Source organism: Fringilla coelebs (genome assembly GCF_963513975.1).
Source record: "Fringilla coelebs genome assembly, chromosome: 29".
In the NCBI taxonomy this organism is placed as follows: domain Eukaryota; kingdom Metazoa; phylum Chordata; class Aves; order Passeriformes; family Fringillidae; genus Fringilla; species Fringilla coelebs.
In genome coordinates this window covers 683,864-751,961 of record NC_140055.1, presented here as the reverse complement: position 1 = coordinate 751,961, position 68,098 = coordinate 683,864, and the positions used below count along the sequence as shown (strand labels likewise).

The window sequence follows — 68,098 nt, the reverse complement described above, 5'->3', positions numbered from 1 at the left end:
TCATTGTCTGATTTTAAACCTTTTCATGGTCGGAATTTAAATCTTTTCATTTTCTGATCTTAAATCTGCTCTTCTTTGTCCCTAACGTGGGTGACACAGAGGTGACAATTGCAAAACACGCAGCATTTCCTGCACCAGCCAGAAAAGACCCTGGCCTTGGGTTTTCTCCTGGTTTCGTGCCCAGTTTCCTCCAGAAAATCTCTGGAGCCAGAGCAGAGTACAAGTAGAAAACAATGGAAAATATTCTGGAAAACAAGTTATAAAACACAGATGCTGCTTTGTCTTGGGCAGCGTCCAACCAGTTGGCGTGGTAGAGAACAGAAATCACATTAAAAACTCGCCCAGGGGACAAAGCCATCCCTGTTTCCATGTGGAACAGCCCAGTTTGCTCCTACAGCAGAAGGAAAATGTGCAAATTTTTCGTCGTGTTGCAAAACTCGCCGAGTTTTAGCAACTTCTGCCTGAATGGCCTTGCCCCTGACACGGAGGTGTGACCAAGCCGGGGTTTTTCCCCTCCCTGAGCCCTGTCAGAGGTGATGGAGGGGCCAAGGACAACATTTCCAAAGCCTGGTGGGTGCAACCAGGAACTGGAGCAGAGGAATGAGGCCGGGAGGGGCTCGGGGTTCCCACCTGGCAATTTCCAGGTGCGGGAAATGTGAACTCAAGCCGATGCTTGTGGCAGGTGTGTCACCAGCTGTGATGAAACAGGACCTCAGACAGGTATAAAAGGGCTGCTCCAGGCTGCTGGGTCACACACACGGATCCAAACCCTCCTCGGAGACCAGGGTGAGTAGGACAAGGATGGTCCTTGCAGGGAAAAGGATGAGGGAGAAGCAGTTTGAGATCCATCAGCCCAGGGTGATGGGTTCTCCTCGGGGGTAGAGCAGGAGGTTGGTTTGGGTTGGAAAATGAGGACAAATTTTGGGGGTTTTGGTGCCATCTTTGGTGGAGGCACCACTAATTCCGTGCCCTCTGCCCTCAATGCCCCCGCTGGCCTGACCCCGCTTCCCTCACCTGAGAAAAGTCTCCAGGTGTGTTGGAACAAGCCAACAAAGCCAAACTGGAGCAATATCCCCAAATCCCCTCATTTTCTGCTCCACACCAAGGACCTGCAGGTGCCCCCAGGCTCAGGAGCAGCTCCCCCTGATTTTTGTCCCCTCTCCCACTTCGAGGTTTGTCCCCAACCCCTGCAGGTCCCCCCAGAAGCTCAGCCATGTCCACCAGCACCCACAGCCACGCCGGGAGCCATCAATTCCCGGGGAATTGCACCCTGGAGAAGGCCCTGGAGACCGTGGTGGACGTGTTCCACCAGTACAGCATCCGCCAGGGCGAGATCGACCTCCTGAGCATGGGCGACTTCAGCACGCTGCTGACGGAGCAGGCGCCGTCCTTCCTGCAGACCTGTGTGAGTGCCCGAGGGGCAGCCCCACGGGGAGGGGGCTCAGGGGCCCCTGGGGGACGGGGGGGTTTCTGTCACGCCCAGTTTGGGGTCACCCCTGCTCTTCTTCCTGCCGTATGTGGTGGCGGAAAGTGAATTGGCCGCGGCGTGGCCACGCGGTTTGGAATTCTTCTGGTTTTTGCCATGCCCAGTCGAAAGGTTCCACGTGGAAAGGGGATTGAACTCACACCCAGACAGCCCAGCCATGCAATTTGCAATTTTTTTCTGGTTTTTGCAAGGCCCAATAGAAAGATTCTCTTTTCAGTGGCAGATAAATGGTGACATCTTTGCCGTCGTCAGCAATCCCGCTCTGGCTCTGGTTGTGACCCAAGCTGTCGTTTCTCGTGTTGTAAAAATTGGTTTTGGAGATCTGTGGGATAAGAAAACCCATTTGGATCCCTCTTTGGTCCCTCTCAGACCACACAATTGCATTTTTTTCTCCTAAGACTGCAAAGAGAAATGGCTGTGGCATCCATGTGCTTGTCCTTGTTGAAGGAGCTCAGCAACCTTCTCAAGGGCTTCTTGGGCCTCGGCTGTGAGGGTTCTGGGAGTTCTGACGGTGCAGTCTCCTCTCAATAAGTTGGAAAGTGGTGCAAGTTCAGAGCTGGTGATTCCCAAAATTGGCCTCATCCAATGGGTTTCTCCCCAAATTGGCCTGGTGCAATGGATTTCTCCCCAAATTGGCCTGGTGCAATGGATTTCTCCCCAAATTGGCCTGATCCAATTGATTTCTCCCCAAATTGTCCTGATCCAACTGATTTCTCCCAAAATTGGCCTTATCCAATGGATTTCTCCCAAAATTGGCCTGGTGCAATGGATTTCTCCCAAAATTGGCCTGGTGCAACTGATTTCTCCTAAAATTGGCCTGGTGCAACTGATTTCTCCCAAAATTGGCCTTATCCAACTGATTTCTCCCAAAATTGGCCTGATCCAACTATTTTCTCCTAAAATTGCCTTGGTGCAATGGATTTCTCCCCAAATTGGCCTTACCCAATGGATTTCTCCTAAAAGCTGCTGTGTCCCCAACCACAGGGATTTGGGACAAAATCCTGTCCCCTCTGGGGTTTAATTTAGGGCTAAAGGCGAGGCAGGGACGGTTGGGACATCCTGCAGCTTCCAAACCCTTCCCAGGGCAGGGAAGGATCCACAGGAATCCTTCAGGGACGTGACCCCAAATTTAGGACAAATTTAGGAACCGGGCTGGCTACTTGGAGAAACTCTTCCAGGAGAGACCAACCTGAACAAGGACACCCTGGTGTCCCCACATTTAGGAGAGGAACCGGGCCGGCTACTTGGAGAAACTCTTCCAGGAGACCGACCTGAACAAGGACAAGGAGCTGAGCTTCGAGGAGTTCACCATCGTGCTGAGCAAGCTGGCCGACGACGCCCACCGCATCAGCCATGGCTCCGAGCGCTGCGGGCCCGACCAGGACTGAGCCTGGACGTGGAAAAGTGGGAGAGGGAAGCTTGGGGAGCTGGGCTCTGGCTGCTCCCTGCCCGCCTGGAGCAGCCCTGTGGAGAAATAAAGCAGCACTTGGAGCTGTCTGAGCCGTTCCTTGTCTGTCGTGGGGTGGGAGGGACAGAGGGGGGTGGGACAGAGGGACAGAGGGACAGAGGGACAGAGGGGGGGTGGGTGGGGTCATCTGCAGAAATGGTTTTGTCAAAAAACCCTCATGAAGCAAATTGTTCCCAGTGCCCAAAATCCTCTGGTTTGGGATATTGGGATTTCAGGATGTGCTCATGATGATTTTCTGCCGTTCTTGGAGAGACACAGAGTTCAGACACTTCCATCTCCCAACACTGCAACACCCAAACACCCCAAATCCCAAATCCTGCATCTCAGGTGCTGGGAGCGCTCTGCTTGATGATGATTCGGGATTTGGGAAGCTGGGGTATCGGGGTGTTGGGATATGGACCCTGGGGGGACAAAGCTGCTGCTCCCTCTCCCCGCCCCAGCCACTCTCCTGCCCCTAAAAGTGAGTTTTGAAAGAGTTTTGCAACTCTTTGCAACCTCGGGGTGTCCCTGCGGGTCACTGGGCACCTCCCAGCAGATCCTGGGTTGCTCCTGCTCCGGTTCATGGATCCCTGGCCGAGCCTGGGCCTTGGGCACAGCTGGGCAGGGAGGTTCCCCTGCAAGGACACCTGCAGAGCCACCAAAGTGGTGCCAGCCCCTGTCCCTGTGACCCCCTTGTCCCTCGGCGCCCGCACTGACCACTCACACCTGGGGGTCACCCCTGGCTCAGGCCACCTCGGAACCCCCTGTCCCCCATCCTCGTCCCCCTGGCACCTCCAGGGTGATCAAAGGGAGAAAAATTGCACCAAATTCCTGAAATTGCACCAAAGCTCCGCAACGCCGCGGCCGGCCCCGGACAGCGCGTTGTGAAACGTCCCCGATGTCCCCAGATGTCCTGTTCTGCAGCAGAACCCGCTGGTTGTGAAAGCAGAGCACCCCGGCAGCCGGGGCTGGGGGCTGGGGCTGGAATCCCGGGGTCCTTTCCCTTGGGAAAGAGCTCCAAGATCGAGTCCAGCCTGCCACCTGTCCCCACCTGGTCACCCAGACCTGTCCCCACCTGGTCACCCAGACCAATGTCCAGCCTCTGACCTGTCCCCACTTGGTCACCAATGTCCAACCTGAGATCTGTCCCCACCTGGTCACCCAGACCTGTCCCCACTTGGTCACCAATGTCCAGCCTGAGACCTGTCCCCACCTGGACCAATGTCCAACCTCTGACCTGTCCCCACCTTGTCACCGATGTCCAGCCTGAGACCTGTCCCCACCTGGACCAATGTCCAGCCTCTGACCTGTCCCCACCTGGTCATCCAGACCTGTCCAACCTCTGACCTGTCCCCACCTGGTCACCCAGACCTGTCCCCACGTGGTCACCACTGTCCAGCCTGTGACCTGTCCCCACTTGGTCACCGATGTCCAGCCTGAGACCTGTCCCCACCTGGACCAATGTCCAACCTCTGACCTGTCCCCACCTGGTCACCCAGACCTGTCCCCACCTGGTCACCCAGACCAACGTCCAGCCCTTCCTTGGACACCTCCAGGGATGGGGACTCCAAACCTCCGTGGCCTGGTCGCCCGTTCCAGGAGGAATTTCCCGCTGGAAGGAGCTCCTGAGCTCGGCCTAGGCCTTGTTTGGGCCTCCAAAACAAGGAGGCCAAAGACCAACCTGAGACCAACCATGACAGGACCAACCCAAGCTGGGCAGGTCAAACAAACCCCAGGCAAGACTGCTGAGTCAGCAGGCAGCTCGTTTTGATGAGGAAACGCTGGAAAATCGCATTTTGCTCCCAAACGTGGCTGCTCAGAGGTGCCAGGCCCGCGCTGGGCCTCTGCCAGGCCGAGAAACAACAACACAAAAAAAGCCCCAAAAGCCGAGACAAAGCCCGGAAAAAAGAAACAAAAATGCACCTTTCAGCCACACCTGGGCTCTGCAGCTCAGGGCACACCTGGGGTGGGGACAAACCACCCTTGGCACGGATGGAACGGAGCTACTGGAGCCGGGCCAGGCCGGGAACACGCCCGGATCATCTTTCATGGACAGCTGGTTGCTGCAGGCTGGGGACGGTCCCGGTGCCACCTGTGCCCCGTGTGACACCGCCAGCGCTGCCAGGAGCCGGTGGCACTCGGTGTTCTGCTCTGGTGAGGGGTCAGAGGTTGGGCTCGGTGATTTTGGAGGTTTTTGGCAAGCCGTGGGACACTGGGATGCACCAGGGGTGGGGACATTCTGGGGACGAGCAGGGCAGGGGGTGACCTTCAAACCCTGGCATCAGCAAACGGCCCTGGAAAGGAGGAAAATGGGGGAAAAATCCCAAATGTGGGAGAATCCCAAATGTGGAAAAATCCCAAATGTGGGAAAACAGCAAATGTGGGAAAATCCCAAATGTGGAAAAATCCCAAATGTGGGAAAATCCCGAATGTGGAAAACTCCCAAATGTGGGAAAATCCCAAATATAGAAAAATCCCAAATGTGGAAGAATCTGAAATATGGAAAAATCCCAAATGTGGAAGAATCCCAAATGTGGAAGAATCCCAAATGTGGAAAAATCCCAAATATGGAAGAATCCCAAATATGGAAGAATCCCAAATATGGAAAAATCCCAAATGTGGGAAAACCCCAAAGGAAGGGGCTTTTGCCCAGAGCTGGTGGCGAATCCCAGCAGGTGAGGGGACAGGGCCACCCCCACCTGAGCTGGCGACACCCCGAGCTTGCGGGAAAAGCCGCAGAGCCCCTTTTGGGGAACTTTCTGGAGCCTTGAGCAATTCCGGGGCTGTTGTGGGGCCAGGAACGGGACAGGACGGGGACATTTCACAACAGGGACACCTCATGGCTGGGCTATAAGAGACACCGGGGTGGCACCGGCCCCGCACCCGCCCCAGGGGACCTCGCTGAGGTGACAAGATGAGCAAGGCAAGTGCAGGGGGGAATTTGGGGTGTCCGTGCTCTTTTCCAGGTCATCGAGGTGTGAGGATCCTTGGGGAGCTTCTCTCCATCTCCACCCCGGGTCCTGGCTGGGCAAAACCATCTCCAGAGCCCCTGAGGAGAGAGGTTTCCTCCTGGGAGAGGTTCCCGGCCACCAAGGAGGCTCCTGGACCCCTGCCCTGTGTCCCCACTGAGGGTTTTGGGGTGTTGTCACCTGCTCTGTGTCCCTACAGAGGGTTTTTGGGGTGTTGTCACCTTCTTGATGTCCCTATAGAGCATTTTGGGGTGTTGTCACCTTCTCTGTGTCCCTGCAGGGAGTTTTGGGGTGTTGTCACCTGCTCGATGTCCCCACTGAGGGTTTTGGGGTGTTGTCACCTGTTCTGTGTCCCCACAGAGGGTTCTGGGGTCTTGCCACCTGCTCTGTGTTCCTACAGAGGATTTTGGGGTGTTGTCACCTTCTCTTTGTCCCTACAGAGGGTTTTGGGGTATTGTCACCTGCTCTGTGTCCCCACTGAGGGTTTTGGGGTGTTGTCACCTTCTTGATGTCCCCACTGAGGGTTTTGGGGTGTTGTCACCTTCTCTGAGTCCCTACAGGAGGTTTTGGGGTATTGTCACCTTCCCTGTGTCCCCACTGAGGGTTTTGGGGTGTTGTCCCCAGTCATCCCAGATTCTCCTGGTTCCAGCCCAGATATCCCAGATTCTCCTGGATCCAGCCCAGATATCCCAGATTCTCCTGGATCCAGCCCAGTTATCCCAGATTCTCCCGGTTCCAGCCTGGTTATCCCAGATTCTCTTGGTTCCAGCCCGGTTATCCCAGATTCTCCCGGCTCCAGCCCGGTTATCCCAGGTTTTCCCGGACATTCCGAGTGTCCATCTCTCCCGCAGGGCCCGCAGAGCCAGGAGCAGCTGTCGGAGCTGGAGAAGGCCATGGACGTCATCATCGACGTCTTCCACCAGTACTCGCGCCGCGAGGGCGACAGGGACACCCTGACCAAGAAGGAGCTCAAGCTGCTGATTGAGAAGCAGCTGGCCAACTACCTGAAGGTCAGGGGCTGCATCCCAGTTTGGGGTCACCCAGGGTTTGGGGTCACCCCCTTCCCGCTCTGCTCTCCCGCCCAACCACCCCAAGCCAAACCCTCATCCCCTTCTCTGCAAAAACCAGCCCAAAATCTCCTTTTCCACACCCCAAAACCCCATTTTTTTTTTGTTTGGAGCTCACCTTCCTAAAGCCAAAGCAAAGTTTTGTCCACCCAGGGGTGAAACAAGGAGATTTTGCCCTCATTTTGCCCCCTCCTCCTTCCCAGCACGTGAAGAACAAGGCCACCATCGACCAGATCATGAAGGACCTGGACGTCAACAAGGACGCCCAGATCAGCTTTGGGGAGATGATGCTGCTGGTCACCCGTGTCACCTGTGCCACCCACGAGCACCTGCACGAGGTGGAGGACCACCAGCACCAGCACCAGCACCAGCACCACCACTGAGGCAGCCCCTCTGAGCAACCCTCGGAGAAGGTTCCAGAGCTGAATCCTGCCTTAAAATCCTCCCTCCCTCCTCCTCTTCCTCCTCCTCTTCCTCCCAGCGCCGTGGTTTTGCTGCCAAATAAAGATTTCCAAAGCTCTCCCGAGTCTCTGTGGGATTTTTTTCCCCTCCTTTCCTCTCCTAAATCCACCTTTGGGATTGGGAATTTGGGATTCACCCCGGCACCTGCTGGGGACTCACAGAGGTTGGGGTTGCGCTCAGGATTTGACAGATTTTTGTGTTTCCAGCCTGAAAAAAACTCACATTTTTTGGGTCTGCTGTGGTGGTGGGCAGGAGCTGGGAGAAAGGATGAGCAATATTTTTTTGCAGAAAACCCTTTTTAGGGCATTTTTGCTCCACAGATGGTGGTGGTGGACACGTTGAGTTTTGCGCTTCCGAACTTATTTGCGGACAAGAACACGAAACAACCCCAACCCCTCACCCAGAACAGCCCAAATTTGTCCCAAAAATGTTAATTAGTTAATAATTAGCTGCTGTCCAGAGGGAAAAGCTCTTTTTTGGGGCATTTTTGCTGCATAGATGGAGTGGACACGTTAAGTTTTGGGGTCAAAAAGATGTTTGTGGACAAGAAGGTGAAAGAACCCAAATCCCTCACCCAGAACAGCCCAAATTTGCCCCCAAAAAGTTAATTAGTTAATAATTAGCAGCTTTCCAGAGTGAAAAGCTGGCTGGGAGTTTCCCAAACTCTTTTTGGGGGAGAAAAACACCCGAGCTGATTTCCCAAGGGTGACTCAAAGCACTGAAACCGCTCAGCTCCGGGAAGGAACCTTCCAGAAACTTCCCCAAAGCAGCAAGAGCTGAAGCAAGATGCAATTAATTAACACAATTAACACAAGACCTCCCCCGGTTTGCTTCACCCCCAGGTTGCTTCAGCTTCCTCTGGAGGCAGTTTTGACACCCAAAATGTCAAATTTTGGTCAAAGCTGCTGCTGGAGCAGAGTCCCCTCAGCTTTGTGCTGCCCCAAAAAAATGAGGTGTTTTAAAAATGTTTATTTTTAAATATAAAAAAATTTATTTATATTATTATTTATATTATTTATATTATTCTATATTATTATGTATTATACATTATATATTATATATTATATAGTATTATATGTTATATTATAATAGTATACAATAATATATTATATAATTTTATTATATATTATTATATAATGCTATTATATAATATTATATAAATATATATTAATAATATATGGTAAATTATAGTAAAATAGAATAGAAGATTATATTATATTAGTATATTATATATACTATATAATATTAATATACTATATACTATATACAATATATTAGCTAAAATATAATATATAATATATAATATATAATATATAATATATAATATATAATATATAATATATAATATATAATATATAATATATAATATATAATATATAATAGGATTTTATAGTAATATAATATAATATAATATAATATAATATAATATAATAACAATTGTAAATAACATATTAATATTTATTTATTTATAATAATAATCCCCCAATAATATATAAAAATAATTATAATCCCCTGAAAGTCTCCGGCATCCGGAGGCGAGCCCGGGCTCCTGCTGCCACCTGCTGGGATGTGACACAGCCAGGATGCGACACTTGGAGAGGCCACCAGGTCCTGCCTGAGCTGTCACCGCCAGGGGAGCGCTGACTTTGCCCCTCATTCGTGGAGAAAGTTTCCAAAACTTCAAGCTAGACAGGAATCCAGAAAAGTGGAAAATTATAGGGAGCAGTGTAGAGGTATCGCTTGGTGAGAAATTTACTTTTTTGGGATTTTTAGTGTGCAGGATGGAGGGCACAGGATGTCATCCTGGGTCTCTTCTTCCTGCTTCTCCATGGGTTTGGGTGGCATTTTGTAACTGGGTGGAAAAATCCGCATTTTGGGCTCTGTGGGATCAGTTATTGGGTTAAAAGGGGAAATAATCCAGGTGGCAGCTCCTAATTGGATAATTTAGTTTTAAAAGACCTTGGAACAAGAGATTGTTGGCATTTTGGGCCTTGCTGCCCAACTCACAGCAGTGAGATTGTTTTACTGATTGAGAAATAATCAACACAATAATAAATACCTGAGTCCCAACCTGAAATATCATCTCGAGTGCCTCCCATGGTTCCCCAGCCTGACTCATCCTCCCAATTTAGGTTTTGGGATTTTTGGTGTGCAGGATGGAGGGCACAGGGTGTCCTCCTGGGTCTCTTCTTCCTGCTTCTCCATGGGTTTGGGTGGAAAATCCCCATTGCAGCTCTGTGGGATCAGTTATTGGGTTAAAAGGGGAAATAATCCAGGTGTCAGCTCCTAATTGGATAATTCAGTTTTAAAAGACCTTGGAACAAGAGATTGTTGGCATTTTGGGCCTTGCTGCCCAACTCACAGCAGTGAGATTGTTTTACTGATTGAGAAATAATAAATACCTGAGTCCCAACATGAAATATCATCTCCAGTGCCTCCCATGGTTCCCCAGCCTGACTCATCCTCCCAATTTAGGTTTTGGGATTTTTGGTGTGCAGGATGGAGAGCACAGGGTGTCCTCCTGGCTTTCTTCTTCCTGCTTCTCCATGGGTTTGGGTGGAAAATCCCCATTGGAGCTCTGTGGGATCAGTTATTGGGTTAAAAGGTGAAATAATCCAGGTGTCAGCTCCTAATTGGATAATTCAGTTTTAAAAGACCTTGGAACAAGAGATTGTTGGCGTTTTGGGCCTTGCTGCCCAACTCACAGCAGGGAGATTGTTTTACTGATTGAGAAATAATAAACACAATAATAAACACAATAATAAACACAATAATAAACACTTCATGAATTACTGTCTCAAGTGCCTTCAATCCAGACCCAGAAAAACCCACAACTGGCACCCCCACAGTGATGCCCCAAACCCAGCCCCGAAGGGAATCCCCAAAAAAATCCCCCAAAAGCTCCGGGGATCCCCAAAGCGGGGGAGCAGCCGGAGCTGCTGCAGCCGCCCCAAAAGCAGCCAGGGACCTGCAGGGACTTGCTGCCTCTTGCCTCATCCTGCTGCGGAAGGAAAATCTGGCTCCAGACCGTGGCTTGATCGCATTTCCAACCCACCGAGGGGCGTGGGAGGCTCTGCAGCCCCTCCTGTCCCGGCCGCGGGGAGATGCCGAGCGAGATCAGCGCCTATCGGGAGATCTCGGTGCCCGAGCTCCGGGAGCGGCGCGCCCCGGGCCGGGGGAGGGATCCCGGCAGCGCCGCGGCCGCTCCGGGGGAAGAACCAGCCGGGCTGGGAGCGGCCCGGCCCCCGAGCCTGTCCCGGGTCCGGGGGATGGGTCAGAACCCGGTCCTGGGCACGGATCCATCGGGGCAGGGTCAGAACCTGGGCACAAATCCATTGGGGAAGGGTCAGAACTCGGGCATGGCTCCAGTGGGGCAGGGTCAGAACCTGGGTACAGATCCATCAGGGCAGGATCAGAACCTGGGCACGGATCCATCGGGGAAGGGTCACAACCTGGGCATGGATCCATCAGGGCAGGATCAGAACCTGGGCACGGATCCAGCAGGACAGGATCAGAACCTGGGCATGGATCCATTGGGACAGGATCAGAACCTGGGCACGGATCCATCGGGGCAGGGTCAGAACTTGGGCATGGCTCCAGTGGGGATGGATCAGAACCTGGTCCTGGGCATGGATCCATCGGGGCAGGATCAGAGGCTGGTCCTGGTCCTGGTTACATCAGGAAAGGATCAGAACCTGATCCCAGATCCATCAGGACAGGATCAGAACCTGATCCCAGATCCATCAGGAAAGGATCAGAGCCTGACCCCAGATCCATCAGGGTATGATCAGAGCCTGGTCCTGGTTCTGGTTCCATCAGAACAGGATCAGAACCTGACCCCAGGTACATCAGGACAGGATCAGAGCCTGGTCCTGGTGGTGGTTCCATCCGGACAGGGTCACATTGTGACCCCAGATCCATCAGGACAGGATCCCATGGTGGTCCCCAGGTGTCCCCACTGTGCCACCACTGCCCTGCCAGCTCAGGGCTCCAGCTCCTTTCCCACCACAGCAGCCCCAGCCCTGCTGCCCTTGCCTGAGCTGGCCCAAGGTGCCTCCAGTCTGAGCCCAGGGACATTTGGGACAGCCTAAAAACAAGATTAAACCCTTTTCCTGCAGGAATTCTCCTGGTCTGTGACATTTTCTTAACTTTACCCGTGAGCCCACAACCCCCTTGTGTTGTAGAGGAAAATAAACCCATTTAGGGGAGGTGAAATGCAGAATTTTGTATGGGAAGGGAACATCTGGCTGCCTTTTTTGGGCACCCGAGGAGGCGCTTTGTCCCTGACCTACATACACCTCTCCAGGTGTGCCGTAAACATCCTGGGAGCGCAGGATAACGAGGGAGGCTCCCTGGGAAGAGGCAGCCAGGGAACAGGACTGACCGGAAGGAATCTTCTCCTCCTCCCACCCCCGAGCCTGCCCGGGGCTGCTCCGAGCCGCTCCCGCCACTCCCGGCCCGGCCCCGGCGGACGCGAGTGAGTCTCCGCCGCTTCTTTTCGGCTTCGAAATGAATTTTTTTTTTTGTGTTGGAAATGAGCTTTTGTGTTGGTGGGGTTGCCTCGGAACCGGTTTTAGCCGGCGGCAGGACGGGATCAGCTCCCGGGCAGGAGGCTGGACGCACTTGGGGCACCTGCAGGAGCTGATTCATTCACCCCGAGAGTGCCTGGATGGTGACAGGGAGCAGCTGCCCTCTAATTGAGCCAGGGAAAGTGGGGAAATGAGGGGAATCGAGGGGAAAGTCCTCAGAGGAGCCGGGAAAGGAAAGCTGCGTTTTTCCTCTGCTGAAATCAAATGCAGGAAGGCTGGGGAGAGATGTTCGGGATCATTGGAAGGGATATTTGGGATTATTGGAAAGGGTGTTGGGGATCATCAGAAGGGATATTTGGGATTTTTGGAAGGCATATTTGGGGGGATCATTGGAAGGGATATTTGGGATTTTTGGAAGGGATGTTGGGGATCATTGGAGGGGATATTTAGGAGGATCTTTGGAAGGGATGTTTGGGATATTTGAAAGGAATGTTTGGAATTTTGAAAGGGACCTTTGGGAGTTTTGGAAGGGATGCCTGGCGGGATTTTCCTGCCGCCCTGACAGCGGCTGTGGCCTCAGGTTCTGCTCCTCTGCAGGACTGGAGCCATGTCCAGGCTCATCAAAGCCATCACTGACATGATGCAGAGCTCCCAGGGCAACGCCAGGAAGGGCAGGAAATCGGAGACCTTCAGCAGGAGCGAGTTCAAGAAGCTGATCCAGCAGGAATTCGTTCCTGTCAAGGTAACAGCAGGGGCTGGAGGGGGAAAAGAGGCTGGGAAAGGGACAGGGAATTGTTGGAGGAGTCCAGAGGAGACCACGAAGTTGATAAAGGGACTGGAAATGTCGGGAATGTTTGGAATGTTGGGAATGTTGAGGCTGTGGAGACCCCAGAGACCCTTCAGGACCTGCAGGGGCTCCAGGGAAGCTGGAGAGGGACTTTTCCTCAGGACCAGCAGGGACAGAGAGGCAGGATGGACACCCACAGCTGGGCACTCCCCATGGGCAGTTCGGGCACCCAAAATTTGGGATGTGAGCCCTGGGGGACGCTGCAGCCACCGGGGGACGTCGTTCCTGCTGTCACCACAACCCCCTCTGCCCTCTGGGGTATTTGGGGCTGGCCGGGGGGGCTGGGGGTCTGCAGCAGCCCCCCCACATCCCGGGCTGGGCTGGGGTCTCTCCTCTCTCGGGGTTTTTCCTGCGGAGCTCCCGTGCCCCCTCCCCTTTTCCCGCAGGGGCAGCTCCAGCTCCGCAGCCCCGGCACCGGGTTTGGACCCCTCCAGCACCTCGGGCTGAGGGGTCCCGGCCCTTCCTCACCTCGGGAGGGGCTGATGGGGTCGTGTGTCCCCTCAGAGGTCCCCGAGCAGCAAGTACAGAGCCATCCCCCGGCCCTCGGAGCCCGACACGGAGCCCATGAACAAGGAGAGGGCTCCCGCCAAGCCCTGCGTCTACTGAGGGCTCTCGGCCGCTCCTGGCACGTGGAGGGAGCAGGTGAGGGACAGCAGGGTGATGTCACCCGTGGGACACCCCCCGGGGTGGGGACAGAGCCGTCCCTGTGCCTGGTGTCACCCCCAGGTGACAAGGTGTGGTCATCGCGGTGAGCCCAGCCCAGCGGGGAGGGTGGGATGGAGCAGGAGCTGGGCTCTGCAGGGCGTTTAACCAGCTCTAATTAAACCTGCGCACTAATTGGGCACCAATCAGTGCCAATCACAGCGGGCTGGAGGGAGGGACTCGAATCCTGCCAGGTTTTGTGGGCGAACCCCCCGTGGGTTTTCCTCCCTCTCCGTAGGATTGCTCCGACGCTGGGATCTCCTTCCAGGCTTTCCCTGCTCCTCCTTCCGGGCCAGGCACATCCTGGGACGAGTGAGGACCAAGCCCAGCTCCACCAATTTACCTCCATGAGGCAAAAATATCCCCAGGTGTCCTTCAGTCCCCGCGCTCCAACGGTGTCTCCTCGGGGTGCTTTAAAAATGCAGCTTTGAAGGCTTGGAGGGGGTGGTTTGGGGGCAGATTTTCTCTTTTTTTCCTCTTAAAAAGCAAAAAAATCTCAACCCTGCTGAAATTTCAGCCCGGTTATTAATGGGGAGAAAGTGAAAAAAAATCCCTGGTTAATAGGGCTGGGCTGAGGAGGGTAATTATTTGAGTCAGCCTGTACGGCAATAACGAGCCCAGAGTGGCAATTCCTGGGGGAAAATTAAAAATTCATTGTTGGGAGCTCATCTCCAGCTCATTTGGAGTCAGCAGCAAAATTCCCATGAGTTTTTGGGGGGTGGACACACCGAAAATGCACGTCAGCCAATCCTTCAGCTCTGGCTGAGGGGGCTCATCGTGGTTTTTGGGGAGATCTGCACTGTAAATATCCCAAAGGCGTTTTTTCCCTGCTTATTTTTCCCCTTTCTCACATAAACGGTTGTAAACCCACAAAAACCCAATAAAACGCGTCCAACCTGGTGCCTGCCTGGATTTCAGGAGCCTCCAGAGGCGGGAGGGTGTGGTGGGGAAGCTCCAAAGGGTTGGGAAGGTCTGGGGCTGTGGGGTCCCAGGGGACATGCTGGGGGTGGGGAGAGGTTTTTGGGATTTCTGCAAGACTGGGATCCTGCAGGGGTGATCCCCCAGGAATGATTCCCCCAGAAATGATCCCACAGGGGTGATTCCCTCAGGATTGATCCCCAGGGGTGATTCCCCCAGGATTGATCCCCAGGGGTGATTCCCCCAGGAATGATCCCACAGGGGTGATTCCCCCAGGATTGATCCCCAGGGGTGATTCCCAGGGAATGATCAGCGAGGGATGATCCAACAGGAGTGATTCCCCCAGGAATGATCCCCCGGGGATGGTTCCCTCAGGGATGATCTCCCAGAAATTCTTCCCCAAGGGTGATCCCCAGGGAATGATCACCGAGGGATGATCCCACAGGGGTGATTCCCCCAGAAATGATCCCCAAGGAATGATCAGCAAGGGATGATCCCGCAGGGGTGATTCCCCCAGAAATGATCCACAGGGGTGATTCCCCCAGGGATGATCCCCCTGGGAATGATCCACAGCCACCAGACCATTCTGAAGGTTCAGGACGAGCCCAGCTCCCCCTGTGTGAATCCATCTGGATCCTTCCAGTGGCACGGAAAACGCGGAGGAGGAGTTTGGAATCAGCCATCTCAGAGGCCTTTCCCAACCTCCTCCATCCCATGACGCTGAGTTTAGGGAAACACCAAGCCCAGAGGGATTTAGGGAATGTGACCCTTTATGGGGCACCTCATGGGGCCAGGGCACAGGTGACCTGTGGGGACAGGGGTGCTGGCAGGGGCAGCTGGAGTGCCACCACCCCCGTGGTCCCAGTGCCACCGTTGTCCCAACTGTCCCTAACAGCTGTGCAGGATCCTGGAGCTCCTTCCTGGGATCTGGAGTAATTCCAGGATGGAGGAATCCATTGGCCGGTCCATCACCAGCCACGAGATGATCCTGACCTCCTGTCACATTCACGTTTTCTGGAAAAATCCCTTCGCCCAGGATTTTTCTCCTGGGAAGCTGAGAAGCCTCAGAGAGAAGGGAAACAATTCTTATCTCATTTGCTTCTCCTGTGTTTTGCTGGTCTGGAATGTGTTTGGGGATTGTTCACCCACAGGTGGTTGTTTTGTTGGTTTCTGGTGTGAATTGTTTTGTCTCGTTGGCCAATCAGTGCCAAGCTGTGTTGGGACTCTGGAGAGAATCACGAGTTTTTCATTATTATCTTTTTTAGCATGGTGTAAGTATCCTTTCTGTATTCTTTAGCATGGTATAGTTTAGCATTATTTAATATAATCCAGTATCACAAAATAATGTGATAAAACAAAGTATCATAAAATAAAAGTTATTATAAAATAATATGATAACGTGGAGAACGTGGAGTCAGATTCATCATTCCTTCCTGCCACGGGGATTGCTGCAAATGCAACAACCTCCCTGCCTGCACCCCAACCCCATCCCAGGTCCATGTCCTCCTCTGTGAATTGATTCCCCAAAGGAGGAAAATCCACCCGTAAAGGAGGAGAATCCCCCCATAAAGAGGAAAATCCACCCGTAAAGGAGGAAAATCCACCTGTAAAGGAGGAAAATCCACCATAAAGGAGGAAAATCCACTGTAAAGGAGGAAAATCCACCCGTAAAGGAGGAAAATCCCCCCATAAAGGAGGAAAATCCCCCCATAAAGGAGGAAAATCCACCTGTAAAGGAGGAAAATCCACCCGTAAAGGAGGAAAATCCACCTGTAAAGGAGGAAAATCCACTGTAAAGGAGGAAAATCCACCCGTAAAGGAGGAAAATCCCCCCATAAAGGAGGAAAATCCACCTGTAAAGGAGGAAAATCCGCCGGTCCTGCCATTCCCTGAGTGTGAGGGCAGGGAATGAGGATCCGGGGTGGGAACAGCCTGACAGGAGTGTCCCTCCTTTTTCCCGGACATGAGGCAGCTCCGTGTCACTGACCTGTCACTCCAGCCCCCGATTCCCGCCCGGCCACCCTGTGTTTACGGCTCCCTGACTCACTTCGATGGTTATCACTTCGTTTTTATCTCCTTCCTGTGCCAATTGCCTCTCAATTGCCTGCAGTGAGGCGCTGCTTTTCCAAAGGTTCCTCTGCTCATGCTCGGGGAAATTAAGCCCAGGTTTAATTATAGCTCCTTCTCCAGCCCCCAGAGCTTAATCCCTGCTCTGGAGCTGGCACCAGATCAAGCCGGGAATTACGAGGGTAAAAAAAAGAGGGGAAAGTGGTTTTTTTCTTCTCCAGGAGATCACAGCCCAAAAACCCCATCCTGGGCTGGTTCTGGAGAATATCCCATCCCTAAAACCCCATCCTGGGCTGGTTCTGAAGAACATCTCAGCCCTAAAACCCCATCCTGGGCTGGTTCTGGAGAACATTGCAGCCCTAAAACCCCATCCTGGGCTGGTTATGGAGAACATCCCAGCCCTAAAATCCCATCCTTTCTGTGGAGAACCTCCCAGCCCTAAAACCCCATCCTGGGCTGGTTCTGGAGAACATCCCAGCCCTAAAATCCAATCCTGGTTCTGGAGAACCTCCCAGCCCTAAAATCCCATCCTGGGCTGGCTCTGGAGAACCTCCCAGCTCTACAACCCCATCCTGGCTCTGGAGAACCTCCCAGCCCTACAACCCCATCCTGGGCTGGTTCTGGGGAACATCCCAGCCCTAAAACCCCATCCTGGTTCTGGAGAACATCCCAGCCCTAAAACCCCATCCTGGGCTGCCTCCCTGGCCCTGGAGTGCAAGGAAACACCAACACCAGTGGGATTTAAGGAATGTGACTCTTTATTGGGCACAGCCCAGCCCTTGCCAGGCTCCGGAGGGCACTGGGGAGGCTTCGGGACCCCCGGGGAGGTGACAGGGAGCCGGTCCCCATGTGGCCTCGGCTGCCAGAGCAGGGACAAGGTGATGATGGCCACGCTGTCACTTCATCTTCTGCTGGGGCATCTGCGGCACCTGCTGCTGCTGCTGCTGCTGCTGGCCCTGCATCTGCGGCTTCCCGTGGCAGCTGGAGCCACCGGAGCTGTGACAGCCGCCACCGCTCGAGCTGTGACAGCCGCCACCGCCCGAGCTGTGACAGCCGCCACCACCGGAGCTGTGGCAGCCCCCAGAGCTGCCACCGGAGCTGTGACAGCCGCCGCCACCGGAGCTGTGGCAGCCGCCACCCCCCGAGCTGTGGCAGCCGCCGCTGCTCTGGCGCTGCTGGCGGTGGCACTGGTCCCTGTCCTGGCGGGAGCACATGGCGCTGCGCTGGGTCACCTGTGGGGACACAGCAGCTGGCAGGGGGGCTTCTCCTTCCTGCTCCTGCCCTTCCAGGCAGCAGGAATCCGGGTTTGGAGTTCCTTGTCCCACACCCAGCCAGTTCCCACATTTCTGGGTCATTTTTCCCCCTGGCATTGTCCCACTGAAGGTGTTGGGGACACCCAGGCCATGCCTGGCTTCCCAAAGCCAGAGCCAAGACCCCAGACCCTCCCTCCACATCCCCACCTCCGCTCCCTCTGAACACCTGGGCTCCCTCCTCACCCTCCCCAGAACAAATCCCAGCCCCGTTCCAGGTGTGGGGACCCAAACTCATCCCCCCAAAGGTTCTGGAGCCCCCCAGGTCTTACCTGAGCTGCTCGTGCAGGAAGAGATGAGGAAGGACGAGAGGCAATGAGGCTTTTGGGGACAGCAGCACTTTTATACCCTCTCTGCACACCCCACCTGGGGATGCCCCTCCCTGTCCCGTTCATTTAATTCGCCGGTGGCTTTTTTTCTTTTTATTTTTTTGCCTCCCCATTTCTGGGGCTCCTGGGGTGACTCACCCGATCCAGGCTGGAATTGCCTCTCCTTGTAGGTTGCCTTTCCTGTCCACAGAGCTGTAATTGCTGGCCCTGCCTGTGCAGGGCCGGGCCGGGGGAGCCGTGTGGGTGGCCCCGGTTTCCCCAGGTCAGGCTGGGTGTCGATCACACCCCGGGAGTGATTCGGGTTCAGGGGGAGATGATGTCTCACCCCCAAACCACCAACTTCCCCCCAGGATGTCCTGAGGTTCTCTGGGCCTGCGACTCCCCTAAAAACTGAGATAGGCCTGGAAGGGGCAAAAGCAGTTTTGGGAAAGGATAAAACTCTGCTTCAGCAGGAATTCTGTGCTGGGTGTGGTGAGGGGAATGTCCAGCACCGTGTCCAGTTCTGGGCACGCATGGCAAGAGGGGCTGGAGTGGGTCCAGAGAAGGGAACAGAGCTGGGGAAGGGGCTGGAGGGCCCAGCCTGGAGAAAAGGGGGCTCAGGGGAATTTCTGACTCTGCACAACTCCCTGACAGGAGGCTCAGGTGGGAATCAGGAGGAATTTTTTTCCTGGAAAGGGCAGCCAGGCCTTGGAAGGGGTTTGGGGTCACTTGGAGGTGTCCAAAGTGTCACCTGGCTGTGACCCTCTGGGCTGGGGACAAGGTGGGGATTGGGCACATCTTGGACTGGATGGCCTTGGGGGGGCTTTTCCAACCTCTGGGATTTCGGGATTTGCCTGGAATCACCCCTGGCTCCTTCCTCTTAGAACGGGTCAAAACACAGCGGGACGATGAGGAAACTCCAAGGTTTCCTGCCAGGAGAACCTCAAGCAGCTGGAATTCTTATTTTTGGAAGGAATAAGCCCTGCCCTGGGTAACGATCCAGGATTAGCAAGGTGCTTAATTATGTGGTTGAGTCTCAGCCCGGGAACGAATCCATGGTTTTATTCCAGGTGAACGGCTCCTGGAGGAGGAGGAGGAGGAGGAGGAGACAGGAGCCCTCGGCCACACACAGTTGTGGGCAACTGGCAGACCCCTGGGACTTTCTCCAGAGCTGCAGGAACACCCTTTTTGCATTTCCCCTGATCCCCAATTAGCCCCTAATTGCCCAGCAAATCCCGGATGCACAGCCTCACACAGAGAGCTCATCAGAGGCAATAATTTGGGATACTCCCTGTACCTTTCTGCTGTGTGGGCTGGGAATTCTGTAGGACCGTGGAGCTTGTTTGGCTCTTTTCTGTCGCTGCTTATGGAAGACATTGCAAAGGTTAAACTGGAAGCAAAAAAAGGCTGAAATCTGGATTTTCCCATCTGGGAAGTGCAGCGGTTTTGTTGGTGTGAAAAGGCTTGGAAAACACTGGGTGGGAAATATTTCCCTTCCTCCCAAGCTCTCCTGCCTTTGATTTGTCTTTGTCCACGTTGATTTTGTGGAGATGGACACTGAGGGATTCCTGCCATCCAAACCCCATCCACATTTGCTGGTACCCAAAACCAGAGGATTTTGGGAAAAGTGGGAGGGCAGGGCAGGTGAAGGAACCAGGTGAGCAACCTGAAGCTTCTTTTGTGTTGCTAAACTGCTGTCACGATCTAGGACAGTGTCAGGACAAACTGTGCCTGGGTTTGGTCACTGCTCTTCCGTTGGGTTTTGTTCTGGCCTCACCATAAACGTGGTCAATGACCTCTGGGAAAAAAACACTCGAAGGAATTTTGGGCTCTTGGCATCTCCCTCTGTTCATTTCCTCGTGTTTTAATTGCTCTGAGTTTGTTAACAATGAGCACCTCTACATTTTGTGGTTGGCCCCTTTGATGTGCCTTAAAAATGGGTTTTGAACTGGGGGGCTCAAGGAAAACCCCAGATTTGGACAAGGAGCCTTCCCGAGCCGTCCCTGCTCCAAAAACAGGGAGTGAGCTGCTGCCTGCACCCTTTTCAGCAATGCCAGAAATTTCTGATCCTCCTGACACACTCGGGAACAATCTTATCACGGGAACATCCATTTCATGAATGGCAATACCGGAGCAATAAATTACCCAATTCGTTTTAATTACAAGCTGAGAAGAAATTTAGCAGCTCGTTGTGTAACCATCGAGCAACGCCCCTGGCACAACCCAGAGCTTGGGCAGGGCTGGGCACAGCGTTTCGAGGAAGGGTGGCTTGGGGTTTGCCACCAGCACGTGGAGGTACGTCCCTAAGGGGTGGCGTTTTGGGGCCAAATGGCAAAAAAAAGGGATTTTTTTGTCTGTAAGACTTTTTGGCTCAAAACCTCTCTGAAATTATGGAATATGGTGGCTCAAATGTAGTCACAGACCGACCCACACACAGCTGTGCCAGCTGAGCAAAGCGTTTATTTCAGCACCCACAGACAAGCTCAGGACAGGTTACAGGACACACCAGGGGAGGGAAGGACACGTTGTCCTTGGAAATTGGAAATTCCTGGGCACATGCAAAGCTTTTGGAGCGTGGCACAGGATCCAGGACGCTCCTGTGGATCACCTGCAGCTGGTGGGGCGATCACTTCTCATCGGAGGGTTTTCGGTCGATGTGCTGCAGGCACACCTCCGTATTTCCATGGCAGGATGCTATGGTGGTGCCGTGGGATCCGGACCCGCTGCTCCCCTGGCTGCCAGATATGCTCCCAAGGAAAGTGAATCCGCTGTTGTTCATATGACAACCAGATCCACCGCTGCTCCCGTGGCTACCGGACCCGCCACTGCTGGCGTGGCTTCCAGATCCGCCACTGCTGGCGTGGCTGACGGATCCGCCAGTGTTTGCGTGGCTACCGGATCCAGATCCAGATCCACCACCTCTCCCGGGGCTACCGGATCCAGATCCGCCACCTCTCCCGGGGCTACCGGATCCACCACCTCTTCCAGGGCTAGCAGGTTTGCCACCTCTCCCGGGGCTAGCAGATCTGCCAATGCCCCAGATGCAGTGGGATTCCCCGCTGTTCTGGGAGGATGGTTCCTCATCCTGGCGGGAGGACATGGTTGGAGATCTGCTGGGAAAACTCATCCGTGAGTGAAGGCAGTGAGCAGGGACACCGCAAGTGTCCCAGGCTGTGCTGGATGGGACTGGGGATGTGGTAGTGGGGGGGTGTCCCTACAATCAGGTCCCTTCTAACCCAACCCTTGCCATGGTTTTGTGATTCCATAATTCCATGATTTCATGGTTCTAAGCCGAGTTCTTGAGCAGGAGAAGAGCAATCACCACACATCTGCCCGTGGTGGCTCCTTTGGTCTTGTATATCAGGGAGAAGTGAAAAGAGAAGAGCTGGACAGACTCCAGAGCAAGACACGCAGAGCCCTCGGCCACCCGAGCCCGGAATTTTTATGCTTTCCTACTCGAAAGAAGGAGTGAGATGGAGATAGGACATGGAAGAGAAGCACCCAAGAGCTCAGGACTGGGGGGACGCTGGAGAGCGTTAGGAGAGTAAAAATCGGATGGATTTGGACTCACCTGGATCAGAAGGAGCTCGAGAGGAGACGCTGAGGAGCGGAGACGCTAAGGAGAGGAGACGCTGAGGAGAAATGGGGAGCGGGGGTTTTTAAAGCCTAAATTGGGTTTCTCTGGAAATGGGAGGGACGTGATTGCTCAGCGCCCTGAGCACTTGGCTAATTAGGAGTATTTCCGCACCCCCCCCTTCCCCGCCGTTGTTTTGAGGCATGGAGCAGATCGATATCCTGACATCCCTTTTGTTATTCCACAAAAATATTAATTGCCCATCACGCCTGGCCCCCACGTGGGTGCCGGGTGCCGCGGGGCTGGGAGAGTTTGGGATGGTTTTTGTCACCCTTTGATTACAGCATTTACCTGCTCCTAGTGCCCAGTTCTGAACTGAGATGGGACAGGTGTTAGAGGGTGGGAAGGTGGGATTGTGGGGTGGGGTTGTAAAGGAAATCCAGAAATAAAAGGGAAAGGGAACAAAAAAGGCCATGGTGGTGGGTGGTAAAAATAACCATAATTGGACAGGGCATGGCATCCAAGAAACACCGAAAATTCTGAATAAAGTCAGCAAAGAAACACTAAAAGCAGTGCTGGGATTTTTCAGCCAGTTCTTTCTTTACTTTAAGGCTTTCAACCCAAATTGAAAGAATTTAAATCTCGTAGGATGTCGGAAATGTCCTGGTAGGAGCCGAAAGGACATCGAGATCTGTGTCTTCAATGCTCTGCTTTGGGGACAAAAGTGTCTTTGTGCCCATGGAGAGCTTCAGGTCTCATCTCCTTCAGGACTCTAGAGGCCACTGTGAAATTAAAAATAGCCTGGATTGAATGAAAATAAAACACAGAGTCCAGAAGACCCCTTGGTCCCCAAAGGAGCTGAGTCACTGGAACTGATAGATGAGGAAATCCGAATTCCTCACTTGGCATATTTCACAAACACTGGGGAAATGGAAATCCTTGTGAAACTCTCTGTCTGTGATTAATTACAGCCCTGATTCCCTGATGGGGATAAACCTGTTCCGTCCATGGAGACAAACACCTGAGCAGGGCATGGGGGCACCACGTACGGGGCAGGTCTGTGCTGACCCTACAGCTGCTCTCTGTATCCCCTACAGAGCTCCTGTTCCTTGGAGAGGCACCCCTGGATCCACAGATCCCATTCTGAGTGGGAAATGGCTCTTTTGGGGTCGTTTGTTGGTTTCATGAAGGAATTGCCTTCGCAGAGGTTGGCGAGGGGGGCTTGGGGCGGTGTCGCTGTTGCTGTCCACCCTAAAACCCCCACCCTGCACCTGCTTTTGCTTCTTTCCCTTTTCCTGCAGGAGAAATCCCCACCCTGGGAGGTGGCTGATGGTGCCATGTGCCACGTCCTGACGTCAGGAGGGGATGGAGGCGTTCACCTGGGCTGGGGAGGTGCCAGGAGCTCCGAGCATGCGGTGCCGTGACTCACAGCGGCTCCACATCCCTGCTCGGCCCCAGAAATCCTCCCAGGGGGTTCCTCTCCCAACCCCACCAGACCCCACGAGGAATATGGGGGATTTCAGAGCCGTTCCCAAATCCTTTTCCTGCCTTTTTTTCCCCCAGGGCTTTTTTTGGAGGTTTATGTTGCCAATCCAGCTGCACCCGTTGCCTCGTGGTCCCAGACAGACCCTGTGCTTTTTCCCTCGCTGCTAAAATGTGAATTTTTCTTACACAACTTTATTAATATTTAATCACCCCCTTGCATAAACACCCTGCGATGAAAACTGTTACTTTACCAACCAGGAAATTGCCTGGAGAGGGAACGAGGAGCCACCAGGTGGAACCACCCCGGAGCCTCCTTGTGAGGCCGCTGCAAACCCAGCTCTGGCCACCAGAAGGACCAGGAGCCACTCAGAGGGATGAAGAATAAAAAAACACGTATGCAAGTGTGGTTTGAGCCAGCATTTTTTTATTGCCTCCACATCTGCTGTGAAATGAGGTGAAAAGCATTTTAAATTTCACAGCATCAGCGGGTCACAACTTCAGAGCGCGTTCCAAGCAGAGCGACAGAGCAGAGACGGGTGGCAAGGCAGGACAGGGAGGGGGGGACAGGGACAATTCCCTTTGCTTCCCCTCACTCCTCACGTCCTTCATTTGATCTTCCGGGCTGGCACTTTGCAGACCTGCTTCTGCTGCTGGCGGGGGATGCCCTTGGCCACGGGCACACAGCCCTGCTGGACTGGAGGGGGACAGGGACAGGGACAGGCCTGGACTGGAGGGGGACAGGTCTGGACTGGAGGGGGACAGGGGCAGGGACAGGCCTGGACTGGAGGGGGACAGGTCTGGACTGGAGGGGGACAGGGACAGGGACAGGTCTGGACTGGAGGGGGACAGGTCTGGACTGGGATGCTCTTCACAGGAGGGGGACAGGGACGGGGACAGGTCTGGACTGGAGGGGGACAGGTCTGGACTGGGATGCTCTTCATGGGAGGGGGACAGGGACGGGGACAGGTCTGGACTGGAGGGGGACAGCTCTGCACTGGGATGCTCTGCACTGGTGGGGGACAGCTCTGCACAGGGATGCTCTGCACGGGCTCCCTACAGCACGGCTTCCCCCCTTGAGCCCCTGTCCCGTGGCACCTCTCGGAGCACACAGACCTCCCATAACCCTGGCACCCCCCTGACACCCCGTAGCTGTACGTGGGTCTCCTGACACAGCCAGACCCCCCTCCGTGGCACGAGCCCGAGGAGCCCTGGCACCTCTCAGAGCACACGGACCTCCCGTAGCCCTGGCACCCCCCCGGTGCCCCGTAGCTGTAGGTGGGTCTCCTGACACAGCCGTCCCCCCCTCCGTGGCACGAGGAGCCGGCGTGGCAGCGCTCGGCGCAGCGGGGCTGCCGGTAGCCGTAGTGGCGGTAGTCGTGGCCCCGCATGCCCTCGGCGCCCTCGCCGTGGCAGCCCGAGGAGCAGCAGGTGCTGTAGGCGTAGCGGAAGGGCGTGCGCCGCGTGTCCAGCCAGGAGCCCGCGGGGTCGTACCAGGTGGAGTTCAGGTTGAAGTAGGATTCTCTTCCCGAGGAGTAAATCATGGTGGGGACACGGGGGGAAAAAAAACCTGGGGAAGAGATGGGTTGGTGTCAGCGTCCCCTCGGGTTCTGTTTGATTTCCCTTGGGGTTTGTCCTGAGGGCTTGGATCCAGAGGAGATTCCTGCCGTTGCCCAACACCGGTCAGATTGCATCCAAATTGCAGCCAGATTGCATCCAAACCCTCTTTCTGACCTTCCCTTTCCCATTTTTCCCCTCCAAGGACAAAACCAAGCACAAGGCACCGCCACACGCGGTGGCACCGCTGTAAATCCCGCCCAAGATCACTCAAGAGCTTCTCCCGTGTCAGAGCAGGGCCTGAAGCTCCAGGTGTGACCTCCCAAATCCAGACCCCCCATCCAAGAAGGGATGAGCCTCACCAGGTCTCAAACGAAGACAGGCGCTGCCCAGGGGAGCAGAATGTGAGAGGCCAAGGGGCCGAGGGCTTTTATAGAGCTCCGAGGGTTCCCCTGAAGGTGAAACACGCAGCAGGAACGAGGATTAAATTATTTATTGGCAAAACATCTCCTCCATTTGGATGCTGTTCCCGGTGCCTGGCATGTTCTGCTTGACTCACCATTTCTGATAAGCATCTTTTAATTATAACATCGGTCCTCAGCGGGGAACATAAAAGTCTGAGGCGGCCTAAGCCCCACTTTGGATGTGTGAGGCAGGTAATAAAGGACTTATTCACCCTCTGCAGGGTGACCTGTGAGTCAGGAGCTCCGAGCCTCCCCTCCTGCTGCCCGTGAGGAGCATTTCCAGGTGAAGCACGAGCAGGTGATGGGAAGAGCCAGCTCAGAGTCACCAAAAGCAAATTGTGCCCGTTGGTGTCCGTGATGGAGGGGTTGGCTCTGGGCGTGGGGGAGCCTGACACGGCTTTTCCAGGGAATTTCTGGCTGCTTCATTCCTGGAAGTGTCCAAGGGCAGCTTGGACAGGGCTGGGATGGTGGGAGGTGGCCCTGCCTGTGGGAGTTGCAGTGAGATGATCCCTGAGGTCCCTTCCAACCCAAACCTTTCCATGATTCTGTTTTTTTTCTCTACTTCTGCATTCCAGACTTGCCCCTCCCCTCATCCCCAAGTTGGTTTTTTGAGGTCATTCCCAACCCAAACCACTCCAGAATTCCATGGTTCTGCCCCAATTTCTATGAGGTTTTTGGCACAGTCTCCCACAGCAGCCTCGGGGTTAAACTGGGGGAGGCTTGGACTGGGTGGATGAAAAACGGGGTGAAAAAGGGGCTGATTCTGGGGCTGGTGCTGTTTAACAGCTCCTTTAAAACCCTGGATAATGGGGGGGACTTGGAAAATCCTCAAATTGGGGTGAGGGGCTGGGATAGGGGAACTGGGATGGGGGAACTGGGATGGGGGAATTGGGATGGGCAACTGGGATGGGGGAACTGGGATGGGCAACTGGGATGGGGGAACTGGGATGGGGGAACTGGGATGGGGGAACTGGGATGGCGGAACTGGGATAGGAGGGCTGGTGAGAAGCAGCTTGGCAGATAAACTGGACCAAATCAGACCTGGAAGCGAGGGCTGAGCTGGCCCTCGGTCTGTGGGCCCTGAGTCACCGTGCTGGGAACTGGGAAGAAAATCCCTAATAAAAAAAAAGGCTCTCCCAAGGTAAATTTCACATCTAAGTGGTTTTTTATTTGGAATGAGACACGAGAAAAAGAAATTGATGTGGTGAAGAAAACGAGGGTGAATTTCCTTTTTTGCCTTCCCAGCTCTCCGTGGTGGTTGTGTGAGGACACGCCCGGGAGATGCGGAGGCAACACAAAGAAATTAAATTATTCATTATCATGCCCTTTGCGGGAGGTTTTTTTGGCAAAGCGAGGAGAAGGAGCAGGTTACCCGTGCGCCTGCACCTTCCTGCAGGAGCGAAAAGGCATCCCCGGCATGCACAGCCACCCCTCCCGTGCCGGGCCGCGCGCTCATTATCAAAATTAACATGTAAATGAGGATGTGCACTGCTCCCATTCGGGGACGAAGGTGCTGGCACGGCCGCAGAGCAGATGTTGGTGCCCGGCTCTGCCCATGCCGAGCTGCCGGGGTGGGTAAACCGCGGTGGGGAGGATTTTCCAACCTGCGGGTAGAGCTGAAACCCTCCCTGATTTAAATGTGCCAGTTCCCTCGGGAGAGTCCAAAAGGGTTTCAACACCTTCTCCTCGCAATGTCGGTGGGCAAGAAAGAGAGGAACCGAGAGTTTGCTAAATAATTTTTAACTTTATTCTTGAATACGCGGGGAGGAGATAAAGCTGCAGGAGTCTGTGATGCTCCTGCCCTCACAGTGGTTCATTTTTTTTTCTTGCAAAGTCCCGGAGCTGCTTCCAAACAGCTTCGGAGGTGAAGCTCGGGAGAGCAGATCCGTGGTGGTTCCTCCGTGTCCGAGTGGCCTCAGGAGGGGGAACCCCCTCTGCTGCTCCCCAGGGAGAACCAAAACCCGAATTTAAAAACATAAAGTGTCAGTGCCGGGGCCAAGCAGGGCACCCCCAAATCTGACGTGCAAAGAGCAGCAGCGAGCGCTGGGAGCATCCCTTGGGCCGGGGGAGAATCCCCCCAGCCCAGCCAGGAGCTGGGGAGGGGTCCCTGGGCTCAGTTCTTCACGCAGAGCGGCACCAGCGTCACCTGCTTCTGCTGCTGGTGGCCGGGGTGAGGTGGCGGCAGGGGGACAATGGGAGGGCAGCAGCGCTGGGCGGGCCGGGGGCAGCAGGGCACGGCCCGGGGGCATCGCGGGATGCAGGGGCAGCGATGCTGCGGGGGCTGCAGGACCACCGGGGGCTCCTCATCCTGCTCGGGACGCTGCTCCACCCGCCTGCGGGGCTTGCCGGGGTCGGGCTCCGGGCACGGCGGGCACGGGCGGTGCTGCTCCAGCGGGCGGCGGTGGATCCTCACGGGCGGGGGGCACACGGGGGGCACCGGGCTCACCTCCACCCGCCGCCGGGGCTTGCAGCTCTGCGGAGCTGGGCAGCAGGAGGGCCGGGGCGGGCACAGCTCGCCGGGCTGGCAGCTCTGGCTGGAGCCCTCGGTGTCGTGGCTGAGGCTGCCGGGGTTGGGGCAGATTTCGGGGGGGTTGGGGCAGATTTCGGGGGGGTTGGGGCAGATTTCGGGGGTGTCGTGGCAATGCCCGGCGGAGCTGGGCCGTGTCCAGTCCTTGTGCTGGCACAGGTCGTGGTCGGTGCCGCCTTTCTGCTGGAGCATCCTGGGGAAGACATCACAGAAGCGGGGAGTTATTGAGGGTGGAAAAGAATTCCAGGGTCCTCCAGTACAGCCTGAGATGGATCTACATCGCCCAGCCCAGAGCACCGAGTGCCACGTCCAGGAATTCCTCGGGTACCTCCAGGGATGGGCACTCCGAACCTCCCCTGCCAAGCCCCGACCACTTTCCAGGAGGAAATTCCTCCCGAGCCCAACCCGAGCCTGCCCTGGCACAGCCTCTCTCCTCCTGTCCCTGTTCCCTGGGAGCAGAGATGTCCCCTCCTGTCAGGGGCTTGTGCAGAGCCCGAAATCCCCCCTGAGCCTCCTTTTCTCCAAGCTGAGCCCCCCCAATTCCCTCGGGAGCTGCTTCTCCCATGACTCACGAATCCTTTGAGGGTGACCAAGCCCTTGGGCATAAACAGCCGGGGAAAACGCAAACAAAACACCGACGCCTTGGTTTGTTTTTGTTTTTGTTTTTTTTTTTGCTATTTCCAAGGCAAAACAGAGGAATCCAACTCACCCTGCGAGCAGAAACGGACGGGCTGAGCAGGGAGCCGGAGTCCTGAGCGCAGAGAGCCGGGCTGAAAGCTTTTATATGGGCCGAGCTGTGCGGGGAGTGAGGCACGTCCTGGGAATGAATAGCTGAGCACTGAGGCCGCTGCCGTGGTGTGTGTGTGTGTTTTGTTCCTGGAGCTCGCTGTCGGCTTAATCAGCCGCAATTAGCGCCCGGCCCGGTGTGGCCAGCGCTCTGCAGAGGCAGTGGCCATTATCCCATTAGTCCCGGCCGGGCTCGGGCGCGCTCCTGGCCCGCGTTAGTCAGACGGGATCCCGGGATGCGGATACCTGGGATGCCGGGATGCTGAGTGATGCGCCCAGGGGGGGACTCTGGTGGCGGTGGGAAAACCACAGAAAGGCTCGGGAGTCCTTCCAGAGGAATCCAGAGTGGTCCCAACACCTCGAGGGTGCTGCTGTGGGTGACTGGGAGATGGGAATCCCGCATCCCTGCGGACACAGGGCACGGGGGGACAGTGGCAAGCTGTTTGGAGGATTATTCCCCGATTTAAATGGATTAATTCGCTCCCAAGCGCGGAGCACCTCGGCTACGGCAGGGAAAAGCCTTTTATGTGTGGAAAGTCTGGAATGGGGACACCAGAGGAGCGATGACCTCACACAGAAAAAATTCCAGGCTCCGCCGAGCACCGTATCCACCTTTCTGGCATTTTTGCTTTGATTCACGGGCTCGGTGGAGCTGCTCCAGTTTGCATTTCTGTGGCCGAGACATTTTTAAGTACCAGGAAAATTCCTCTCTCAGGAGCCCCGCGGGGCTCCGAAGGCATTTCCATGTGGAGTAAGGGATGCTCGGAGCTCTGTCCGGTGGAATTTGGGTTTGAATCACTGGGAAAAGCATCCGCAGAATTCGGGGGTGTGGCTCCAGAGCTGTGACGGGGCTCTGCTGTTATTTATTCCGTAGCTACGGGAGAAGTGGAATTGCCTGGCAGGAAGCCACTGGATTTGTGAGGAAAGATGAAAAAGACCCGGGATCTGTTAGGGCCGAGCAGGATTTTAAGTTTAGAACTCATTGCCAGAGCCCCAAGTTTATGCTGGGTTTGGATATTTTTCCATCAGAGGAGTTTTGGAGCCACTTCCCTTCCCGAGGATTTCACAAATCCCCAAGTGTGAATATTGAATTTCTGATCTGGTCTCTTAAAGCTTCCCACATTTTAATAGAACCCAAAGAAAATGACTCAGCCTTTCTGGATCCTTCAGGCTGGACCTAAATCTGATCAGCCTGGGCTAGTGGGACGTGTCCCTGTCCATGGCAGAGGGTAGGACTGGATGAGATTTAAAGTCCCTTCCAACATGAACGACCCTGGTCTGTTAAATAATTTTTAAATCTTTCTTTAAAGCTCGGCAAATTCTTTGGGAATATTCCCATCAGGAAGAAAAGACCTCCAGCTCTGGCTTTAGGACCACAGAGATGCTTTGGTCGCACACTGGATCTCAAATCAGCAGGAGAAAAATGAATTAAACTGATTAAACTAATGAATTAACCTGTCACCTCTTGCTGAGGTGACATTTTTCACTTGCAAGTCCCATTTTCCCCCAGGTGAGCCCAAGGAGTTCACCAGCTACACCGGGGCGCTGTCATCACAGAATGCCAAACATGCAAAATTAATTACGTTAATCAATTAGGCAAATGCTAAACACATCCCACACTACTGTTTAAGGGATAAAGGGAAATGAATAAACATAACCCAGGAGTTTGCAGGGTCAGAAGTTACAAATTTTATTGTCTTTCATGGCTAATTGGGGATTAAAGAAAGAGAAGGGACAAGGAGACAATCCCATCACCAAGAGGGGAAGGAAGAGCAGCGCCAGAAACTCGCTGGGCAGCGGCTTCAGGGCACAGCCAGGGGACTAAAGGCAGCAAAAAGAAATTCTGGGTGTCCAAGCACAGCAGGAGGAGCGTTTGGGCTGGGATCCACGTCCACATCCACGTCCAAATCCGCGTCCGAGCCGGAGATCCGCCGGGCGAGCTCAGTTGCCGCCGCAGCAGCCGCCGCAGCAGCCGCTGTTGTTGTTGCTGCTGATGGTGTAGCAGCAGGTGGGCATGCAGCAGGACTGCATGGGCATGCAGCAGGGGCTGCAGCACTGCATGGGGCTGCAGCACATCGGGGTCTTGCAGCAGCGGGGGCTGCTGTAGCAGCACACGGTGCAGTTATTTCCGCCGCCGCATCCGCAGCATCCGTTGGGCATCTTGAGGGTGGTGGGGGTGGAGGCGGAGCTGGAAGGAGCAGAGAGAGGCTGTGAGGGTTTGGAATTTGGGGTGGATCCGGGGCTCTGGTCATTCATTCACCTGTGGGGGCTCTAGGAGGGCAAACCCAGGGGCATCCTGTTTGTAAATTGTGGCCGCAGCTCTGGGTTTTTCCCGTGGCGCAGGGGCCCAACCGCTCATTCTGGTGTCTTAGGAGGAGCAACCCACCCTGGAGCCTTCTGGAATATTCTCAGTGCCCCTCCCCTGCACGGCTCTGTTGATAGTCCCAGAACCTCCCTGAACATTCCCAGCTCATGCCCGTAACTCCTCGTGCCGAGTCCATTAAACCCTGACACCCACGCCCCATCCCAGACCCCCAGAAATCCTTAGACCTGCTATAAGGAGCAGATATCCAAATTTTGGATATCCAAAATTCCCTTTTGGGAGGCGAAGGAAGGGTTAGAAGTTCTCACTTACCCTGCTGAAGAGTGAGGAGAGGTGAAGGGAGCAGAAGATGAGCGAATGAAGCGAGATGGGCCCGGAGCCCTTTTATACTCCCGTCCATCCTTCCTCCTGGAAGTGAGACAGCCATTGACCATTCCAGCTTCCCTGTTTATCCATCCAAACCCATATTTTTTTAGCCATAGGTGTCGCCTGGAATTTGCATTTCGCCTCATTACTGGTGATCCACCCCGCTTCTTCTGCCTCGTCACGGTTTAGCCTGGAGATAATCAAAGGGCTCCCGTGAATTTGGATGAATTTGTCCTCCCCACAACCTTGCAAGGGAGCCAAAAAATGCGGCCTCGTATCTGCTGGATGGAGATGTTCCGGGACTGACTCAGCAGCAGCTGGTGCTGAATCAGGGCAGGAGCCCAAACCCAGCCCCGGCCTCGTGCCGGTCGTTCCGTCGCGATGGCGTTCGGAGCAAATTGGGGAAATGTCAGCACAAGGGGGATGTTTGTTTGCTCCTGGTCACTGGATGTGCACGTGAGGAGGGAGCCAGGAGTGTTTGGGATGTCTGGGGCGCGTGACTGCGTGCAAATGTGTTGTGGGATGGTTTGGGTTGGAAGGGACCTTAAAGGATCATCCAATTCCTGCTGTGGGCAGGGACACGTCCAGGCTGCTCAGAGCTCCATCCAGCCTGTGCTTGGACACTTCCAGGTTTGGGAAGTTCTCGTTTTATTTATTAATTTTTATTATTAGTAGTGTTTTGATTAATATTTCAGTAAAAAAGGTTAAGGGGCAGCTCTGTCTGTGCAAGAGGCAACACAAGGGATGGTGGCTGTGGGACTGGGTGTGGAGCACCCCAAATCAACATTTCCCTCCTGAAGTCCAGGAATACTGGAATCCTGGCCCTGAGCAGGGGTGGAGGGGTTTGGAGCTTCTGCAGGACCCTCTGAGGATGTTGGAAATGGAGGGAGCCCAGAATGAACCAAAAGTGAGAAGATTGAGGTGGAAGAGAAGGGCCTAGCATGGAAACTGCTCCTCACTGGGCTGGTGGAGCTGAGTGGGAGGCAGGGACTCAGGAGGAGACTTTGTTGAGGTGAAACCATTTTCTGTGAGGGAGAGAGGAAGGGAGGGATGTCAAGGTAGGGCAGAGCCTTGGGCAGCCGAACCCTGGCAGGAGCGCCGGGCAGGAATTTTGGGAGGAATTTTTTCGCCGTCTGAAATTGCAGCTCTCAGTCGAGGACCTCGCCACATTATCCTGAGAGCTGCCTAATGAGAGGATGGAGGATCCTGCCTGGCCAGTTCCCTGCTGCTGCCTGACATCCTCAGGGATCCCAGGGCTGCTGGGGAGAGGGGTCGGCCCAGGTGAGCCGGGACCAGCCCCGAGGATGGAGACAAGGACCTTGCATGGCTCTGCAAAGTGCAAAGGGGAGCAGATTGAGATTTTAGAGCTGTTTCATCCCTGCAGGAAATGCCAGCAGCTCCTTTGCAGGCTTCCCTGGCATGAGAGCAATTCCTGGAGTGGAACAGGGGAGAAGCAAGGTGGCAATTGTGACTTCTGCACGGAGGGCAGGAGAACACGTGCGGCATTTCCTTCCTGGTGGGAGAAACAAATGCACCTGGACAGATCCATTTATTAATTTACAAGGAATGAATGGGGCAGAAGCAAAGGGATGCACTCCACTTGTGCCTCCTGAGGGAGGTTTTCCACTGGCAGCTGTGAGAAGGGGGGTGGAGGTGGGCATTTCCCACCCTGGATGGTCGTGTCCAGCTCCTGGTGGAACCAAGGTACCCAAAAATATATTTGGGGAGTGGGATGTGGAACACAATGCAAACGAGAGACTGAAGCAGGGTGCAAACAGAGTCAGGAAAAGGCATTAAATGCATCAAAAGGGTGGCAGTGCAGAGCTTTCATGTTTTGGTAGAACCCAAACCGACCCTTGAAGGCAGCAGAGGTTCCTCAGCTTTTGTTTTACAGCTTCAGTGTCTGATAACTCAGATGGCAGAGGCAGAAGCTCCATGTCCTGAGGGTCAGACTGTCTGCAGGGACTGGCTGTGGATCCTGAGGCAGATTTTGGCTGTCTGGCACGTGTCTGTGTCAGACTCTTCCTGAAAACATTCCTGTTTTTTGTGAGTTTATGAATTATTTTCATAGAACCAGAGACTGGTTTGGGTCGGAAGGGACCTTAAAAATCCATTTATTCCACTCCCTGCCATGGGCAGGGACACTTTCCACTATCCCAGGTGGCTCCAAGCCCTGTCCAACCTGGTCTTGGGCACTTCCAGGGATGGCACAATGAGAAATTCCCTGGAAAACCTGTGCCAGGTCCTCACCACCCTCACGGGGAACTATTTCTTTCCAATATCTCACCTCAATTTCCCCTCTGTCAGTCTGACCCCATTCCCCCTTGTCCTGTCACTGCAGTTCCTGATGAAAAGTCCCTCTCCAGCTTCCCTGGAGCTGCTCCATATCCTGGAAGGTGCTATGAGGTCTCCAAACAACCATTTTTTCTCCCATTTTATTCCTATTTCTCTGTTTTTTTTATACAGAGAGGGCAAATAGCGCTCCCAAAGGTGCCAGAAACTCCAGTTTGAATTAATTTACCATCAGGGATGCCCTGATTGGAGGCAGGAGAATCCCAACACTGAGAAAAAACCCCGGGACAAGGTGAAAGGCGCGGCAAAACCCTCTGGATCCACCAGCGAACAAACAGCTCAACACCAGGAGGTTGCAGGGTCACAAACTACAGATTTTATTGTTTTGTGTTTTTTTTCCCAGAAAGATTGAAACTAAACAGTGATGAAAAGAGTGAAGCATCCCACACACCAAGAGGAGAACGAAGAGCAGCGCCAGCGCTCGCAGGAGGAACTCGCCGGGCGGCGGCTTCAGGGCACATCACAAGCACGAGGCGAGGGAAGGCAGGAGAAGAAGAGGAGTTCTACAGCCTCTAAGCACAGGAGGAGGAGCGTTTGGGGTGCTATCCATATCCAAATCCGTGTCCGAGAGGGAACAAGCCGGGTGGGTTTAGTTGCCGCCGCAGCAGCCGCCGCTGCTGCTGCCGCCGCAGCAGCCGCTGTTGTTGCTGCTGATGGTGTAGCAGCAGGGCATGGACATGCAGCAGGACTGCATGGGCATGCAGCAGGGGGTGCAGCAGGGGCTGCAGCACTGCATGGGGCTGCAGCACATCGGCCTCTTGCAGGTCTTGGGGCTGCTGTAGCAGCACATGGTGTAGCTACTTCCGCCACCGCAGCATCCGTTGGGCATCTTGGTGATGGGAGTGGAGGCGAAGCTGGAAGGGAAAGAGAGAGTTTGTCTTTTTCTCTGCTTGAATCTCCCAGAGGTTGAGGCAGCTTAAAGCATTCTTATCCCCAAATCCATCCCAAACTGGTGGCTGGTGTCCTGAATCCCAGGACAGGCTCCAGTCCTTCTGGTGCTTTGTCCAGCACTGGTTCTGCCAGAGAGAATCCACCTGGGTGCAGCCCAGAACCGATCTCTGGTCCCCAAAACCAATCTGTGATCCCAAATCTTCTGCAGGGTCCAGTCCCAAACCAGACAGCCCAGAAAACCCTGGAGAAGCCCAGGAAGACAGAAGAGTCCCAAAGTAAAGACAAGTAGCAAAGTCCAACTTACCCTGCTGAGCAGTGGAGGGAGAAGAGGAGAAGTGGAGATGATCGAATGAAGACCCCTGGGCTGGGGAGCCTTTTATACGCTCCAAAGCCTCCTCCCCTGGAAATGAGGCATCCCTTGGCAATTCCGACCCCGTGGATCACCCGGGGTACCCCCTCACGTGTCTTCCTCCTCCGGTGTTTAATCTCTGCCTCTTTCTGTTTGCTCACCACCTCAATTGTGCCCCATAATTACTCCTCCAGAGGAACAACAGATGCAAATTTTCTAATGGATTTGCGTTAATGGCACCGGAGGGAGGGAGCTCTGAGGTGTTCCCATCCCTTCCCAAGGAATGACCTTGGGACACAGGGACGCTTAACAATGTGCCTGGGGGGAGCCAGGTGCTGAAGCAGTGGTACAACCATGCCTGGAACTTGGAGTTGTCATTGCTCATGTGTCCCCTCTGCCCTTGGCCAGGATCTCTGGGGGCTGGTGGAAATTTTTGGTCAATGGGAATCCTTTTTTTCCCTGCCTCTGTGGTCAGAGTTTAGGCTGAAATTTCCCCTTTCTCAGTCTTGCTCTTGGTCCTCCCTTCAGGGTGCTGGGTCCTCGCACTCCCTGTTTTGTAATTTTTGTTGTATTGTTAAGATTTGTTTCGTTTTTCACCCACGGGATGGATGGGTTGAGTCTAAACGAAGCGGCTTTCAAAGCACCCGTGCACACGTGAGGGTTTTTCCCCGTGTTGGTTCCACACATCCCATTTTCTGAGATTATCCCAAAGGTTTCCTGGGACTGAGGAGATTTGTGGTGATCCCGTTTGAGTGTTCACATGAGGAACTGTGGCCACAAGCCGGGCAGGGACAGCTCCACGTTAGAAGATGTTGATGGCGCTTCCATGTGATGAGAGGGGCCTGCAGTAAAAGATGGGAATTCCAGGATGCTGAGGCAGCACGGATTCATGGCAAAAAGAGGCTGCCATCACATCCAGGAGACTCTGACTGTGAGGCTGACGTGGTGGCAGGTGATCCCTGGTGATTGGGACAGGATCTGCCTTTCCAGGATGTGACCACGACCTCTTGTGACGTAGGGTGTCCCCTCTGGAATTGTCCCCAGGGGAGCATTGTTTTGGTCACTCAATAATAACCAAGAGTTGCCTGCAGGAAGCAACGTCCTCCTTGTGTAAACCCTCAAACATCTCCCTTGAATCAATCATTCATCGCATTTTTATCGGGTTTTATTGCTGTCCTGTTGGCCAAGATGATCCTGGGATTGTAGTCATAGAAATACGGAACGATTTGGGTTGGAAGAAACCCCAAAACCATCCAGTCCCACCCTCCTGGATGGGCAGGGAAGCCTTCCACTATCCCAGGCTGCTTCAAGCCCCATCCAGCCTGGCCTTGGACACATCCAGGGATGGGACATCCATGGAATACCCTGTGCCACCCTCACAGGGAAGGTTTTCATCCCAATATCCCATCTAAACCTGCCTATTCTCCAGGCTGAGCCACCCCACCGCTGTCAGCATTTAGAGCTTTTTTCCTGCTGTTCAACGCCATTTAACCTGCACTGGGGTCAGAAATAACACCCTCAAAAAGTTCCCTTTATAGGCCATGCCCCATCCATGGAAGTTTTTGGAAACTTCCATGGTGGTTCTGTGAGTTTGAGGTTTTTGGGGATCTGTTCCTGCAGCTTTTCCAGCGTGGGGTAAGGCCACGTTGGATGGAGCTCTGGTTTAGCTGCAGGTGTCCCTGTCCATGGCAGGGGTGTTGGAACAAGGTGGTTTTTGACAGCCCTTCCAACCCAACCCATCCCATGATTCTGTGATTCAAAGATGGAATGAATATTATGAATATTCACAAGATTCCCTAAACAGAATTTTTGAATGCTCTTTATTGAATTATGCTTTATTGAATTAAGCTTTATTGAATGCCCTGATCTGGGGTATCCTCCTGCCCGATTTACAATAAATAAAAACCCCTCTGAAGACCCAAGCAATGTTTTCAGAGAGTCAAACACGTCGAGGAGATGATTTTAATGCAGATGTCGCGTGTGAAGGTTGGAGGAAGCCAATCAAGCCAGAGCTCCAGGCATTTTCTCCAGACCTGCAATTCCGAGCTGAGTCCTGCATTTTAATAGCAAAGAAAGTCCCAGCCAGGGAGGGAAGGTATCGTTGACTCACGGGTTTGCTATTTTAGGAATGAGGCTTTTAGGTTGGATGCCAACCCCGGGTTTCATTCCCAGCTCGGAACACGCTGGGGAAACGCTCTGCTCCTGTAAAAATTCAATGATTTCGGGGGATTTCTAAGCTTTTCTTTTTTGGAAGAAGGTGGTGGGAAGAAGATGCTGCCTGCTGTCCAGTGAGTAGTGAATTCCACCCGAGTGGCAGCTCTGGGACCAGGGGCAGGACCTGAGGGAATGGCTGGAGCTGTGCCAGGGAGGGTCTAGGTTGGATATTTCTGGAAAGTTCTTCCCCCAGAGGGTGGTGGGGGCGCTCACCAGGCTCCCCAAGGAATGGGCTTTGCCCCAAGGCTGCTTGGATATCCAGGAGTGTTTGGATAATGCTCTCAGGGACAGGGTGGGATTTTGGGGTGTCTATGGAGGGGCAGGGGTTGGGCTCCACGATCCTGGCGGGTCCTTTCCAAGTCAGGATATTGGAGGAGTCTCTGATTTATGGATGCTGTGTTTTCAGGTGGTGCAGCTACACCTCAGTCTTTGCCCTTTGAGTTTTAATTACTTCAGCTTTCCGTTCTGTAGTAAAGTCTGAGCTGAGGTGAACGCTCAGGAGGGGCAAGGAGGAATCAAGGAATGGTTTGGGCTGAAAAGGGCTGCAAAGGTCATCCCATTCCTCCCCTTGCCATGAGACGCCTCCCACTGTCCCAGGCTGCTCCAAACCCTCCAACCCAGCCTTGGACACTTCCAGGGAATCCAGGAGCACCCACAGCTCCCCTGGGCACCCATTCCAGAGGATCAGGAATGCTTCAGACACGACTTAATTTGTGCCAAGAGCCTGGAAAGCTCTTTGTGTCCCAAATGTTCTGCCGTGCCACTGGGGCACACCCAGGACCTTGGCCAAAGGCACAGATGGTGCCAGAACGAGGACAAACTCCAGGCAAAGTGACAAATCCTGGGCAAGGTGACAAGTCCTGGGCAAGGCGATAAGTCCTGGGCAAAATGGAAAATTCTGGGCAAGGTGGTAAATTCTGGGCAAAGTGGAAAATTCTGGGGAAAGTGACAAATCCTGGGCAAGGTGACAAGTCCTGGGCAAGGTGACGAATCCTGGGCAAGGTGACAAATTAAGGGCAAAGCGATGCAAGAACAACCAAAAGACCAAATGTTGTGTTTTGCTTAATGCCAAGTTTTATTGTCTACAAGTCAAGAGAGGAAATGAGGAGCGGTCACAGTGACACCGAAGGTTTCCCAAACACCAAGAGGAGAATGAACACCCCACTAATATCTAGTGCCTTATACAATGGGTGGTAAATTCAGGCGTTGTCAAGACAGGCAATAATTCAAGAGAGCCGAGAAATAAAGGACAGAAAGAAGCAGCAGCTTAAGCTTGGAAAGAAGAAGAAAATCGTTATGAATTGTCTCCATCATCATGAGAACCAGAGGCAAACCAGGAGCTTTTCACCAGGAGGTTTTCACCTCCTTGTGCCCGTTCTTGGGGCAGCTCAGCAGGTCTTCCTGAGGCTGGCACAGCACTGCTGGATGGGGATGCAGGGGGTGCAGTACTTCCTCACGGGGGTGCAGCAAACCACCACGGGCTTCTTCACCACACAGGTGCAGCAGGGAGAGCAGCAGGGAGAGCAGCAGGGCCGTGGGACACAGCACACGGACTTCTGGCACACCTTGGTGCAGCACACGGACTGGCACGGGTCACAGCAAGACTGGCACGGGTCACAGCAGGGCTTCTGGCACGGGTCACAGCAGGACTGGCACGGGTCACAGCAAGACTGGCATGGGTCACAGCAGGGCTTCTGGCACGGGTCACAGCAAGACTGGCATGGGTCACAGCAAGGCTTCTGGCACGGGTCACAGCAGGACTGGCATGGGTCACAACAAGGCTTCTGGCATGGATCACAGCAGGACTGGCATGGGTCACAGCAAGGCTTCTGGCACGGGTCACAGCAGGACTGGCACGGATCACAGCAGGGCTTCTGGCATGGATCACAGCAGGACTGGCATGGGTCACAGCAGGGCTTCTGGCACGGGTCACAGCAGGACTGGCATGGGTCACAGCAGGGCTTCTGGCATGGATCACAGCAAGACTGGCACGGGTCACAGCAGGGCTTCTGGCATGGATCACAGCAAGGCTTCTGGCACGGGTCACAGCAAGACTGGCATGGGTCACAGCAAGGCTTCTGGCATGGGTCACAACAGGTCTGGCACGGATCACAGCAAGGCTTCTGGCATGGATCACAGCAGGTCTGGCACGGATCACAGCAGGGCTTCTGGCATGGGTCACAGCAGGACTGGCATGGGTCACAACAAGGCTTCTGGCATGGATCACAGCAGGACTGGCATGGGTCACAACAAGGCTTCTGGCACGGGTCGCAGCAGGACTGGCATGGGTCACAGCAGGGCTTCTGGCATGGGTCACAGCAGGACTGGCACGGGTCACAGCAGGACTGGCATGGGTCACAGCAAGGCTTCTGGCACGGGTCACAGCAGGACTGGCACGGGTCACAGCACACGGTCTTCTGGCAGGGGTCGCAGGAGCAGGATTGCTGGCACGGGGAGCAGCACACGGTCTTGCAGGGGCTGCAGCACACGGTCTTGCAGGGGGTGCAGCACACAGTCTTGCAAGGGCTGCAGCACACAGTCTTGCAGGGGCTGCAGCACACAGTCTTGCAGGGGGTGCAGCACACGGTCTTGCTCTTCACGACAGAGCAGCATCCCGTGGAGCAGCATCCAGTGGAGCACATGGTGTTGGGAGAAGAGGGAAGGGTGGCCGGAGCGAGGACCTGGAACACAAAGGACTTTGAGATTCAACCCATCTTTCCACACTGCCCAGGCCCTCATCCCACCCCATTTCCTATTTCTTTGTCTTGAGTTGGAAACCCAAGATCCTCGCAGGAGTCGAAGCAGCTGTTGCTCTGTCCCAGAGATATTTGGACTGTCCTGGGAGCTGCCCCCTCTGTGCTCATCCTCCCTGACTTTCCACCCCAAGCAGCTCAATTTCCACTGTGCTCTCTGCACCTTTTCCAAGAGGCAACAGATCAACAGTCTCAGAAAAATCTGGATTTTCAGGGAGAGCTGTAGCCCATGGAACCCTGCAACGCTAAAACCATGGAACTGCAAAGCCCTGGAACCGTAAACCCATGGAACCGTAAACCCATGGAATCAAAACCCCATGGAATCAAAACTCCATGGAACCATAAACCCATGGAACCATAAATCCATGGAACCATAAACCCATGGAATCAAAAACCCATGGAATCACAAACCCATGGAATCACAAACCCATGAAACCACAAAGCCAAAGAACATTTTGGGTTGGAAGACACCTCTGAAGGTCCATCCAGCCCAACGCCCTGCAGAGATCAGACACAACGACCCAGCCTCAATTCTTCCCAAAGCCAAAGAACCAAGAGAACCAAGGATCTCTGGTAGGAAGCACTCACCGTTCTTGTTCTTGCTGAGAGCTGAAGGTGTGTGAGGAGCAGAGGCACCTGCAGACCTTTTTATTGAGGTCGGAGTTGTCCTGCCGGACATGAGGTACCCCCCAGCAATCCGTGATTTACGCACTAAGCCTGTACTTATTCACCCAATGGGCCTTCATGTGTTTAGTCTTTGCCTCGTGGCTTTTGACCAACCCTTCAATTTTGGGTTATTATCAATTTGTTGTGTGAATTTTTTACAATTTTTTAATGTCGAGTTAATTCTTGTGGGATGCTCGAAGGCGTTGTTTCTGCTCGCTTTGCATACGGTAAGGCTGCTGCATGGAGATGATTAATTGACATAAAAATCCTAATTAAGTTTAAGGTGCAGTGGATTCCAGAGGCGTGCAGAAGCTTCTGGACGTCAGTTGCTCCTTGATATGATTTTTTAAATAGAATTCCAGGAAGTGCAATTCCTTGGTCCCGTGCTTTGCGTCTGAATGCAGAAATGGTGGAGCCCAAAGTCCTTCTCTGGGGCCACCAGAAAGGCAAATCCAGAACGTTCTCCATGTCCCATCCCTCGCTGCCTCATCCCATCCGTGCATGGGAAAACACCTGGGAATAGAATCATGGAATATCCCAGGCTGGAAGGGACCCACGGGGACCATCCAGCCCAACCCCTGGCCCTGCAAAGCCCCAAAACCCCACCCTGTGCCTGAGGTCGTTGTCCAAACTCTCCTTGAGCTCAAGGCTTTGCCAATATCAACCATTTTTACTGCAAATTCCTCGCGGAAATTCGGAATTGGTTTCGGGTCAAATCGCAGCCTGCGTTTTTCCAATTCCTCTTTGACGTATTGAAATGAAAGCAAAATGCAAAACGGCTCTGGAAGTTTTGCATCCTGTTTATGCTCGGCATGACTTGATCTGCAAAATTCCTGTTCGATTCTTTTCAGATTCCACGATGCCCTGGAGTAATGGGAGAGCCACCCACGGATGCTAATTCTGGAAAAACTCCGTGCTCAGCTCCCAGTCACCCGCTGGCGGCGATTAGCGCCGATGCTAATGATCACGTTGTGATCAGCCATTAATGATGGATGTCAATATCTATTTTGCATAAAAGCTCCGTGTGATGTCCTGAGCATCTCGAGGATCTCAAATTAAACCACGACTTTATTAAAAAAAATGATCTCTCTCCCGTCAGGGGAAATGTTTGGGTTCTGAGGTCACCCCCAGGGGTGGAAATGGGGGCTGAGCACAGAAGGACCCCCGGCATCCCTTGAGACCCCTCACTTCTGCTGGGGTGAGGGAGGGGAGATTTAGGCTGTGTTTGCTCATCCAGTTCTGGATGTTGAGGACACTTTTGGCTACTAGAACCTTCCATTTCTCTCCTGGTGACACAAATCCTCTGTTTCCCCTCAGTTCGGCTCTTGATCTTCAGCCACGTCACAATTTGAGGAGCTGCTCCTGCTTCGAGGAATCCACAGGACCGTGAAGTCACCACTTCTCCAGGCAAGGCCATCCCAAGGTCAACGTTCCAGTTCCCTCGGAGCTTAATTTCCGATTTGTTAATGACCTTGAGCCAGGTGCCGCCCATTATCTCCTAATTAGTGATTGACATTCTCACCGGGTGATCTGCAGGGGATTCCAGAGCCTCCCGAGAAGCTCCAGCGTCAGAAATGCGGCACATCCCGAGCAGGGAGGCGATGGAAGAGGGGTTGGCCAAAATGAGGCCGTTTTATGTTGACTTTGTACGGGTTTGGTGCACGGGTTCACCCGGTGAGCCAAAAAAACCCCATTGTTGCAGTTGGATGTGAGCACCAGAGGAGTTTAAAGCTCTGCAAGGTGGATTCATAGACCCAACAGCAATTTTACCGAGGGAAATATTAAACCCAGGGCCATAAAAATGTTGCAATCGTATTTTTCTTTGAGTGAAAGGACTGTGCAGGCTCTGAAAGATGCCCAGAGGAGCAGAGCTCTGTTTGTTTGGATTGGAGATCCAGGAAAGCAATCCTGAGGGAAATTCCTCCCCATTAATCCATCCCTGGGGGTTTCCTCACGGTTTGTCAGGGTCGTGGAATCCGCGGTGTCGTTATTTGAATTTAATTTTTTAATTTGTTTTAATTTTTAAATTTGTTTATACTAAATTGCAAACAACAGAAATTAATAAGCCTGAAGTTATTTGACGTGTCCTTAGCAGAGTAGAAATGTCCCTTCAGGCCACCTGGAGAAGAGAATTTCTCTTGCCAAACGTTTGTCGTCCTTCGAGGCCTCCCCACCCTCACAGGGAACAATTTCTTCATTTTATCCCACCTAAAACTCCTCTCCATCACTCTGAAATAATTTCCCCGTGTCCTGTCCCTGCACTTCCTGAGGAAAATCCCTCTCCAGCTTCCCGGGAGCCCCTGCAGATCCTGGGAGAGGCTCTGAGGTCTCCACAGGCTCAGCATTCCCAACATTCCCAGCCTGGATCCATGGGGGAAAAGCTCCTTATCAATTTATGGCCTTCTCTGGATTTGGAAAAGGAAATAAAACGTGCCATGGTTGGTGATGGAGGAGAAAGTTGGAAGCTGGGGCAGTACAGGGAAGTGAAATTCTCTCTTTGAAAACCAAACCACTTTTGTGGCCGTGAAACCTCAGAAACTCAATTTCCACCTGCAGGGGGGGCAGGAATGAGTAAGAAAATTGTTTTTTTTTCAGGCTCTTAGCAAGGGCAAGAACCCCCAGGCAGGTGAATCATTCATTGCTCCCTGTCCCGACCTCAACTTTTCCTTTTTAACCCATTCCTGTCTAATGAGCATTTTCTCCAGAACCTATAAATAACTAATCCCAATTGCTTATTGACCAAGTGGTCATTTAGTGGCTATTGCAGCACTCAGTTCATTCCAGGCTCTTTCCCACGCCAGGGATGGGTGGTGAGGGATGAATCACGCTGGGGAAACCTTCACTCATTTTACACAGCAGAAACTGGTTAATTGAGGTTGTTCTGTGTCCCAAACCCTGTAGGATTTGATTTTATTTTGGTTCCAAAAATAGCAGCGGCTCTGAAAGTAGAAACATGAGCACACAGGTCAGGTGGAAACCTGAACCCCCAACATCTGCTGAGCCCAGGGCTCCTCCCAGCCCTGCAGGCGTTTTCCATGGATTTCATGTTTCCTTGGCATTCCTCCAGCTCCAGGGATTAAATCATGATTCCAAACCCACAGGAAAACAGAGATGCCACCAGACCAGCGCGGAATCCCAGAGAAATCCCAGAGAAAAGGGGTCCCACACCACCAAATCCAACCTGTGCCTGATCCCCACCTTCTCACCCAGCCCAGATCACTGAGTGCCACCTCCAGGCCTTCCTTGGACACCTCCAGGGATGGGCACTCCCAACCTCCCTGGGCAGCCCTCTCCAAGGCCTGACCACCCTTTCCATGGGGAAATTCCTCCTGATGTCCCCCCTGAGCTTCCTTTCCTCCCAGCTGAGCCCCCCAGGAGTTGTCCAGATCGTTTTCCTGCTGCCCCAGCCCCTTCCCCAGCTCTGTTCCCTTCTCTGGACACACTCCAGCCCCTCAATGCCCCTCTTGCCCACCCACCCAGCCCATTTAATGGAGCAGTGACTGAAAACATCCAGGACTGCTCATTTGGCTCGAAACACCATTTTTATTGTCTTGCTGGAGGACGAAGCAGCAAAGCAAGAAGGGAACCATTCCCAGCGTTGGCAGAGGAAAGAGCAACAGCTCAGAGCTCCTCAAACCGCGAGGTTTCATCCCAAAACTGCATCACGTCCAGCAGTTTTAGGAGGTTTTTCTTGGAGAGAAGTGGGAAAGCGAGCTGATGCATCCCAGGGCTGGATCCTGCCCTCAGTACTTGGGGTAGGACGGTGGCAGCTTGCAGATGTTCTTGGTGACCTGGGGGCAGACCGGGGGGCAGTAACGCTGCACTGGGGGGCAGTAACGCTGCACTGGGGGGCAATAACGCTGCATGGGGGGGTAGCAGGGCTGCACCGGGGGGCAGCAGGGTGTCACATAGGTGAACTTCTGCACAGGCTGCCTCTGGATGGTGTAGTGGCACGAGGGCCCCGAGTGGCAGGAGGAGCGGGATCCGTGGCAGGAGGACTCGTAGTCGTGGCAGGACCCACGGGAGCACATGGTGCTGGAGTTCTGGCAAAGCTGTTTGGAGCAAGGGATAGATGTGGTGAGAGGAGGCCCTGATTCTCTTCTTCTGCTCCCCCCTCTTTTCTTTTTAATAATGTTTTTTCTTGATGTCTCCTGTGAACTGTTTCTCTCCTTTTTTCACCCATCTAATCCAGACCCAAAACTGCCTCGATCCCGCTGGGTCTGCTGGGAGTGCTCTGGGAATTGGGGTGTGAAATCAGCCCCCTGTGAGTCAGTTGGACCCCCAGAAACCCACCCCAGCTCCAGCAGAGTTTGTGTCACCCCAGGATTCCTCCGGGGGCTGCACCTTTCCTGGGATTCCCGGGAATCCTTGTCCTCCATCCACCATTCCCCACCCCACCCTCCCTCAACACACGAGGGAGGCGCTTCCCAAAATCCCAACTCCCACAAGACCCATAAAAACCCCTCGTGGAGGTTTCAAGAACAGAAATGGCAAAACTGGTCTTACCCTCTTCAGCTGCAGCGAGAAGTTTCTGGAAGCGAAGGCGAGCGACTGCGGAGGACGGGGCCGAGGGAGCTTTTATCCCCTCCCGAGGTTATTTGGGGTGTGAGGCACCTCCTCACGATGACGCCTTAATTAATTCTGCGCTCAATCCCGCGGATGTTTGCACTTCCCCTGATTTTAGGTGTTCCCTCCTTGACGTCCCGCCGGTGATTCCTACGGCAGGGATTTCGGAAGGGCAGCTCTCTCCCATTTCCTGGAGACTGACACCGATGTGATGGGCGTTAATTAGGGACGACGAGGGACACCCGGGATTGCATCAGGCACAGAAAGGTCTCAGAAACGCTGACTCCTGGGGTTGGTCCCCCGTTGGGTGCAGGTGACAGCTCAGGGTTTTAATTCCCCTGCTGCTGAGTGCCAAGAGGAAATGGGATTACCTGCAATTCCTGGGGATGGCACAAGGCCGGAAAATCCGGCGGGATCTCCTCAGCTCCCTGGGCTGGCAAGAAATGAAATGTTCCTGGTTCTTCACGTGTCCCTCAGCTTGGCAGATGACTGGGATGATCCCATCGGGTTGTTCCATGTGAATCACAGGTTATTAAAGAGAAAAACATCTGACCCTGAGCTCTGTATGAGGTTTGAGGATATTAAATTTTGCCGCTCCTTGGTTTGTCTTTCCTTCCGTGATCCCTCAAATTTTTTTCACCTGACCTCACCTAAGGATTCAGAGAAGAGGAGCTGAAGTTTGAGCAAATATCGGGTTTTGTCACTCCTGGTGGAAGTTTGGGCACCAAAGCTGGATTTATGGCCCTGTTTGACTCAGGGTTTGAAGTGTAAGAAAATTAAACTCCTCAGCCTGGGAAAATGTTGCCCATTAGAGCAGTTCACTGACTGGGAAGGGAAGATCTCCCAAACTGGGGGTGTCCCACAGCTGTTCCCCAGGCTAAAGGCAGCCAGTTCCTCGTGGGGAGTTTTGTGGAGTGAGGGAGGATGGCAGGAATTCCTCAGGGATGTTTGGTGACTCGGGTGAGGGTCCCTCACCCAGGTGACAAAGTGGGAACTTTGTGTGACATGTCCACATTGATGCTCTCCAAAATCTTTCAACCTCCTCAAAAGCCTTCCAAAAACAGACAAAAAACATCTCTGAACCTTTCAAATTCAGGGCCTGCTCAGGAAAATGGGAACTCAGAAGAGTTCCCATCACCTTTGCTCACAGCTGTTTCACAGGAATTTGGGCCTTCTGTTTTCAGAGGCTTTCAGATATTTGAAATTTTATATCCAAGGTCTGAAATAGAGCTTGGAGTAAGTCATTACATATTGAGAAGGAGCAATGTGACCTACTTATTCCCCTTCCATTTAATTTCCTGGAATCACTGAGGTGGGAAAAACCCTCCGAGGTGATCTAGTCCAATCTTTTACCATCTCCCCCTTTATTGACTCCCATCCATTCCCAAATAAACGTGGGAATTATTTGCCACCAAATATTGGGGTACTTGGGAAATACAAAGAAATTTGAATTGAAAACCCCTGAAAAAAATTACAAAAAAAAAAAAAATCAAGGAAAATGAGAATAAAGTAATTCAAAGGCAACGAGGGTCTCATGAATCAGATTTATTGTTTCCCACACCCAGATGAGTCTGAAACAGCAAGACAGAGAAAGATTCCCAACAAACAATTACACCCTGAATAATTAGAAAAGGACATTTCCCAAATAATTAGCAAGAATAAATGTTAATTAGGGAGCATTTCATCCCCACGTGGCAGAGACCCAGGGGTTTCAGCATGGACGAGACGAGCCGAGGTCGGGATGCCCAAGGGAGGAGCCGGCGGCTCCGGCGGCCGGGGCTGGATCCTGTTCAGTACTTGGGGCACGCCGGTGGAAGGTTCCAGATGTTCTTGGTGTACTGGGGGCAGTAGGGCACCTGGGGACAGCAGGACACCTGGGGACAGCAGGGGACAGCAGGGGGGCAGTAGCGCTGCACGGGGGGACAGCAGGGGACAGCAGGGGGACAGTAGCGCTGCACGGGGGGACAGCAGGGCGTCACGTAGGTGCATTTCTGCACCGGCTGCCTCTCGACGTAGCGGCAGGAGGGCTCCGGCTGGTGGCAGGAGGAGCGGGATCTGTGGCAGGAGAACCAGGATCTGAGGCAGGAGGAGCGGGATCCGTGGCAGGAGGAGCGGGATCCGTGGCAGGAGGACTCGTAGTCGTGGCAGGAGCCGCGGGAGCACATGGTGCTGGAGTTCTGGCAGAGCTGGAGGGAAGAGAGAGGTGGTCAGGCTGGGACGGTGCCCCCCTCCTTGGCTCTTCTTTGGGACTGGGATGGGAAATGTTGTTTCTCTGTTTTGGGATGTACAGGATGTGGTCACCCTTCCTTTTGGAGGACACTCCATGATGGTGCGGCTCTGATGGGAATTTCCCTCCCGGATGCTCCTGTTGGCTTTTCAAGGTAGAATTTCCCCCTAAAACTGCTCGGGCCTGTCTGAGCTCTCTCTGCCTCCATCACCTGCCAATCTGGGAGCAAAATCCTTGCTGGCTCCCAAAGACTCCCAGATCTGCTCCTTCAATTGCCCCTGCTTTTCTGCCATCCCACCCGTGAGCAAAACAAGCACTCTGTGTGTCTGTTCAGACACCCAGCCATCAACACCAAGGAATTTCTAAGACAAAGGCAAGGTCTAAACACAGAACTCTGTGAACTTCTGCTGCTCAAAAGTAGATAAACCAACAAAATCCAACTCACCCTTGGCTGCAGCAAGAGGAAGAGCTCGTGGAGCTGGTGATGAGTGAAGGATGGACAGGGGATGCCGGACTTTTATATCTCCCAAAAGGTTGTCCTGGGAATTAGACACCTCTTGGCAATGCTGACACAAACCCTCATATTCATATTTATCTCCTGTGTCTCGTTTTTAGCATTTCCGACTTGACGCAGTCGGGGGAAAAAAAAACCCAACGATGACTTTTTCCTCAGCACTTTAATAAGCAAGGAATTTCCCAATCTGCTTAGAAGGGAATTTTGGAGGCAGTTGCATATTCCAGTGGCAAAAATGAACCTATCCCTGGAGTTATTAAGTGATTTGTCATTGGGCAACCGGCATTGCATCAACTCCGGAGGGTTGACTCCTTCCCCGCGCGCTGCCCCTGGTTCTCCGTGGCAGAGTCACATTTTGATTGATAGGTTTTTTTCCCCTGACACAAGGGACTGTAATTAAGAGCCACAGCTCCCAGGGACTTCATTAGAGGGAGGTCCTGGTGACTACCTGGGACCCAACGCCTCGGCTCCGGAGGTGACGCCAGAACGACGTCCCCAATCCCAATTTTTCCCGTTCCCTTTGCCAACCGTCAGCTGGTTTTTTGTTTTTGTTTGTGCCACGATATTTTCCTCCTGGATGGAGGGGGTTTCAAATCCTCAGCAGGAAGGGTTTGTGTGAGGATTTTGCCATTTTGGGGTCCCGTTTCATTTAAGCAGGTTTGTCATTTTTATTCTTTCCCGCATTTTGCTCTCTAGTCTGAAATTTCTCTCACATCAGCCCAGGGTTTTAGGACATTAAATGGGCGATTGTCCCTTTCCTGTGACTTTTATCCAGGTGACAGCCACAGGAAAAACTCAGGGGTCAGGGAATGAGGTGATCTTTAGGGTCTCTCCCCAACCCAAACTATTTTACGATTCATTTTATTTATTTGTCAGGCCGTGGTTCAGAAACCCAAAAGCTTTTAGGGAAATCTTCTAGAGCTTAGGGAAAACCTGAAATCTTCTGGAAGCTGCTGTGATGTAAAAACGCTTCATCTGGGTGGATTAAACTGCTTTTTGGGGCAGGCCCTTGAGTCAATTCTCCGTCAGGCAGGAGGAATCCGTGGAATCAGGGAATTGTGGAGTGACTTGGGTTGGAAGGGACATTAAAGATCATCTCATTCAACTCTCAGGGTTATTAACTCCAGCTGAGTCTGGCTGCTGAGCTCCTGGAGAAGCTGATGCAGCCACAAAGCCTGTTCTGGAACCGGTGCCTCAGCTGGACTGGGAGATAAGGAAAGTCTGAGGTTGTCAGAAGTCCAGGGAGATTTCACACTGATTTTAAGTGCCTGCAATTGTCACTGAAAACAGTAATTTGGAGCTCAGTGAAAGAAGGAGGGCTAGGAAAAGCCACGAGGTGCTTATTTGCATTTATTAGACTCCTCAAAATGTTTGTGACTCTGAGTCAGAAGTGTGAGGAGCTGCTGAGGAGGGGACTCAGTTCCCTCCTGCAGAATCCTGGAATGGGCTGGATGGGGAGGGACCTTAAAGGTCTCCAGTGCCACCCCTGCCATGGGCAGGGACACCTCCCGCTGTCCCAGGGTGCTCCAAGCCTGGCCTTGGATGCTGCCAGGCATCCATGGAATCACCTGTGCCTCCCTCCCAGGAGCAATTCCTTCTGGATATAAATGTATAAATACCTATTCTGTGTGCCAATATGTGAATAAATAGGATGGAGGTGAGCTCCCTGAGCCTTCACCTGCTCCAGGAATGCCTCTGGAATCGCTGGCTTTTATCATTTTGAAATTTCAGGGACATTTTGTGATGAGCTTGAGGAGAAAAGTGGTGACTAAGAAGTCAGAGGTAACAATCATTCCGAAGGAAAAAGGTCAAAGAATAAACACGCCATAAACTTCTTTTACTTTTGGAAATCAAATTTTATTGATTGGGAGGCTGTCAGATGGCTGAAAAGCAGCAGGAATCATCCCCAGCTTCACGGAAAGCAACCTGAGCTGGGTCTTGCATGCTGAGCAAATTAAACCAAATTAGAGCAAAACCAGGAACCCAATTCTAATTCAAGAATTCAAGGATCAAATTAAAAATGGGAATAAAGAACCATGGACTGATGATTCAGGCATGGAGACCACCCAAGGCAGGAGCCCTCAGTACTTGGGGTAGGACGGTGGCAGCTTGCAGATGTTCTTGGTGACCTGGGGGCAGACCGGGGGGCAGTAACGCTGCACTGGGGGGCAGCAGGGCTGCACAGGGGGGCAATAACGCTGCATGGGGGGGTAGCAGGGCTGCACCGGGGGGCAGCAGGGTGTCACATAGGTGAACTTCTGCACAGGCTGCCTCTGGATGGTGTAGTGGCACGAGGCCCCCGAGTCGTGGCAGGAGGAGCGGGACTCATGGCAGGAGGTCTCGTGGCTGTGGCAGGAGCCGCGGGAGCACATGGTCCTGGAGTTCTGGCAGAGCTGGAGGGGAGAGAGGAATGGTCACAGCCAGCAGGAGCTTATAGATATTTGTTCTGGGATTCCCCATTTTCTTCCTGATTTCCAGTTCTTCAGGGGTGAGAAAGCGGGGTCAGTGTTGTTGGGAGATGCTTTAATGCCTCGCTAAACCCAGAAACTTTTATGGATGGGACTTGATTTCCAGAGAAAAATTGGTCCAAACATCAATTTCCCAAGAGCAGCTCCAGACCCTCTGTCTCCTCCTGCTTGGAAACCTCCAAGCCCCTTTTCCACAAAACCCTCTGTCTGTATTTTCTGCCCTTTCTGTTATTTTGGTTTGCCTTGAGCCTCTGCTCAAAGCCTTTATTTTCATTTGTTTTAATAATTCGCTCTTGTGGGTAACAAGAACTTGGTCTCCAGCATGACCAAGATCCAGAGGTGAGGAGGGAGTGTCCAACACTCCAATTCTATCCAAAAAACTTCCAATTTCCTAAAGAGGGAAGAGAAAAATTGGACTCACCCTTCCAGCAGTGGGGATGGAGCTGTTTTGGAGCAGAGCAGTGAGTGGAGGAAACTGGGATGGGAAACCTTTTATACTTTTCCACAGGTTTATCTGGGACATGAGGCATCCCTAATTACAGATCCCAGCCCATTTCTATCCGCTGTGTTCAGCTTCCCGTATTTTCCCTTTGATGCTCTGTGCTTTTAGCATTGTAATTATTAATAGCTCGTTAATTCCTTCACCTCCCTGTGAACGAGATTGGAAGGAATTTTCACGGGAAGTGACCTATGGATCTGCTCGTGGACAACACGGATCAGGCAGAAGAGGTGTTTGTAATCCCAAATTCCTCAGGGTCACGTGGACCAGGAGCTCCACCTCACCGACCTCCATGTGAAAAAATAATTATTGATGTTAATCCCTGAGGATTAGGTTTAGGGCAGGAATTCTGCAGGGGAATTGCACAATGGGGCCGGATATCTCGATGAGAGGTTTGCATTAGCCCAAATCCGTCCCTCAGTGGTCATTCCAACCTGCCTGCCCCGTGTGGCCCAGCAAGGATTTCTCCTCCAGGTGCCCACCAAAGCCACAGGTGCTGCCACCAAACCTGAGTGGGTTCCTGTCCATGGGGTCACAGGTTCTGCCACCAAACCAGAGCAGGCTCCTGTGCATGGTCCACGGGTTCTGCCACAAAACCAGAGTGGGTTCCTGTCCATAGTCCTCAAGTTCTGCCACCAAACCTGCCCCAGAGTGAGTTCCTGTCCATGGCCCACAGGTTTTGCCACCAAACCTGCTCCAGATTGGGTTCCTGTCCATAGGGTCACAGGTTTTGCCACCAAACCTGCCCCAGAATGGGTTCCTGTCCATGGGGTCATCGGTTTTGCCACCAAACAAGAGTGGGTTCCTGTCCATGGCCCACAAGTTCTGCCACCAAACCTGCCCCAGACTGGGTTCTTGTCCATGGGGTCACAGGTTTTGCCACCAAACCTGCTCCAAAGTGGGTTCCTGTCCATGGGGTCACAGGTTTTGCCACCAAACCTGCCCCAGACTGGGTTCCTGTCCATGGCCCACAGGTTCTGCCACCTCTGTGGATTCCCATCCACCAAAACCTGGCCAAGCAAACCCAGCCTGAGGCTTCAGGTGCTGTTTCAGTCTGGTTTTCCACCCCAATGTGGTGTTGGGGGCACAGTGGTATCAAATGCCAGGACAGGACGGTTTGGGGTGAACAGAATCCCAGATTTCTGGAGTCACTGATGTTGGAAAAGATCTCCACGACCACTGAGCCCAGCCTTTGACCAACCCCCATCTGGTCAAACACTGAGAGCGCTCAGTGCCAGGTCCAGGAGTTCCTTGGACACCTCCAGGATGGCCCAAACCCTCCCAGAGTGGTTTTGGTTATTTTCTCTTCTGATTTTACCCAGAATTTTTTATTTTAGCGGGGGCAGAGTGCTGCTGGTTGCTGCCCTGCTTCCAGCCCTTCTGGAATGATTTCAGGGATGGTGAGACAGGCATGGAGACACAAACACAGCAACGTGATGTGGGAGACACTTCAGAACCTGGATTTTCCCGTGAATCACGGGTGAACTTTGGTCTCCCATGCCTGGGTACAGGTCATGCCCATCTGACCCATCAATTACATCTTCTTGTCCCATAAAAGGCAGGAATGTGTCAACACTGGGATGGCAGCGGGGATTAGGAGTGAGGCACGAGGGATTTGGGGTGATGCTCTGCTGACTCACCCGGATCTCTCAGACTGGAGCACTCACAGCTGAGCTGTGTTCCCCTGGTGCACAGAACAACCCCAGGACACCTCCCTGAGAGGTTTGGGTCAGGCAGCACTTCAGGGAGTTTTGGCCACGTGTGGGAGGAGATTTGCTGTCACCTGAGAGAGGTGAGGAGGGAAAAACGAAAAAAAAAAGGTGCCAGATGTAAATATCAGGAAGTGGCGCAGGAAACAGAAATGTCTGAGGTCAAGAGAGGGGAAAGCCTCCATTTACCAGGAGTGGCTCACTGTGGAAGCTTCCAGGTCCATGAGGAGTGGGATGAGCTCCATAAGGGGTTAGAGGAGCTCCATGAGGTGTGGGATGAGCTTCAGGAGGTGTGGGATGAGCTCCATGAGGTCTGGGATGAGCTCTGTGAGGACTGGGATGAGCTCCATGAGGTGTGGGATGAGCTCCATGAGGTGTGGGATGAGCAGCTGGAGCTCCATGAGGTGTGGGATGAGCTCCATGAGGTGTGGATGAGCAGCTGGAGCTCCATGAGGTGTGGGATGAGCTCCATGAGGTGTGGATGAGCAGCTGGAGCTCCATGAGGTGTGGGATGAGCTCCATGAGGTTTAGGATGAGCTCTAGGAGGTTTGGGATGAGCTCCACGAGGTTTAGGATGAGCTCCACGAGGTTCAGGATGAGCTCCATGAGGTGTGGGATGAGCAGCTGGAGCTCCATGAGGTTTAGGATGAGCTCTAGGAGGTTCAGGATGAGCTCCATGAGGTTTGGGATGAGCAGCTGGAGCCGAGCAGCAGCGCTGCCACTCCCTGTGCTTGACTGAGGGGGTTTCACCAACAGTCTGCACATTTACAGAACATTATCTGTGTTTGCACACCTGACTTGGCTCTGCCTGGACCCTGCTGTGCTTGCTGTGAGCACTGCAAGGTGCAGAGGCCTTTTTTATCCCCGGGATATTTCTCTGCAGGCACTCAGCACCTTCGCTGCCGTGGGAGGAGAAGGTGGGGACAATTTCCTGCTGGATTCCCGCAGCCTTTCCTGCTTCCCTCTGCAGATGTGCGTGCAGATAACACAACTCCAGCTCTCCAGGGAGAGATTCCCTCTCTCTGCTCCTCGGGCCCTTCCCAAGTCTTTCCTTCCATGGAGCGGCACAGCCTGGATGGCTCCGGCTCAGCCGGGAGCGTAGGTGAAACCTTGGATTGCTTGGAAAGGATTCACCCTGGAGATTTTATCTGCCCTCCCCACAAAGCCAGACCCAAACCCAGCCTGGAGCCGCTCGTCTGGCTGGGTTGGCACAGCTGGGTGAGGGGGGACAGGGGTTGGCACCCCTCGATGTCCCCAAGCCAGGCTGGAGCCCGTCCCCAACCCCAACGTTCATTCCCTGCTCCTGCAATCACCGACCTCACACCTGGCATTGAGGCTCCTCGTTATTTTAATTAAGAGCAGTAATAAAAGCAGCGCTAATAGCACCCTTCTCGTTCCTTTCAAAGGTTCAGCATGAACCCTTGGCTAATTAAATGTCTCCTGCATTACACACAGTGCTGCTCTCATCCCACAGAGCCCCAAACCCCACGGAAATCATCCTGGTGGGCTCTGGGGCGGTGAAAAACCCAGCTGCAGATCTAAAATTCCTTTTTTCCCTTTCACATCTACAAGGGGGGGGCTCAGAACTTTAATGGTTTAAGTCAGTTAAAACCTCAGGAGGAAATGGGAATGTTTTTTTCTCGCTCAAGAGGGGCATTGAGGGGCTGGAGTGTGTCCAGAGAAGGGAACAGAGCTGGGGAAGGGGCTGGGGCAGCAGGAAAATGATCTGGAGAACTCCTGGAGGGCTCAGCTGGGAGGAAAGGAAGCTCAGGGGGGACATCAGGAGGAATTTCCCCATGGAAAGGGTGGTCAGGCCTAGGGAGGTTTGGAGTGCCCATCCCTGGAGGTGTCCAGGGAAAGCCTGGAGGTGGCACTCGGTGCCCTGGGCTGGGTGAGAAGATGGGGATCAGGCACAGGTTGGACTCAAAGGTCTTGGAGAACTTTTCCAACCTCAGTTCCTCTGGGATTTCCTGCAGGGAACACAGATTTTTCAAAGCAGGGAGAGTTCCCTCACAGAAAACAGCAATCTAACCCCAAATTCTCCATTTAGAAGGGTCAGAAGCGACACTGGGCACGACGTGGTCCTTCCTCCGCTCGTGTCCTCCTCTTTGTGGGGATCAGGGATTTCCAGAATTCCAGGACAGAGCCTGCTCTGCGCTCACCAGCCACCAACAGACTGCAAACCCTTCACAAGGTGCCCGTGGGGGTCTGAGGCTCCGAGCCAAGGGCTGGGCTTGCAGAGAGGCTGCTCTGCACCTTCAGCCCCAGACAGCTTTTGAAATCAGCCTGGCAGGTGCCCAAGGCGTGGGGACTGCCGGGCTGAGCCACCCCAGCCGCCGGAACGCCACGGGAAGGGGAGGGAGCTGTGGAGAGAGCAGCTCCCCTCAGCCCAGACAGGCTGGGGAACGATGCCAAAGATAAGGAAAACCAGTGGGAAAAACACCAGGACGCCAGCAGGTTTGATGAGCTTTAGGCTTTAATTCAGCATCACACCTTTGCTACCGGAGACGGGAGCGGGGAACGAAGAACAAATCCCCATTCCACCGCGCTAATGCCACTGGGGGTTCTCAGGAGGAGGGGAAGGGGACAGGGGGACAGCGAGCAGCTCAGGGACAGGGGGACAGGGAGCAGCTCCGAGCTCTTCACTTCTGCTGCTGCTGCGGCGGCCACTGCACCGGCTGCTTGATCTGCTGCTGCTGCTGCTGGCACGGAACCTGGGCCAGGGGCACCTGGCCCGTGCCCGCCTGGCACTGCGGGGTCAGCACCACCGTGGGGGTGACGTCCGGCACGGCGGTCACCTCGTGGCACACCAGCCCCTCCGAGCCGTGGCAGGAGCGGCCGCTCTCGTGGCAGGAGCTGCCGCCGTGGCAGGAGGAGCTCCCGGAGCCGTGGCATCCTCTGTTCTCACGGGAGCACATCTTTGGGTTGGTTGAGATGAGGTTGGAGAGCTGGGAAGGAGAGGAGGTTGGTGTTAGGGGTAGGCAGGGCACGGTTCACATCGCTCCCAGGTTCCCCAGCAGGATTTGCCTTTCTGCCCGCCCAGTTCCTCCAGTTTGGGGCTTCATTTCTTGGTGCTGGGTCAGCCTGGACCATCTGAGCACCCCCAGGAGCCCCCACAGCAGCCCTGGCCTCTGGCTCTGCTGGGGCCCATTTTCCTGATCTTCCTCGAGCCATTTCCCTGTCATTTTTTAAACACTTCTCTGCTATTTTTGGAACCATTTCCCTGTTTTCCCTTGAGCCATTTCCCTGCTATTTTTTCAACCATTTCCCTGCTCTCCCTTGAGCCACTTCCCTGCTATTTTTGAGCCTTTTCCCTGCTATTTTTGGGCCATTTCCCTGTTCTCCTTGAGCCATTTCCCTGCTATTTTTTCAACCATTTCCCTGCTATTTTTCGAGCCATTTCCCTGCTATTTTTTGAGCCTTTTCCCTATTCTCCTTAAGCCATTTCCCTGCTATTTTTTTGAGCCATTTCCCTGCTATTTTTTCAACCATTTCCCTGCTCTTCCTTGGCTGCATCCTGGGATGCCCCTGGAGGAGCAGATGCTCTGTCTGATGCTGGGATATCCCACACCAGCAAGAGGCATTTTGGCAAGAATCCCAAAATCTCGTGGCCTTGAGGGGCCCTGGCACAGCCAGGACTGGTGGCAAAGCCCTGGAAAAATCCACTTCCAGAGGCAGGTGCCCAAAATAAAGACAAATTCCTCTGCCTTCCTCCCTCCAGGCCCAATTTCCTGAGCATGAGGAAAATCCTCTGTGCACATCCCAACCCCCTGCTGAGGATTGCTGGGATTTCAGGGAGGCAAAAAGCATCCGGGATGCTGAGTTGGAAGAGGATCCTGTTGCTCCTTCCTCTCACAGCTTAAATCCACCTTCTCTGTCCTTTCCTAAATTTCTTCAAGGAAGAAATTTCAATACTTCAAGGAAGAAGTTTTAATACTTTCATCTCCTGAATGTTTTCCAAAGGAGCTTATTAAAGGAGTCAGGCTTATAAAAGCAATTAAAATTCCCAGCTTAACCCCGAGGTTTCTTATGAAAGATCAGCCTGCTGTCTCCCATTCATCCCCAGATCCCATTCTTTGCTTTTATTCATTTCCAGTTTGTCCTTTGGATGCTGGAAAGCACCAGAGGAATCCAAACATAACTACAGGTAATAGATTTTGCTTCTCAGCATAAGCAGTCCTAATTTTGGGGAGCACAAAACAGCCCCAGCCACAGAGGCAAGGATCTGGCTCTCAGTAACCCCAGGAAATGCCCCCAGAGCAAAGCTCAGCTCAGTGCAGGGAATTCTCCTCGGCATTAAAGGTTATCAGGCACTCACCTGGGCTGTGAAGGCTCTGAAGGAGGAGTGGAGCTGAGTGAATGCTGCTGCTCTCCCCTCCAAGGGCTTTTATACGGTTCTCAAGTCCCTTCCTGAAAATGCAATAACGCCCTGGGGGGAAAAATGACCAAGGTATTTACAAAACAGCCCCACCCCTAATTACCCACCACCTTCAAAAGCTCCTTCCACCCCATTTCTTTGATTGACTTGTCAGGCTCTGGATTGTCTTCCTCGTCTTACACAGCTTTAATTGCGCCCTGCCCCTGGCGGGCTCGGAGTGAAAACCGTGTGGGCGGCCGGGCTGGCTCACCCTCACGGCACGATGACTTTGAGGTTGCAAAACGGGTGGCAAAGGTGGTGAGTTTTGGGGTTCCTGTCCTCCCAAAACCTCTCACCTGGAGTCTGGCAGGAAGGAGAGGTCCCGGTGCCCCCACCCCTCCCCGACTGGTGTTGGCAGGAGAAAAATCTTGGGGCTCTTGTGGAGCAAACCCACCATTCTCGTGTTGTCCCCATGAAAAATGGTGAATTCTTAGAAAGTCCTGGTTGGATGTGCTTGGAAAACACCTTTAAAGTTGTTTTCACCCCATGAGGCGGGTACCAGAACTGAGCCGAGGGTCCCCTCTCTGGCAGGGTCATTTCCCAAAGGAACAAAACCAGGGTGGTGAAGGCTGTGGGATGGCCACTGTGGGAGGCTCTGGCTGGGAGGTGACCCTGGCCAACCCAGCTGGTGGCACAGGCCGCTGCTGGAAGCGTTGGCTTCCACCTGTGAATTCCCCAAAAACGTAACGAGGTTTCCTCAACGTGAGGGAGAACTTACCTTGGAGGAGCCCCCGAGTGGCTGGAGGGTCTGGGGCACTGGATGTGTCCCTGTGTCACCTGCTCCAGGTGACCCTGCTCCCCTGCTGTTGGAGGGTTCTGTGATTGTGACATCAGAGCTTCCATGGTTCCATGGTTCTGCGGTTCCCCACCTACTTGGAGACCTGCTCCTGGTGTTTTTATCCCACCTGATTTTACGGCCTTTCCACCATCACTGACACAGTCACCACTGATTTTCATTGCTGATGCTTTTCCTGCCCAGCCCCGAGACGCCCCACACAGAATTCCTCTGAAAATTTCCATTTTTTCTCACATTTTACTCCGTTTTATTTGCCAGGCTCTGGTGCAGCGATGGGGAACCGGCGCCGGCGGAAGCCGCTTGTGCAAACCTTGCACCCCGTGAGTAAGCTGTGAGTAAAATGCTGGGTCAGAGACCACACATCCGAGCTCCCCACGCATCCTGAGCTCCACCAGCTCTCCCCTGGGGCAGGATGGGAGCACCTGGGTGCAGAGCAGTGGGGTGGTGCAATCGTGGATGCAACCACGGCTTCGCAACACCCCTGGCTTCTCATTTCCCGACCCTGGAATTCCAGCAGGACTCCTGATGTGCCCTCACTCACTTCCCACCTGAAATCCCTCATGGAGCCACGAGGTTTGGCTGGGCAGAGATGCCCTGAGGCCGAGGGGTGGCTCCTGTTTGCTATCACTGAAACAACTCCTGGAGTTTCTATCCAGAGGCGCCAGTTGGAGACTTTCATCCAGAAGCCAGAGCTGTGTTTACTGCTCAGCCTGTTTACCAACAGCTGGGGGAGAGGGGCCTTGGTTGGACAAGCACAGACAGGCTGGGGATGAGTCCTGGCTTATCAGAGCTGGGGGTGAGTCGGGAATGAGGCGTTATCAGGCTTTGGGATGACTCCTGTGTTATCACAGCTCCTCGCAGGGTGACTCGTCCCTGCCCTGTTGCGCAAGGAGAGGGGAGGAAACCTCGCTCTGCAAAAGGATAAAAACCCAGCCTGGGACTCCTCCCAGCCTCAGGATGGAGCTGAGCTCTGGGGAGGGCGGATCAGCTCCGGCTCCTCGTGTCCAGCCTTGGGTGCAAACCTGTGAGCCCTGGGTTTATTAAATATTGAACCATCCAAACCTGGGGAGTGCCCTTTGATAGGAGAGTCCAGAACCAGGGAGTAAGAAATGGGATTTTCAAGGTTTTCTGATTTCTCTCTTTTTGGAGGGACTGAAATTTTGAGGGGGTTTTCAATCACTTGGATAAGCACAAATATTTGAAGGGTCCGAGCTTGGTTTTGCAGGATTCTCTGGGAATTTATTTGAGCTTTCAGAGTTGTTTTGCTGCCCTAATGAAGGAAGAAAACCCACAGAAATATCAATAATGAAGTGGTGGATTTTAGAAACAGAAATAAAAGCAAATAAATGATAACGCTGCCTAATTTTAGAATGGAATTTAATAGGGCTGGTGACAATATCTTGTGTAATTGTCCCCACATGATGATCTTACGACACTTTATGTGTGAAGGATCCCGTGGCCTCAAACACGGGTGTAGAGCTTGGAGGATTTGGGTCTTTGGTGTTTCATGGCAAAGTTTTCTGGATGTTTTTATTGAGTTGAAAATGTCAAAATCCCCTCAGGTGGGCGAAAGCAGAATGGTGAGAAACAAATAATATGATTTTATGTCTCACTTTTAAACAGACCCAGATCTGCAGGTGGTTTTTTTTCCCCCCCTTCCTAACAAGTATTTGGATGAGTCAAACAACCCCAGAGAAGATTAAACGTTGGGCAAACCCCACATCCCAACCAGCCCTGGAACTGTCCTCTCCCCGTGCCTAATTTAGGGCCTGATCCTATCGAAAAAATGCCATGAGCAGGTTCTGGGGAGGAAGCCAAGGAGCTCCTTGGAGTTGCCTCATGCACGAGGTTCTACGTGCTCAGGGTTTCGCCATGCCAGGGCAGGAGCCAGGTAAACAACCTTTCACTGCCAGGTCAGGCTGTAAATAATAATCAGGCGGAAATCCCCCGGGGGATTGGCAGATCTCCTTCACGAGGCTCGTGGGGGCTCCACGGGGTGGGAAGAGCAGCTCCAGAAAGAGGCAGGTTAAGAGCAGAATTCCAAAGTTCTGGAGTTGGGAGGGAGATCTCCTGAAGGGGCACAGGGACACGTCCAGGTGGGGTTGGGAGACCCCATTCCTTCCCTGGGCAGCTGTTTCAGGGCTCTGCCACTTCCACGAAAATAAATTCTCCCTCATGCTGAGGTGGAAATGGGGTTTGGTTTATCCTTGTCCTGTCGTTGGGCACCACTGGGAAGAGTCTGGCACCACCTGAACTTCTCTGGCTGTTGGAAGTGATGTATTTTAATTGTATTAACATAAAATGTACATTTAAATTGGGTGCAAAGTACACATGAAAAAGATCCTTTGTGTTGTGGAGATTCTTCGAGGACACATTTGCATTTCGAGTGAAGGAGCCAGAAATGAAAGAAATCCTCCCAACATTGAAATTACCCACAGACTGTGAAGTTTTATTTTCCAACCCTTGATCCAGAGGAGATGGAGAAAAGAACCTTTTCCCATCACCACAGCACAAACCCCTTTTTCCAGCAGCTCCTGGGTGACTGCTGCCAGTGAGAGGACTGCGGAGCTCTGTGAAGTGACAACACCATCAGGGGTGGGAAAACTCCACTGTGGCACATCCAGGGGCACTTTTGGGACGTGGGGAGAGGCTGCCGGGCCCCTCACTTCTTCTGGATGGGGGGCCAGTGGGTGCTCTGCTTGCACTGCTGGCTCTTGATGGTGGGGACGACCACGGGGCATTTCTGCTGCACCACCTGGGCGCATCCCCCGCCCGCAGGGCCGAGCTCCGGCCCAGGGAGCATCCCAGTTCCATACGTCCCATATCCATACCCTCCTCCATAGTACCCCGAGCCCTCAGAGACCTCCCCCGTGCTTAGGGGGCCACTCAGGGGTGCAGAGTATCCATACCCAGCCCCTGCTCCCTCTGTCACTCCCGAATTCACTCCGTGGTAGACGGATCCTCCACCTCCAACCGACCCCACATCCTCGCCGCCGTACCCCAACCCCACTCCGGAGCCGTAAACCGGGACCGTCCCCAGCGTGGGCTCCCAGCCAGACGTGACCCCACCGTCCCCACTGCTGACCACGAGGGAGCCCTCGGCGTCACACGAGAACCTCCCTGAGATGCTGTAGGGGGCTGGCGCCAGCGGGGGCGGGCAGGACGAGGGTCTCCGGCTGTAGGTGACGGAACTGTCCCTGCCGCACGAGAAGGAGGCGCGGCCGTGGCGGTTGGTGAAGGCGCCCGAGCAGAAGCCGCTGTGGCTCAGGGAGATGTCCCGGCTGTAGCCGCGGTTCCGCCGGGAGCATTTGCGCCGCAGACAGTGGTAGAGCTGGAAGAGGAAAGGAAAACATCCCCAGTGGTGAAGCTGGAAGAGGAAAACACCCCCAGAGGTAAAGCTGGAAGAGGAAAACACCCCCAGTGGCAAAACTGGAAGAGGGAAGGGAAACAGCCCCAGAGGTAAAGCTGGAAGAGGAAAACACCCCCAAAGGTAAAGCTGGAAGAGGAAAACATCCCCAGTGATAAATCTGGAAGAGGAAAGGAAAACACCCCCAGTGCTAAAACTGGAAGAGGAAAACATCCCCAGTGGTGAAGCTGGAAGAGGAAAGGGAAACACCCCTGAACTTGCACCGTTTTACTTTGTTTTGGTGCCAAGGCAGGTGGGGAGGTGCCAGGCAATGTGGCAGCTCCAGGCTTTGAAACTGAGCTGGTAGAGAATCATGGAATTGTGGGGTGGTTTGGGTTTAAAAGACCTTAAAGCTCATCCAGTGCCACCGCCTGCCATGGGCATTTACACCTTCTGCTAGAGCAGGTTGCTCCAAGCCCCTATCCTTCAAATCCAGGGATATCTGGGCTCTTCCTGGGATAGCTTTCCTCTTTCTACCTCTAATTCCAGAGAATCCCAAAGCTGAAATATGTTCTGAATCCAAAAGCTGAAATATAAAATCTGAAATGTATTCTTTTCCCCTCTAAGAACTGCCATGGCTTTCCCCCACTCATTTTTATGTCCACAGAGCTGCAAAATCACCGAGGATCATCCTAATTTCTGTTCCTCAGTTGTTGCCAGAGCGATGGATCAAAGTTTCCACCCTGGCTCTGTTACTGCAGCCCCAAAATTCTTTTATAGAAGGTGATTGGCCCAGCCACAGAGGCTCGTGGCCATTCTGAGGTCCAGCTCAGAGCTGTTATTAATGATATAAAAATGTGCCCTGCACATTCAAACCCACAGAGGGTGTGCGGTCCCCATGTGCCGGCCCCACCACAGACCCATCCTGGTTTTTACCCCGCTCATCCCTCTGCATCCCACTCTGGTGCCTTGATATCACCTTTCTCCGCAGGGATTGGAGCCAGAATGGAGCTGGAGCCCACCCAAATCCCGAGGATTTGGCTCAGGCAGAGGGGTCCTGCTGCCAGCAGGAGCCAAGGTATCAAATGAGCCGCATCCCATGACTAGGAAAGGATAAAATCCCAGAAAAAAAGAGACTTACCCTCTTCAGCCATCGGAAACACATTTAGAAGGTAAATGTCGACTGAATGAGGAGCTTAAACAGCCTCGGGAACATTTATACGGCGTTTAACATGTATGGGAAGTGAGACACCCTCGGGAATGAGAAGGATTTATTTACCAAATTGCGATTTCAGTGTTTGCTTTGACACCCGATCCATATCTCCCTTCACACCGCTCATTTCGCTGCTGTAATTGTTACTCCTGCCTAATGAGCCCGTTCCTGCCCTGGGCTACGCAGGAATCCTCCGGCCCCCAGCCCCGGGAGAGGTGGGTGGGGGAGTGGGTGTAGGAGAATGCGCAGCGGGGACCGTAGGACAAGGGGGAGGAACAGCTCCCAAAGCTCAGGGGTGACAATCTGATCCCTCCCGGCTGGCTCCAGGGGGAACTTTTTCCCAGGAAAATATTTGCATACGAGCCAGAATACCGTTCAAAGTGAAGTGGGAATTTTGCAAGGGCGCTGGAGGTGCTCAAAGAAGAGCTTAAAAAAGGCAGAGTTTGCGGAGGTGTGAATAATGTCCTGTACCCAAACCCAGCCTGGCTGGATTACGCTTTAATGAGGGATTATGCCTCCACATCCCTCCCTTCCTTCTTTTTAATCTCCTTCCTCCGGTTTGGAACAAGCGCCAGGGCTTCAGAGCAGCTCCTGGAGGCTGGACCGGCTCCGGAAAGTTCTGCTGTGGTGACAAAAAGTCCCAGTTTTGGCCAAAGCCCCATCCCCGGGCAGAAATCTGTGTGTGGGGCAGGGGGGCTGCCAGGACAGGGTGCAAAACGTGGGGAGGGGGGGATTTGAGGCCGGGAGGAAGATTTGGAGCAGGTTTGAGGCTGGGAGGAAGATTTTGGAGGGATTTAATGCTGGTTTTATTCCCGCCTGCCTGGCCCGGGGCTGGGTTGGCTGGTTCGCAGGTGAAGATTCCCTCTGGGTACAGATAATGGAATTCCAGAATCCCAGAGGTTGGAAAAGCCCTCCCAGACCATCGAGTCCAGCCTGTCCCTGCTTTGTCAGCCAGCCCAGAGCTCTGAGTGCCCCGTCCAGTCCTTCCTTGGACATCTCCAGGGATGGGGACTCCAAACTTCCCTGGGCAGCCCCATCCAAGGCCTGACAACATTTCCATGAGGAAATCCCTCCTGGTGTCCACCCTGTCCGGCCTGAGGGTGTTCCCTCAGCCTTCTGCAGGAAAGGGGAGGATGTCAAGGCTGTGCATGTGGTCGTGGATGTTTCATTGCCCACCTGGGGCATCACCAGCTGCTGTTGGGTCATCCCCAATCCCTGCTCTTCCTCACTGAGCCTGGTGGCCCTGGTCACATCTCCCATCAGGTCCACAGAGGTGGTCATTGTGTGCTGGCACCTCAGAGGGCCTGCACCATGCCCAGGCAGCAAAGGGTGTTGGTGCTATGGTTCCTTCGAATTTTGGGGTCTTCTGTTCCTCCCTCACAGAGCCCAGGTGGAAATGAAGGTGCAAAACCTCTGGGACAATGAACTGGATGGCTTGGGAGTGAAACATCTCATCAGAGACATTTCCACATCCCAAGACCATGAAGTGCAGGTTGGTGGTGCAAGAACGAAATGAACTCCCAAAAAAAGAGGCAGGTTTGAGCAATTGTAACATTTATTGGGTGTAAAAAGTGGCAGGACATTATCAAAGGCACCCCGACACCAGGAGCAGGGCACAGCAGGGCAATCCTGGAGATCTCCCACGAGGGTGCAGCGTCCAGGGGACGGGAGAGAACACACTGGGAAGGACCAGCAGCAGAGCCAGGGCTGAAGGCAAGGAGGAGCCAGGGCAGAGACTCAGAATTGGAGCTGCTCAGGGCTGTTACTTGTACTGGCAGGGCCAGTGGGAGCTCTGCTTGGTCTGGTGGGACACCACGCTGGGGATGACAACAGGACATTTCTGCTGGGAGGAGCCTCCGCTGCCACCTCCAGAGCTGATGATGATGGTCTGGCCTGAGGAGCTGCCGCTGTATCCTCCTCCCATCCCATAGCAGGATCCTCCACCGCAGCATCCAGAGGATCCACCACCACCTCCACCTCCAATGATGGTCTTCCCTCCTGAAGAGCCACCACCGTACCCTCCTCCCATGCCATAACCTGAGTATCCTCCACCACAGTATCCAGAGGAGCCTCCACTGCTTCCCCCTCCAATGATGGTCTTTGATCCTGAAGATCCACCACCGTATCCTCCACCCATCCCATAGCTGGATCCTCCACCACAGTATCCAGAGGAACCTCCACCTACAATGATGCTCTTTGATCCTGAAGATCCACCACCATACCCTCCTCCCATCCCATAGCCTGAAGATCCTCCACCACAATATCCAGAGGAACCTCCACCTCCAATGATGGTCTTTGATCCTGAAGATCCACCACCGTACCCTCCTCCCATCCCATAGCTGCCCCCACTGCAGCATCCAGAGGAACCTCCACTACCTCCACCTCCAATGATGCTCTTTGATCCTGAAGATCCACCACCATATCCTCCACCCATCCCATAGCTGGATCCTCCACTGCAGCATCCAGAGGAACCTCCACTACCTCCGCCTACAATGATGCTCTTTGATCCTGAAGATCCACCGCCGTACCCTCCTCCCATGCCACAACCCGAGTATCCTCCACTGCTTCCCCCTCCAATGATGCTCTTTGATCCTGAAGAGCCACCCCCATATCCCCCTCCCATCCCATACCCAGAGGAGCCCCCACTGCAGCAGGATCCCCCTCCTCCACCACCAGAGCTGATGATGACTTTGCCCCCTCCGCCCCCGCAGCAGGAGGAGCCTTGGGATTGGTAACTGGAGGAGCCGCCCCCGTGGCAACCGGAGCCTTGGCTGTGGCACCCGCTGGACTGGGAGGACATCCCATGGCAGCCTCCGGAGCTTTGTCTGGAGCACATCTTGGAGCAGTGACCCTGCAAGGAACGGAGCTGTCAGAAAGGAGAACCTGGGAGACGCAGCTGAGCCTTCTCAGCTCGGGAAGGAAGAGTTCCCAGGACTTGTCCCATCTTCTGCAGCCCTACTTGAAACTCCCTCCCTGAGAGCTGCCCTGGCATCCCAGGGATATCTCTGCAGGTCACAACAATTCCAGGAGCCCTCTGCGTGCAGGAAGGTTGGGAACACTTCCCGAGGTTTTCACACACGCTCTGACACGCCTAAAAAATGGTGTGGATCCTTCTGGATGTCTCACACTGACTCAGCCGCTCAAAGTTCAGCTTTCAGGGCTCCACCTGCAACGCCCCTGTCTAAGGAAGGGAGCTCTGTTGGCACCTCCAGTTGGTTTTGGAGCCACCACGGCTCAAAGAACACCCGAAGACAAACTGGTGGAGGGATCTCCCTGCATAGAGGTTCCAGAAGTTTCCGTATCCACGGGCTTACCTTCGGTGCCGGTGGGAACGTCGCGATGCTCGGTGTGGGTTGAATGAGGAGCCCTGGGATGGCTGAGCTTTTATACCGTGCTCCCGAGGGAAGTGAGACACCCTAAGGAATGCTGAGAGATTTATTGACGGAGCCTGGCCTCAGCTGCCTCCTTCCTTGACTCACCTGCGGCAGAGGTGATGCGAAGGAGGCACATCAGCCCCATTCTCTATCGCAGTCGCTAATTCCACTTAATGATTCCCTTCCGGGAGCCTCGCTCCGAATTTTTGGGGCAAACGACATCTCGGGGTCTGTTTTGGGGGGGACCAATGTGTTTTAGCTGGGATGGGGCTCCCTGAGTGCTCAGGGCAGAGTGGGGACTGAGCAGATGCCCAGCGATGGGCACTGGAGTGAGTTGGAAGCCGGAGAGGGATGGAAGGACAAGGATAAAGGATGTGCTTGAGCAGAGTCACAGAGAATTTTGGAGAATTTCCTTGAGGACTGGCAAGATGGGGAGCAGGAGCATGTCCATCCTGCTGGGAAGGGCCAGAGGTGCCACCCCAACAGAGTTCCCTGCTTTGGAGCTGCCCAGATCTGTGTCAGAGGATGCTGTGAGGGTGACAGTGACAAAGGGGACTTTTCCCTCCATCTTTTGTGACCCCAAAGTGGAAGCAGCTGCTGGATTTCCACAGAGGTCTGTGCTCAGCTCTAGCTTCCAGGAGTCTCAGTCTCCGGGCTGGAGTGGGGAAAACCTTGGAATCCTTCTGTTTTCAAAGTTGCACTTGAAGGCCATCAAGACCTGACCCTTGAAGGCCGTCAAGGCCTTTGAACTCTAGGACATTAAACACCCCCTCTACCTCAACAGGACCCATTTCTGAGGGTCTGCAGCGGCCACCCCACCCACACCTGAGCAGGGGAGTCACCTGGATATGTTCCCTGCTGGAGGATGACAGTTTGTCAGCACAGCTGTCCCAGCACCAGCTCTGTGTCACGCGTGTTTGGAGCCTGACAGCAGCATCCGCCCTCCCAGGACACGGAGTAGAGGAAGGACTAATAGGGGTTTGGCTGTGGGGACAAGTGACAGCAGCAGCAGGTCTCGGCTGCCACCACGAACGTGACTTTGAACACGCACACACGACACCCTGGGGATGGGGACAGGGCCACCAGCAGTGGGGACACATGTGCAGGGGCTTCCTTCGTTCAGCTTTGAGTCCCTCCCGTGGCCTTATCTCTGTTCTCATCTCCAGATCTGAGGTGTCACCGCTGTTCTGGCTCCCAGCTCTGGCGTGTGGGTGTTGTACTCCTGAGGATCTCAACACCTTGATCCCTTCCGTGCCTTCAACCTGTAGGGACTCGCCCAGATTAGGACTCAGGATTAGCCAGACTCAGGATTAGCAGCTCATTGGCACAGAGGGACACCCAGCATGAGCAGCTCGTTCTGACCCAGGGATGTGGAAAGGCCGTGGAGGTTTTTGGAGGGGTGGTGAGAGGAGCTCCTGCAGATCACAGAGTGTGGAGAGCACAGGGTGGGATCCCCTGGAAGCACTGGACCTGTAGCCCATGGATTTGTTTGCCAGAGGTGTAGGAAAAGCCTGGCTGGAGCACAGGGTCAGCACTGCCACAACCTCTCCAGGTTGGGGAGAAGTTTGGATGCCTGTGTTGGGTAAAGGGAAATGGGGATGTAAAAGGCCTCAGGGCCACATTCTCAGCTTTGTGATCTCTGCTGGGCCCTTTTTCCTGCAGTCCTGGAGCCCTCAGGAAGGGCTGGCAGGTCGTGGTGCCTCTTCATCTCCTCACCGCAAACACCTCGGTGGGTGGTTGATACGAGAGAGGACAAATCCCTGGCCAGATCCTACAGCACCCTGGATCCCTTTTCCCACCAGATTCCCTCAGGCACAGTGATGCTGACAATGTGGGGCAAGATCCTGGGGAAGAACTCTCCAGTTTTCTCCAAAAGGCAGGAATCTGTCAGTCGTCATCCCTCAAGAGTTTCATGGCAGATGATCCCTGTAACTCCTAATTTTGTTTCCTCCCTACCAGGTGTCTTTATGAGGAGAACAAAAACCCTCTGGGATTAAAGTTAAAGTTTACTGGACTCAAGATTAATCCCACCAGTTCCAAAGAGGACTTTGGGAGTCCTAATTGAGAGGAAATTCCCACTTTGAGAGGAAAGCCAACTGTCTCTGGGCTGCATCCAAAGGAGAGTGGGCAGGATGGCGAGGGAAGGGTTTTCCTACTCAGGTGAAACCCCACTGGGAATGCTGTGTCCAATTCTGGTGTCCCCAGCATAAGAAGGACATGGAAGTGTTGGAACGAGTCCAGAGGAGGCCATGAAGTTGATAAGAGGAGCCCTTCCCCTATGGAGCCGGGCTGGGAGGGCTGGGAATGTTCAGCCTGGAGGAGAGGAGGTTGTGTGGAGACTCCAGGATCTGCAGGGGCTCCAGGGAAGCTGGAGAGGGACTTTTCCTCAGGAACTGCAAGGACAGGACACAGGGAATGGGTTCAGGATGAAAGAGGGGAAAATTATGCTGGGTATAGGAAAGATCTGCTCCAGCACTGGAGGCTGGAGAACATTTCCCAGCAGGATGTTTTGGATGTTTTACTCATTTTTTGGGGAGCAAACTGGCAAAGGAG

At 53.7% G+C, this 68,098-nt stretch overlaps 11 protein-coding genes across 11 annotated transcripts; 3 read left to right on the top strand and 8 right to left on the bottom strand.

Moving 5' to 3' along the window:
- Positions 1 to 1,213: 1,213 nt before the first annotated feature.
- LOC311163896 (protein S100-A12-like) lies at positions 1,214 to 2,874 on the top strand (the record flags this gene model as incomplete). Its single annotated transcript, XM_084223062.1, has 2 exons — positions 1,214 to 1,405; positions 2,710 to 2,874. 2 exons carry the CDS (start codon positions 1,214 to 1,216, stop codon positions 2,872 to 2,874), a joined length of 357 nt encoding a protein of 118 aa, XP_084079188.1.
- Positions 2,875 to 5,736: 2,862 nt separating this feature from the next.
- Positions 5,737 to 7,484, top strand: LOC311164056 (protein MRP-126-like). The gene is made up of 3 exons (XM_084223319.1): positions 5,737 to 5,856; positions 6,754 to 6,912; positions 7,173 to 7,484. The coding sequence occupies exons 1-3, from the start codon at positions 5,848 to 5,850 to the stop codon at positions 7,350 to 7,352; spliced, it is 348 nt and encodes a 115-aa protein (XP_084079445.1). The 5' UTR covers positions 5,737 to 5,847; the 3' UTR covers positions 7,353 to 7,484.
- A 5,062-nt stretch (positions 7,485 to 12,546) lies between these two features.
- On the top strand, positions 12,547 to 13,413 carry LOC311163820 (uncharacterized protein; the record flags this gene model as incomplete). The annotated part of the gene is made up of 2 exons (XM_084222948.1): positions 12,547 to 12,702; positions 13,312 to 13,413. Exons 1-2 carry the CDS (start codon positions 12,568 to 12,570, stop codon positions 13,411 to 13,413), a joined length of 237 nt encoding a protein of 78 aa, XP_084079074.1. The 5' UTR covers positions 12,547 to 12,567.
- Positions 13,414 to 17,390: 3,977 nt separating this feature from the next.
- On the bottom strand, positions 17,391 to 17,708 carry LOC311164087 (uncharacterized protein; the record flags this gene model as incomplete). Its single annotated transcript, XM_084223384.1, has 1 exon — positions 17,391 to 17,708. The coding sequence occupies one exon, from the start codon at positions 17,706 to 17,708 to the stop codon at positions 17,391 to 17,393; it is 318 nt and encodes a 105-aa protein (XP_084079510.1).
- Positions 17,709 to 23,776: 6,068 nt separating this feature from the next.
- Positions 23,777 to 24,712, bottom strand: LOC311163819 (uncharacterized protein; the record flags this gene model as incomplete). Its single annotated transcript, XM_084222947.1, has 2 exons — positions 23,777 to 23,919; positions 24,229 to 24,712. The coding sequence occupies 2 exons, from the start codon at positions 24,710 to 24,712 to the stop codon at positions 23,777 to 23,779; spliced, it is 627 nt and encodes a 208-aa protein (XP_084079073.1).
- A 13,673-nt stretch (positions 24,713 to 38,385) lies between these two features.
- LOC311163990 (uncharacterized protein) lies at positions 38,386 to 39,639 on the bottom strand (the record flags this gene model as incomplete). Its single annotated transcript, XM_084223213.1, has 1 exon — positions 38,386 to 39,639. The coding sequence occupies one exon, from the start codon at positions 39,637 to 39,639 to the stop codon at positions 38,386 to 38,388; it is 1,254 nt and encodes a 417-aa protein (XP_084079339.1).
- Positions 39,640 to 44,159: 4,520 nt separating this feature from the next.
- On the bottom strand, positions 44,160 to 45,001 carry LOC311164105 (uncharacterized protein; the record flags this gene model as incomplete). The annotated part of the gene is made up of 2 exons (XM_084223418.1): positions 44,923 to 45,001; positions 44,160 to 44,468 (listed from the first exon to the last, which is right to left on the bottom strand). The coding sequence occupies exon 2, from the start codon at positions 44,445 to 44,447 to the stop codon at positions 44,160 to 44,162; it is 288 nt and encodes a 95-aa protein (XP_084079544.1). The 5' UTR covers positions 44,448 to 44,468; positions 44,923 to 45,001.
- A 1,771-nt stretch (positions 45,002 to 46,772) lies between these two features.
- On the bottom strand, positions 46,773 to 47,147 carry LOC311164030 (uncharacterized protein; the record flags this gene model as incomplete). Its single annotated transcript, XM_084223284.1, has 1 exon — positions 46,773 to 47,147. The coding sequence occupies one exon, from the start codon at positions 47,145 to 47,147 to the stop codon at positions 46,773 to 46,775; it is 375 nt and encodes a 124-aa protein (XP_084079410.1).
- A 2,657-nt stretch (positions 47,148 to 49,804) lies between these two features.
- LOC311163978 (uncharacterized protein) lies at positions 49,805 to 50,095 on the bottom strand (the record flags this gene model as incomplete). Its single annotated transcript, XM_084223199.1, has 1 exon — positions 49,805 to 50,095. One exon carries the CDS (start codon positions 50,093 to 50,095, stop codon positions 49,805 to 49,807), a length of 291 nt encoding a protein of 96 aa, XP_084079325.1.
- Positions 50,096 to 55,041: 4,946 nt separating this feature from the next.
- LOC311163818 (uncharacterized protein) lies at positions 55,042 to 55,317 on the bottom strand (the record flags this gene model as incomplete). The annotated part of the gene is made up of 1 exon (XM_084222946.1): positions 55,042 to 55,317. One exon carries the CDS (start codon positions 55,315 to 55,317, stop codon positions 55,042 to 55,044), a length of 276 nt encoding a protein of 91 aa, XP_084079072.1.
- An 8,616-nt stretch (positions 55,318 to 63,933) lies between these two features.
- On the bottom strand, positions 63,934 to 65,007 carry LOC311163817 (uncharacterized protein; the record flags this gene model as incomplete). The annotated part of the gene is made up of 1 exon (XM_084222945.1): positions 63,934 to 65,007. The coding sequence occupies one exon, from the start codon at positions 65,005 to 65,007 to the stop codon at positions 63,934 to 63,936; it is 1,074 nt and encodes a 357-aa protein (XP_084079071.1).
- Between the last annotated feature and the right edge of the window lie 3,091 nt (positions 65,008 to 68,098).

Bases quoted from the DNA above. Each gene is read 5' to 3' on its own strand.
- LOC311164056 (XM_084223319.1), top strand. The intron at 6,913-7,172 runs GTCAGGGGCTGC...CCTCCTTCCCAG, and splicing joins AGCTGGCCAACTACCTGAAG to CACGTGAAGAACAAGGCCAC.